This window comes from Ambystoma mexicanum, chromosome 13 (genome assembly GCF_040938575.1).
Source record: "Ambystoma mexicanum isolate Mex_15411 chromosome 13, UKY_AmexF1_1, whole genome shotgun sequence".
In the NCBI taxonomy this organism is placed as follows: Eukaryota; Metazoa; Chordata; class Amphibia; order Caudata; family Ambystomatidae; genus Ambystoma; species Ambystoma mexicanum.
In genome coordinates this window covers 777,912,440-777,984,528 of record NC_090938.1, presented here as the reverse complement: position 1 = coordinate 777,984,528, position 72,089 = coordinate 777,912,440, and positions in this window count along the sequence as shown.

The following is a 72,089-nucleotide window of genomic DNA, read 5'->3' as shown; positions in this document are numbered from 1 at the left end:
CCGCGCCTAGCAGTTGATGACTATGCAGAATCGATACGTCCTGGATCTCCTCACGGCAAGGATGGCAGTGTTTGCCGAAAAATAGGGAGTGCCTGCTGTACATTCGTACCTTCTGAAGACGTGGATAATGGGACCCTTTCCCACGTCATCTCGGCGATGCATAGTTTAGGGGAAAGAATGCGGAAGGAAGGAGGAGTAGAGCCAAGCAACTGGTTCAACGACATCTTTAATTGGATACCATCCTGGTTCAGCGTGATGATGAACATTTTTGTCCCACTCATCGTTTTTCTGTTGCTATTTTTCTGTGTGTGTCAGGTGGGAATTCGATGTTGTGCAAAATCAATGCCTAGTTCTGCAATGATGATGGTAACAGTGGGCAAATCAACAAAGGAACAAAATATGAAAGATGCGCAAGTCCAAACTGGGGAGTCAGGACCCTCTAAATATCGCATTACGGCGGTATACCGCCATCCTGGGGATAGGGTGTGTGGAAATCGAAATAATATTGTACCTCCTATCGCATTGTTTGAATGTATGTTGGCCTACGCCAAGTTGTCTAAAAACATCGTGTACATAGATTCCGCGGCAAGGTCTTGACCTTAATGAACTGTGTAAATCGCCATCTTGGATCTAGCCGCCATTTTAGGTTCTCTTGTAGTGTGGAAGTCACCCTGAACAACAAAATGGAGGACGAATGACATTTCAAGTGGGATTCTGGCCGTTGTGACCTCCGCACACGTGAATAAATAATATGTCCGCAGGCCACTTGTTAGGGTCGCGAACTGAGACCTTGTCCTCTCCCTGACCTATGTGTAAATGAACAACTGTATCAGCGAAACTGATCAAAATGCATACATTATGGGATTGACCTGGCTACGAACCCTAGGTTTGGTTCTGAGAATGGTTAACTTGCGAGGGGGTTGGGCAGAGCTGGATAAAAAAGTATAAAAACCCAAGTATCCCGATGTTCGCTCTCTCACACTAACACGGCGAACTACCGTTGATGGTTCGTCCTGTTACTCTGAGGGCCAAATAGCTATCCGTATGTCAATTGACTTTTGGTAATTGTTGTAACTTTGAATAAAGCGCTTTGTATGTCCTTTGTAACCTGTGTTGGTGTGTTTCCTTTGGGCTTCCCGGCCTCATATCAATTTTTATGTTTCCACAGTTGGCGCCCGAATAGGGACCCTCAAGATTGATGCCGCATCATTGAAGGTTGACGCAGACTATCGAACCGGGATCGGACGGTGTGATTCTGCGGGCCCGACCGATCGAGACGCGATACCTCGGCAGCGCTGCACGATCCGATCCTTGGACGATAGTCATGTGGTCTGACACGGCATCTTGACGAGGGTCCAATTTTGAGGCGGGCAGAAACCACCAAACGCAAGGTAAAATTTGTTAGGTAAGTCCTTTGTAAACCGTACGGTCCTCCTTAGGTTTGGTCAGGTGCAGTCGTGACCCGGCTCTTAATTTAACCCTGACAATTTGAATTTGGCGTATTGTATCTGCAGACACAATTATTGGACCAGGTAACACCAATTTTTTGAGAAATGCCTGGGAAATTGTCTAGCTGTTTTAGGGCTCTGTTCCGCAGCGATCGACAATCTTTGGAATTTAGCCGTCCGGCACCACAGGAGGTGTCGCCGGCGTGTACTATGTACTGTAAGTATGGCATTGGTAGTATCGTATTTAATGACATTTGGCACAGACAGACCAGACATGCCTCCGAATTTCAGTGGCCAATCAATGGCAGTTTTGAGATCCCCCGTATTGAATATTTAGAATCGATCTTGTTAAAGAAAAAGGCTAGACCAGCAGCCTTTGATGTGTTACAAAATTGGAAGAAAGAAGCATTGCATCAGCTTAAAAGTAGGGATAAACATGCACGTCGTCATAAAACAAACGCTGAAAAAGCATTATTATATGATAAAGAAAAGCGCTCAGAATTAGTTAAAAATATGGATAGAGCCTTTTCACTCGGGTCCAGAAAATTTACCCCTCTAAAGATTTCCATGTTTCTGAGGAATTTATTGAGAAGTTATTAAATGAACGCAGGCCCGATGCCTCAGCGCCACCTCCGTATGCTCCTGTCTTGGGCACTCTGCCCATTCCTGCTGTTGTTCCTGTTGCTATTCCTGTTCCCCCTGTACAGCCTATTGTTCCTAGTCCTTTGGGTGTCGTTCCTCCGCCTATCGCACCGCCCCTTCCCCCTGCACTTGCACCTTTGTTAAATTTACCTATACCTCCGCTTCCAAGTGGCCCCGTATTGATCGGTGTCGATCCAGGTGCAGGCTCAAAGATTGTGACTCGTAGTACTGTTTCTGCAGATAGGAAACAGGAATTGTTTGCATGGGCTAAGCATTGCATGGAGAAAGGTGATCAAGCTAATGTTTTTTCTACATTATCTAATTTGAATTGTTTTCCCGAGAAAAATGTTTTTATCGAAGGATTGGGGACTCATTTGTGTGTGATGTGGGGTAGATTACAAAATTCGGATCTTCCACAAGGGGTGAGAGATCTGAATGCTTTGGCACTTTCAAGGGACACAGAGCAGAAAGTATATAGGCATGTTGAAAGATTGCTTTAGTTTAGGAAAGACTTTGAAAAATCACGAGATGAGGATGCTGAGGACGATAGAATATATGTACAGAAGCGGTTCCTTCCGTGCCAAAGAACAGCACCTGAGGAGTTACGAATGTGTACCAAAGATGCGGTTTGATGGATCTCGGATTCGTCGATACCGCCAGACGAAGTGTATGACATGTATAGTCAGTATACAGTAGAGATGCAAAGAAAAGTAATTCAGGTGATGGTGCAGCACCTGCAAGAGGAATGTGTAAGGAAGAAGGTTAGTTGCCCCATAGAACTATTGGGGATTTGTAAAAGGGCTTTTTCGCCCGACACTTCTACAGCTGCCTTAGCGCTCGACCTGGCTCTATTGCTTAGTAAGCAGCCGGAGGTACCTATATCTCAGTTGCCTATGAGAGAGGTTCCTCCGACCTTTGTCCCAAAAGTTGAGATCCCCGCCAACGCGGCGACTGGTGCCCCCGCGGTGGATATCCCTGCACATTATGTATCGCAATTTGTTCATGTCCCGTTTTCACGACAGGAAGTGAACACAATTAGACAATCAGTTCCCGATATTAGGAAAAACCCGACGGGGTTTTACAAAGAAATAGAGTCCGTTCTACAGTCCTCTGTGTTCACCTTGAGTGACATTGACTTGTTATTTCCTGTACTCCTACCCGTAGATGTATGGAAGCAGGTTCGGACAATAGATGATGTGCCGGGGTTGGGAGATACGTGGGCAAATATGATTAGAATTGATGGAGAAAGACCAGCTGGTGAGAAACCACCACAGGTAATACTTACTTTACCTGATAGGATTGTCGCTAAACTAAAAACTATAATTCCAGAGAAAAGGATTATTTGGGACAAGCTTATGGCCTGTGTCCAAGGGAAAACTGAAGGCGCCACCAAATTTTTTAATAGATTCGAGCAGGTATTTTCTGACTTCAGTGGACAGGATTTAGGTACAGAGTCGGGAAAAAGGTTGTTTGTGGACAAATTTGTACGTGGATTGTTGCCTGACATCCAGTCACAAATCATGTCCTCAGAGAGCGCTTGGCAGGCAAAATCTCAATCTGAGGTTTTGCACATGGCTCAGTATTATGAGAACCGTGTTAATAATGAAAAGGAGAAAATCGAAAAAAGAAAGGGTTATTTGAAAACCAAAGTATTATTGCAGCAAATTGTTAGAAACCCCAGAGGAGGTACGACAAAGACTAGAGGTCAATATGTCCCAAAAGGAAATGCTCCTCTGAGTACTGTGAATGTTAATCAATGTGCTTATTGCCGCCAGGAAGGTCATTGGCGAGCACAGTGCCCCGTCCTTCGCCAGAGGTCAAACAGTACGTTTGGGGGTATGGGTAGATGACCTAGGGGCCACTCTGGAGCAGGGGGCCCTGACAGAGGTCAACTTTTACAAGATTCGCAGCAACCTTTTTCAGGGGAAAATCAGACCTCGAGTATGGACTCGAGAAACATATTTGATCACCCTTCTGCTGCCTACCTTTCTGGAGAGCTTCATTCTGACGAGGCTCCGTTTTATTAGGATTGCCCGAAGCAGGGTTTGGAACCTTTGCCTATTCCCGTTAATCAAAAAGGCCCCTACGTTGAATTGTTAGTGGGGAATAGGAAACACCAGTTTTTGATTGACACTGGAGCACAGAAGTGCTCCATTGATCATTCTCGGGTTCCAAACATCCCACTGTCAGGGTAAACAAATGTTTCCGTAGGGTTTTCTGGTGTACCAACTGTCTGTCCGGTTTCTGCGCCGGTATCCGTTTCTTTGGGTCCCTTCACGGACCATTGCCCTTTTCTTCTCACTTCAAACTGTGGAGAGAATTTGCTGGGGTTGAATTTGTTAAAGAAATTGAACGCAGTAATTCATTGTTCTTCGGATGGAATACGGCTAACGGTTTCACCATAGCAACTTCCTAATTCTCAGTTCTTGATTCGACCTTTACCTCCCGAGTTTAGCATTGTTCCGGAATGTTTGTGGGCGGTGGACGACAATGATGTCGGAGTGTTACATATTGAGCCCGTTAAAATAGTCCTGAAACATGGGGTGAAACTGCCACGCATTCCACAGTATAAAATATCAGCTGAAGGCGAACGTGCTTTGAAATGCATTGTCTCCGATTTTGTACATCGTGGGGTAGTCGAAGAGATTACAGGTAGTTTGTGTAACAGTCCGATCTTACCCGTATATAAGAAAGGCGACAATGCAATTCCATACCGGTTTATAATCGATCTTCGTGCTATTAACCGAGTGGTCGCCCCACAATTTCCAATTGTGCCTGATGTGACGACGATATTAACAATGATCCCTGCTACGGCTACGCACTTTAGTGTTGTGGATCTGAAAAACGCCTTCTTTAGTATCCCGATACATAAAGAAAGCAGATATCTGTTTGCGTTCACCTTGGGGGGACGCTCATTTACATTTACAAGGGCACACTGAAAGTCCCAGTATTTATAGTAGAGCTTTCAAGGAGCAGCTTGACACCCTTGAATTGCCACCTACTTGCACGCTACTTCAATATGTTGACGATTTACTTTTGGCTGCAGATTCTGAGAAAGCCTGTAAAGAAGGCACTATACTGTTGCTTGTTCATCTAGCTAAAAATGGTCACAAAGCTTCGCTTAAAAAATTTCAATATTGTTGTCAGGAGGTTGCCTATCTAGGCTACCTCCTGTCAAAGGAGGGGAGAAGATTGACACCTGAAAGAATAAAACACATTTCTGGCATGTCTGTTCCAAATACACAGAAGGAAGTCAGAGCCCTGATAGGGATGGCGTCCTACTGTAGGTTGTGGATCCCGAATTTCGCACTAGTGGTAAAACCGATGTTGACTTTGACGAAGAAGGGCATTTCTCTGCCACTGCCATGGGAATCGGAACATCAACGATCATTTGAGCTTCTCAAAACAGCGCTATGTTCGGCACCGGTTCTGGGTACTCCAAATTATGACAAGGCCTTTGTGTTGTTTGTGCATGAATGTGATGGATGTGCTTTGGCTGTGTTAACACAGGAACACGGAGGGAAGAATAGGCCGTGCGGCTACTACTCCTCCGCCCTTGATCCTGTCGCATGCGCTTTGCCAAGATGTTTGCGCGCTGTTGCTGCTGCTGCCGCGTCTGTAAAACAGAGTGAGGGAATGGTCCTAGGCCATGATTTGATTTTGATGGTACCTCACTCTGTTGATATCCTATTGAACAAAACCCAAATGCAACACCTCACCTCAGCACGGTTAACAAGGTATGAACTAATTCTGTTTGCCCCTCATATTCAAATTAAGAGGTGTTGTGTTCTCAATCCGGCTGAACTCTTACCTTTCTCGCAAAACACTGTTTGCGGTGACGAAGAATCACATGACTGCCTGTATACCACCGAGCAAGAAACGAAGGGCAGGATAGATCTCATAGATACTCCTTTGGATAATGCAGAAGGGGAGCTGTTTTGTGATGGCTCCTGCTTCAAACTTTCGAATGGTACATCTACAGCTGCTTATGCAGTTACTACATTGAACAAAATTGTTGAAACTAAGAGAATTTCGCATAACTCCGCGCAGGCCGCAGAGATTATAGCATTGACCCGAGCTTGTGAACTTTCCCAAGGGCGAAGAGTAAATATATATACCGATAACCAGTACGCATTTGGGGTGGCTCACAACTTCGGAAAACTTTGGTCGGAAAGAGGGTTCCTGACCTCACATGGGACCAAGATTCAGCATGGCCCTTTGATAGTGCAATTACTTTCGGCGCTCTCACTCCCTAAACGGTTAGTGATTATGAAATGTGCAGCACATCGCAAGGTCATAGATGATGTTGGCAAAGGGAACGCTTTTGCAGATTTGATAGCCAGACAAACGGCCAAAGACCTTAGCACGGACATGTATACCTCGAGGGAAATGAGAGATGTTTGCATAATGGATGAAGGTATTGGGTCTGTGCGAGATATTCAGACTGATGCCACGATGGAAGAATCTAGAAAGTGGGCCGAAGGAATGGGGAAATTGGATGACGAAGGGTGTTGGGTGGATACATCTGAAGGGAAATGGTTGCTTCCTGATTCTTATGTATTGGCGATGGTTACGATGGCACACGGTCCTACGCATGTGTGTGCCCAGCAGATCACGAGAATGTTAGAACAGGTCTGGGTGAATGACAAGATTCTGGACTGCAAAGAGACATGTCCAGAACTGTATGATCTGCCTACAGCACAATGTGGGTAAGGGGACAGTAACTCCAAGGGGAAGTTTTGGGCTCCCTTCTGTCCCCTTTAGGTTATACATTTTGATTTTATTGAAATGGAGCGATGTAATAATCTGAAATATGTTCTTGTAATTATTTGTGCCTTTAGTAAATGGGTCGAGGCTTTCCCCGTCAAAGATGGTACCGTCATGACCACTGCAAAGATTATGGTAAAAGAATTTGTCGGGGAGAAGCTGGATCCCCCCCCCCCAGGGCAGTGGGGGGCCAGCAGCCATACCCTCACCAGCTATGGGAGGCCCCAACACCTCCCATATGGCCCCCAGAAATGCAACAGAGTCCCAAGCAGGCAGCAGCATGTTTCAAACTGCATTTATTTCTAGGCAAAGAAAAAAGAAAAAAGCAAAAGAAAAGCACAGAGCATCGTGCATCGCGAGTTCAGGCGCCGTCTCCCCCGGGGCTGTCTTGCAAGTAAGTTTTATAATCACACTGCAGGCTGACCTCACAGAATTGGATCAGCTCCCAGAAACCTATCTCCTCCTGTTATTGGCTGCAAAGTGGTGGGTTACATATGTAGCCCTTATAGAGAGCCTGATAATTGGATATTAACCTCCTGCGTCAGTGGGTTGATTTAGCTGTGCCAGCCCCCATTACCTAATTCTAATCTTGTTGCAATGTGACTTTGTTCCCATAACTTTTAGCTGAACAAGCAGTTCACACCTGGGCTCTGGCTTGTTACAAGTTATGTTTCAATGTTGTGCGTGTCCTTGAGAAAATGTCTTTCTTTCCCAGAAAGAAAAAAAAGCACACTGGGTTGCCGTGATTTATTCGCATTTGTGGATAATTAAAAAATGTCTGTCTGCAGAAAGCAATTTTATCTTGAATTTGCGGCCTTGGCAGTTCGAATGTTTTGCGAGGAATGTTGATAAGGCTCCCGCAGCCAGTGTTCAGTGAGTGAAATGAACTTAGCTGTAATTTTCCTGAAACATAGCTTTACACTGTGCATTTAGACCATGTTAATTCATATAGGCATTTGCAAGCCTTTAAACAGGGATTTTTGTGTTTGTAGATTCTGATATTGCAGCATTGATTCTAATGTAGCATAGAAGTTGCACTGTTGGTGAAGTGGGTGTGTTTCAGCATATTTGTCACCCATGGGTGCGCTGGGGCCTGGTTCAAATGATAAGTGCGCTCCTTGTTCTTCCTGTTGTTCTTCTATGTATGCGCTTGGGGTGCGGGGGCATGGATTTGGTCTCGATTTTCCCTCTTCAAATTCTTTCCTCGATTTGGGCTCCTGAGGATAATCTGGTCGGACAATGGTCCTCACTTTATCGCAGCAGTAATTTTGCAAATTTGTACAGCCCTAGGTATTGAGAAACGATTTCATTCAGCTAGGCATCCTCAAAGTGCTGGGTTGGTAGAAAGACACAACGGTATTTTAAAGAATAAACTTGCAAAAACATGTGCTGATACCAAACTAAAATGGCCAGATGCTTTGCCTATTGTGTTATTAGCTATGCGTACCACACCTCAGACTAGAACTGGGCTTTTTCCATTTGAAGTAGTAATGGGGAGACCTGCTAATATTTGGGGTCTCCCAAAACCTAAAGCCCTGAGGGAGGTGGAGAATGTATTGCTTGTAGACTACTGTAACCAGTTAACAAAAAATCTGTATTTCATCTACCACCAGGTGCATGCTGCTTTACCTGTACGGTTCACGGGCCCAGGACACGATATACAACCTGGAAATTGGGTCCTTGTGAAGGCCTACGAGAGGTCTTCCTGTCTCGCGCCTCACTGGCGGGGACCCCACCAGGTATTGTTGGTCACCAGGACAGCAGTGCGGGTGGCTGGAAAGAAGAACTGGATTCACGCGACGCATGTCAAGAAACTTCCTCACACAACGCCACACGCTACAGAAGAAGCAGAACCCCTCGCTGATGCTACAGTCTCTGATGCTGGAGTAGCAAACAGCGCTGCGAGTGTGTCGGAGAATCTCTCTGAGCCTGAGGAGCTTGGGGAACAGTCCATCTCGTCTCCGCACTCTCTTGATAAATCACTTCCGGAAAACACTGTTTCGAGCTCCGCGACTTCCGTCGCCACCGACACGTCGCTTCCCTCAGGAAGTGATGATACTTTGCTTCTGGACCAGATAAATTTGGGTACCATCGGGTACAACCTTCGACCACGGAAATAGAACTACCGCACGAGTGTCGTGCATCTGGAAAAGGAAGTGATCGGAAAATTGTTTTGTTTTGTTGAACAAAAAGGGATTCTGCTGGCTAGGGTTGGGAAGTACTAAGAAATCACGCGACCGTAGTGTCGCCAGCAACGAACATTGGGGCCGTCGATCAAGGAACTATGATGCCTGCCACCTTCACCGCTGCTCCCCACACTGGACTTTTAGATAAGGGGGTGACCAAATCGAACAATGAACAATGTGCCTGGGCCCCAGAAACGTACTGTTGTGTTTTAATTATGATTATTGTTATTTTTGCAACCGCTGCTGTAGGACTTTGGTATTTCGAAGAAATCTATCCTTAAAAACCTTTATTACCAACTGAAATCGTACCAACTGTTTTGACTCCCTCTGTACACCTTCACACTCTGTCCCCTAGAGACTCCCAACATAGACAAAAGTATTATAATAACACTCTGATGATAGTAATGAATGCTACTCATGCCATTTTTAATAAGAGCAATTGTTGGATTTGTACTCACTTACCGCAACATGGGAACAAGGGACTGGGATGGTATATACATCCTTTACCTTTAACGACTTCTTGCTATGCCTCTCTTAGAGAACTATTCTTTGGCCGATGGAATGATAGCATCTCAGGGAACTTTGATGGAACTAATTTAAATGATTTTGAGAAACGTGAATTGACTCCCCTGGGAATTTCGCTTTTCGCAAATAGAAGTAAACCTAACGTCGCTTCTATTAGGCCGTCTGACAAACTATCTCTTCCTTTTCAAACTCTGATTTCCTTCAAAATGGCTCCGATAGGCAATAAGGACGCTGTGCCTCCTTCTTATTCTGTAAATCATAGTCCTGACTCGGTTCCCTTCTGTGTACAGAGAAATGGCACTAGGCCAATGGGAGATTTTGAAACTTGTAAAAGTATTGTAAATTTGACTGGGGAAAACAGGCCTCTGTATGTAGGAGGGCCTGTTTATTTTGTTTGTGGTAGTTTAGCATTTCCCTGGTTGCCCAAGGATTGGCAGGGGACCTGTTATTTAGGAATATTGTTACCTGGGGTATTTGTAGCAAGTACGTTAGAGATTTCTAAGGCTCGCCCGTGGCGAGACGACAACGGAGATACCCCTGGACAAGTATTGGGGGACATAGCTAAATCGGTTGTGCCCTTTTGGGGACAAATAGCAAACTCAGAGAACATTAGGGGATAAGCAAGGGTACTGGAGAGAACGATCAACCGGACCACGGACATACTCTACAATATGACCTTAGAGCAAAAGGCAATAAGATTGGTAGCACTTCAAAATCGGATGGCATTAGATGTCATCTTGGCAGAACGAGGTGGAGTATGCAAATTAGTGGGGTCCGCTTGTTGTGTTTTCGTACCAGACTCCTCACCAACAATTTTTAAAGCAATTCAGAACTTGCATACTCTCAGTTCTGAAGTCCATATCCCTGTAGGAGACTGGAGCCTTAGTACTTGGTTTTGGGATTCTTTGCGATCTTGGGGTTGGAAGGTGCTTTCCGTTATTATGGTTATTTTAGGGATTCTGTTATTTCTTTGTTGTTGTTTCCAATGCCTCCCAAGTATGTGTGGAATGTTAGGGGGGTGTTGTGCTCAAACAGTGAGCGCAATAGGGCATAAAATATATACCCCTGGTACAGCATCTAAAGAATTCATGGTACAAGAGACTTTTATGAACGACCTTATGGCTATAGACATTACAGACAATGATGCAGAATCTATGGATGATAATACATGGAGTTATTTTCAAAAGTATTAGGGATGATGTTTAGCACTTGGCATAGGCCAAAAGGAGGGTCTGTGGAAATCGAAATAATATTGTACCTCCTATCACATTGTTTGAATGTATGTTGGCCTACGCCAAGTTGTCTAAAAACATCGTGTACATAGATTCTGCGGCAAGGTCTTGACCTTAATGAACTGTGTAAATCGCCATCTTGGATCTAGCCGCCATTTTAGGTTCTCTTGTAGTGTGGAAGTCACCCTGAACAACAAAATGGAGGACGAATGACATTTCAAGTGGGATTCTGGCCGTTGTGACCTCCGCACACGTGAATAAATAATATGTCCGCAGGCCACTTGTTAGGGTCGCAAACTGAGACCTTGTCCTCTCCCTGACCTATGTGTAAATGAACAACTGTATCAGCGAAACTGATCAAAATGCATACATTATGGGATTAACCTGGCTACGAACCCTAGGTTTGGTTCTGAGAATGGTTAACTTGCGAGGGGGTTGGCCAGAGCTGGATAAAAAAGTATAAAAACCCAAGTATCCCGATGTTCGCTCTCTCACACTAACACGGCGAACTACCGTTGATGGTTCGTCCTGTTACTCTGAGGGCCGAATAGCTATCCGTATGTCAATTGACTTTTGGTAATTGTTGTAACTTTGAATAAAGCGCTTTGTATGTCCTTTGTAACCTGTGTTGGTGTGTTTCCTTTGGGCTTCCCGGCCTCATATCAATTTTTATGTTTCCACAGTTGGCGCCCGAATAGGGACCCTCAAGATTGATGCCGCATCATTGAAGGTTGACGCAGACTATCGAACCGGGATCGGACGGTGTGATTCTGCGGGCCCGACCGATCGAGACGCGATACCTCGGCAGCGCTGCACGATCCGATCCTTGGACGATAGTCATGTGGTCTGACACGGCATCTTGACGAGGGTCCAATTTTGAGGCGGGCAGAAACCACCAAACGCAAGGTAAAATTTGTTAGGTAAGTCCTTTGTAAACCGTACGGTCCTCCTTAGGTTTGGTCAGGTGCAGTCGTGACCCGGCTCTTAATTTAACCCTGACAATTTGAATTTGGCGTATTGTATCTGCAGACACAATTATTGGACCAGGTAACACCAATTTTTTGAGAAATGCCTGGGAAATTGTCTAGCTGTTTTAGGGCTCTGTTCCGCAGCGATCGACAATCTTTGGAATTTAGCCGTCCGGCACCACAGGAGGTGTCGCCGGCGTGTACTATGTACTGTAAGTATGGCATTGGTAGTATCGTATTTAATGACATTTGGCACAGACAGACCAGACATGCCTCCGAATTTCAGTGGCCAATCAATGGCAGTTTTGAGATCCCCCGTATTGAATATTTAGAATCGATCTTGTTAAAGAAAAAGGCTAGACCAGCAGCCTTTGATGTGTTACAAAATTGGAAGAAAGAAGCATTGCATCAGCTTAAAAGTAGGGATAAACATGCACGTCGTCATAAAACAAACGCTGAAAAAGCATTATTATATGATAAAGAAAAGCGCTCAGAATTAGTTAAAAATATGGATAGAGCCTTTTCACTCGGGTCCAGAAAATTTACCCCTCTAAAGATTTCCATGTTTCTGAGGAATTTATTGAGAAGTTATTAAATGAACGCAGGCCCGATGCCTCAGCGCCACCTCCGTATGCTCCTGTCTTGGGCACTCTGCCCATTCCTGCTGTTGTTCCTGTTGCTATTCCTGTTCCCCCTGTACAGCCTATTGTTCCTAGTCCTTTGGGTGTCGTTCCTCCGCCTATCGCACCGCCCCTTCCCCCTGCACTTGCACCTTTGTTAAATTTACCTATACCTCCGCTTCCAAGTGGCCCCGTATTGATCGGTGTCGATCCAGGTGCAGGCTCAAAGATTGTGACTCGTAGTACTGTTTCTGCAGATAGGAAACAGGAATTGTTTGCATGGGCTAAGCATTGCATGGAGAAAGGTGATCAAGCTAATGTTTTTTCTACATTATCTAATTTGAATTGTTTTCCCGAGAAAAATGTTTTTATCGAAGGATTGGGGACTCATTTGTGTGTGATGTGGGGTAGATTACAAAATTCGGATCTTCCACAAGGGGTGAGAGATCTGAATGCTTTGGCACTTTCAAGGGACACAGAGCAGAAAGTATATAGGCATGTTGAAAGATTGCTTTAGTTTAGGAAAGACTTTGAAAAATCACGAGATGAGGATGCTGAGGACGATAGAATATATGTACAGAAGCGGTTCCTTCCGTGCCAAAGAACAGCACCTGAGGAGTTACGAATGTGTACCAAAGATGCGGTTTGATGGATCTCGGATTCGTCGATACCGCCAGACGAAGTGTATGACATGTATAGTCAGTATACAGTAGAGATGCAAAGAAAAGTAATTCAGGTGATGGTGCAGCACCTGCAAGAGGAATGTGTAAGGAAGAAGGTTAGTTGCCCCATAGAACTATTGGGGATTTGTAAAAGGGCTTTTTCGCCCGACACTTCTACAGCTGCCTTAGCGCTCGACCTGGCTCTATTGCTTAGTAAGCAGCCGGAGGTACCTATATCTCAGTTGCCTATGAGAGAGGTTCCTCCGACCTTTGTCCCAAAAGTTGAGATCCCCGCCAACGCGGCGACTGGTGCCCCCGCGGTGGATATCCCTGCACATTATGTATCGCAATTTGTTCATGTCCCGTTTTCACGACAGGAAGTGAACACAATTAGACAATCAGTTCCCGATATTAGGAAAAACCCGACGGGGTTTTACAAAGAAATAGAGTCCGTTCTACAGTCCTCTGTGTTCACCTTGAGTGACATTGACTTGTTATTTCCTGTACTCCTACCCGTAGATGTATGGAAGCAGGTTCGGACAATAGATGATGTGCCGGGGTTGGGAGATACGTGGGCAAATATGATTAGAATTGATGGAGAAAGACCAGCTGGTGAGAAACCACCACAGGTAATACTTACTTTACCTGATAGGATTGTCGCTAAACTAAAAACTATAATTCCAGAGAAAAGGATTATTTGGGACAAGCTTATGGCCTGTGTCCAAGGGAAAACTGAAGGCGCCACCAAATTTTTTAATAGATTCGAGCAGGTATTTTCTGACTTCAGTGGACAGGATTTAGGTACAGAGTCGGGAAAAAGGTTGTTTGTGGACAAATTTGTACGTGGATTGTTGCCTGACATCCAGTCACAAATCATGTCCTCAGAGAGCGCTTGGCAGGCAAAATCTCAATCTGAGGTTTTGCACATGGCTCAGTATTATGGGAACCGTGTTAATAATGAAAAGGAGAAAATCGAAAAAAGAAAGGGTTATTTGAAAACCAAAGTATTATTGCAGCAAATTGTTAGAAACCCCAGAGGAGGTACGACAAAGACTAGAGGTCAATATGTCCCAAAAGGAAATGCTCCTCTGAGTACTGTGAATGTTAATCAATGTGCTTATTGCCGCCAGGAAGGTCATTGGCGAGCACAGTGCCCCGTCCTTCGCCAGAGGTCAAACAGTACGTTTGGGGGTATGGGTAGATGACCTAGGGGCCACTCTGGAGCAGGGGGCCCTGACAGAGGTCAACTTTTACAAGATTCGCAGCAACCTTTTTCAGGGGAAAATCAGACCTCGAGTATGGACTCGAGAAACATATTTGATCACCCTTCTGCTGCCTACCTTTCTGGAGAGCTTCATTCTGACGAGGCTCCGTTTTATTAGGATTGCCCGAAGCAGGGTTTGGAACCTTTGCCTATTCCCGTTAATCAAAAAGGCCCCTACGTTGAATTGTTAGTGGGGAATAGGAAACACCAGTTTTTGATTGACACTGGAGCACAGAAGTGCTCCATTGATCATTCTCGGGTTCCAAACATCCCACTGTCAGGGTAAACAAATGTTTCCGTAGGGTTTTCTGGTGTACCAACTGTCTGTCCGGTTTCTGCGCCGGTATCCGTTTCTTTGGGTCCCTTCACGGACCATTGCCCTTTTCTTCTCACTTCAAACTGTGGAGAGAATTTGCTGGGGTTGAATTTGTTAAAGAAATTGAACGCAGTAATTCATTGTTCTTCGGATGGAATACGGCTAACGGTTTCACCATAGCAACTTCCTAATTCTCAGTTCTTGATTCGACCTTTACCTCCCGAGTTTAGCATTGTTCCGGAATGTTTGTGGGCGGTGGACGACAATGATGTCGGAGTGTTACATATTGAGCCCGTTAAAATAGTCCTGAAACATGGGGTGAAACTGCCACGCATTCCACAGTATAAAATATCAGCTGAAGGCGAACGTGCTTTGAAATGCATTGTCTCCGATTTTGTACATCGTGGGGTAGTCGAAGAGATTACAGGTAGTTTGTGTAACAGTCCGATCTTACCCGTATATAAGAAAGGCGACAATGCAATTCCATACCGGTTTATAATCGATCTTCGTGCTATTAACCGAGTGGTCGCCCCACAATTTCCAATTGTGCCTGATGTGACGACGATATTAACAATGATCCCTGCTACGGCTACGCACTTTAGTGTTGTGGATCTGAAAAACGCCTTCTTTAGTATCCCGATACATAAAGAAAGCAGATATCTGTTTGCGTTCACCTTGGGGGGACGCTCATTTACATTTACAAGGGCACACTGAAAGTCCCAGTATTTATAGTAGAGCTTTCAAGGAGCAGCTTGACACCCTTGAATTGCCACCTACTTGCACGCTACTTCAATATGTTGACGATTTACTTTTGGCTGCAGATTCTGAGAAAGCCTGTAAAGAAGGCACTATACTGTTGCTTGTTCATCTAGCTAAAAATGGTCACAAAGCTTCGCTTAAAAAATTTCAATATTGTTGTCAGGAGGTTGCCTATCTAGGCTACCTCCTGTCAAAGGAGGGGAGAAGATTGACACCTGAAAGAATAAAACACATTTCTGGCATGTCTGTTCCAAATACACAGAAGGAAGTCAGAGCCCTGATAGGGATGGCGTCCTACTGTAGGTTGTGGATCCCGAATTTCGCACTAGTGGTAAAACCGATGTTGACTTTGACGAAGAAGGGCATTTCTCTGCCACTGCCATGGGAATCGGAACATCAACGATCATTTGAGCTTCTCAAAACAGCGCTATGTTCGGCACCGGTTCTGGGTACTCCAAATTATGACAAGGCCTTTGTGTTGTTTGTGCATGAATGTGATGGATGTGCTTTGGCTGTGTTAACACAGGAACACGGAGGGAAGAATAGGCCGTGCGGCTACTACTCCTCCGCCCTTGATCCTGTCGCATGCGCTTTGCCAAGATGTTTGCGCGCTGTTGCTGCTGCTGCCGCGTCTGTAAAACAGAGTGAGGGAATGGTCCTAGGCCATGATTTGATTTTGATGGTACCTCACTCTGTTGATATCCTATTGAACAAAACCCAAATGCAACACCTCACCTCAGCACGGTTAACAAGGTATGAACTAATTCTGTTTGCCCCTCATATTCAAATTAAGAGGTGTTGTGTTCTCAATCCGGCTGAACTCTTACCTTTCTCGCAAAACACTGTTTGCGGTGACGAAGAATCACATGACTGCCTGTATACCACCGAGCAAGAAACGAAGGGCAGGATAGATCTCATAGATACTCCTTTGGATAATGCAGAAGGGGAGCTGTTTTGTGATGGCTCCTGCTTCAAACTTTCGAATGGTACATCTACAGCTGCTTATGCAGTTACTACATTGAACAAAATTGTTGAAACTAAGAGAATTTCGCATAACTCCGCGCAGGCCGCAGAGATTATAGCATTGACCCGAGCTTGTGAACTTTCCCAAGGGCGAAGAGTAAATATATATACCGATAACCAGTACGCATTTGGGGTGGCTCACAACTTCGGAAAACTTTGGTCGGAAAGAGGGTTCCTGACCTCACATGGGACCAAGATTCAGCATGGCCCTTTGATAGTGCAATTACTTTCGGCGCTCTCACTCCCTAAACGGTTAGTGATTATGAAATGTGCAGCACATCGCAAGGTCATAGATGATGTTGGCAAAGGGAACGCTTTTGCAGATTTGATAGCCAGACAAACGGCCAAAGACCTTAGCACGGACATGTATACCTCGAGGGAAATGAGAGATGTTTGCATAATGGATGAAGGTATTGGGTCTGTGCGAGATATTCAGACTGATGCCACGATGGAAGAATCTAGAAAGTGGGCCGAAGGAATGGGGAAATTGGATGACGAAGGGTGTTGGGTGGATACATCTGAAGGGAAATGGTTGCTTCCTGATTCTTATGTATTGGCGATGGTTACGATGGCACACGGTCCTACGCATGTGTGTGCCCAGCAGATCACGAGAATGTTAGAACAGGTCTGGGTGAATGACAAGATTCTGGACTGCAAAGAGACATGTCCAGAACTGTATGATCTGCCTACAGCACAATGTGGGTAAGGGGACAGTAACTCCAAGGGGAAGTTTTGGGCTCCCTTCTGTCCCCTTTAGGTTATACATTTTGATTTTATTGAAATGGAGCGATGTAATAATCTGAAATATGTTCTTGTAATTATTTGTGCCTTTAGTAAATGGGTCGAGGCTTTCCCCGTCAAAGATGGTACCGTCATGACCACTGCAAAGATTATGGTAAAAGAATTTGTCGGGGAGAAGCTGGATCCCCCCCCCCCAGGGCAGTGGGGGGCCAGCAGCCATACCCTCACCAGCTATGGGAGGCCCCAACACCTCCCATATGGCCCCCAGAAATGCAACAGAGTCCCAAGCAGGCAGCAGCATGTTTCAAACTGCATTTATTTCTAGGCAAAGAAAAAAGAAAAAAGCAAAAGAAAAGCACAGAGCATCGTGCATCGCGAGTTCAGGCGCCGTCTCCCCCGGGGCTGTCTTGCAAGTAAGTTTTATAATCACACTGCAGGCTGACCTCACAGAATTGGATCAGCTCCCAGAAACCTATCTCCTCCTGTTATTGGCTGCAAAGTGGTGGGTTACATATGTAGCCCTTATAGAGAGCCTGATAATTGGATATTAACCTCCTGCGTCAGTGGGTTGATTTAGCTGTGCCAGCCCCCATTACCTAATTCTAATCTTGTTGCAATGTGACTTTGTTCCCATAACTTTTAGCTGAACAAGCAGTTCACACCTGGGCTCTGGCTTGTTACAAGTTATGTTTCAATGTTGTGCGTGTCCTTGAGAAAATGTCTTTCTTTCCCAGAAAGAAAAAAAAGCACACTGGGTTGCCGTGATTTATTCGCATTTGTGGATAATTAAAAAATGTCTGTCTGCAGAAAGCAATTTTATCTTGAATTTGCGGCCTTGGCAGTTCGAATGTTTTGCGAGGAATGTTGATAAGGCTCCCGCAGCCAGTGTTCAGTGAGTGAAATGAACTTAGCTGTAATTTTCCTGAAACATAGCTTTACACTGTGCATTTAGACCATGTTAATTCATATAGGCATTTGCAAGCCTTTAAACAGGGATTTTTGTGTTTGTAGATTCTGATATTGCAGCATTGATTCTAATGTAGCATAGAAGTTGCACTGTTGGTGAAGTGGGTGTGTTTCAGCATATTTGTCACCCATGGGTGCGCTGGGGCCTGGTTCAAATGATAAGTGCGCTCCTTGTTCTTCCTGTTGTTCTTCTATGTATGCGCTTGGGGTGCGGGGGCATGGATTTGGTCTCGATTTTCCCTCTTCAAATTCTTTCCTCGATTTGGGCTCCTGAGGATAATCTGGTCGGACAATGGTCCTCACTTTATCGCAGCAGTAATTTTGCAAATTTGTACAGCCCTAGGTATTGAGAAACGATTTCATTCAGCTAGGCATCCTCAAAGTGCTGGGTTGGTAGAAAGACACAACGGTATTTTAAAGAATAAACTTGCAAAAACATGTGCTGATACCAAACTAAAATGGCCAGATGCTTTGCCTATTGTGTTATTAGCTATGCGTACCACACCTCAGACTAGAACTGGGCTTTTTCCATTTGAAGTAGTAATGGGGAGACCTGCTAATATTTGGGGTCTCCCAAAACCTAAAGCCCTGAGGGAGGTGGAGAATGTATTGCTTGTAGACTACTGTAACCAGTTAACAAAAAATCTGTATTTCATCTACCACCAGGTGCATGCTGCTTTACCTGTACGGTTCACGGGCCCAGGACACGATATACAACCTGGAAATTGGGTCCTTGTGAAGGCCTACGAGAGGTCTTCCTGTCTCGCGCCTCACTGGCGGGGACCCCACCAGGTATTGTTGGTCACCAGGACAGCAGTGCGGGTGGCTGGAAAGAAGAACTGGATTCACGCGACGCATGTCAAGAAACTTCCTCACACAACGCCACACGCTACAGAAGAAGCAGAACCCCTCGCTGATGCTACAGTCTCTGATGCTGGAGTAGCAAACAGCGCTGCGAGTGTGTCGGAGAATCTCTCTGAGCCTGAGGAGCTTGGGGAACAGTCCATCTCGTCTCCGCACTCTCTTGATAAATCACTTCCGGAAAACACTGTTTCGAGCTCCGCGACTTCCGTCGCCACCGACACGTCGCTTCCCTCAGGAAGTGATGATACTTTGCTTCTGGACCAGATAAATTTGGGTACCATCGGGTACAACCTTCGACCACGGAAATAGAACTACCGCACGAGTGTCGTGCATCTGGAAAAGGAAGTGATCGGAAAATTGTTTTGTTTTGTTGAACAAAAAGGGATTCTGCTGGCTAGGGTTGGGAAGTACTAAGAAATCACGCGACCGTAGTGTCGCCAGCAACGAACATTGGGGCCGTCGATCAAGGAACTATGATGCCTGCCACCTTCACCGCTGCTCCCCACACTGGACTTTTAGATAAGGGGGTGACCAAATCGAACAATGAACAATGTGCCTGGGCCCCAGAAACGTACTGTTGTGTTTTAATTATGATTATTGTTATTTTTGCAACCGCTGCTGTAGGACTTTGGTATTTCGAAGAAATCTATCCTTAAAAACCTTTATTACCAACTGAAATCGTACCAACTGTTTTGACTCCCTCTGTACACCTTCACACTCTGTCCCCTAGAGACTCCCAACATAGACAAAAGTATTATAATAACACTCTGATGATAGTAATGAATGCTACTCATGCCATTTTTAATAAGAGCAATTGTTGGATTTGTACTCACTTACCGCAACATGGGAACAAGGGACTGGGATGGTATATACATCCTTTACCTTTAACGACTTCTTGCTATGCCTCTCTTAGAGCACTATTCTTTGGCCGATGGAATGATAGCATCTCAGGGAACTTTGATGGAACTAATTTAAATGATTTTGAGAAACGTGAATTGACTCCCCTGGGAATTTCGCTTTTCGCAAATAGAAGTAAACCTAACGTCGCTTCTATTAGGCCGTCTGACAAACTATCTCTTCCTTTTCAAACTCTGATTTCCTTCAAAATGGCTCCGATAGGCAATAAGGACGCTGTGCCTCCTTCTTATTCTGTAAATCATAGTCCTGACTCGGTTCCCTTCTGTGTACAGAGAAATGGCACTAGGCCAATGGGAGATTTTGAAACTTGTAAAAGTATTGTAAATTTGACTGGGGAAAACAGGCCTCTGTATGTAGGAGGGCCTGTTTATTTTGTTTGTGGTAGTTTAGCATTTCCCTGGTTGCCCAAGGATTGGCAGGGGACCTGTTATTTAGGAATATTGTTACCTGGGGTATTTGTAGCAAGTACGTTAGAGATTTCTAAGGCTCGCCCGTGGCGAGACGACAACGGAGATACCCCTGGACAAGTATTGGGGGACATAGCTAAATCGGTTGTGCCCTTTTGGGGACAAATAGCAAACTCAGAGAACATTAGGGGATAAGCAAGGGTACTGGAGAGAACGATCAACCGGACCACGGACATACTCTACAATATGACCTTAGAGCAAAAGGCAATAAGATTGGTAGCACTTCAAAATCGGATGGCATTAGATGTCATCTTGGCAGAACGAGGTGGAGTATGCAAATTAGTGGGGTCCGCTTGTTGTGTTTTCGTACCAGACTCCTCACCAACAATTTTTAAAGCAATTCAGAACTTGCATACTCTCAGTTCTGAAGTCCATATCCCTGTAGGAGACTGGAGCCTTAGTACTTGGTTTTGGGATTCTTTGCGATCTTGGGGTTGGAAGGTGCTTTCCGTTATTATGGTTATTTTAGGGATTCTGTTATTTCTTTGTTGTTGTTTCCAATGCCTCCCAAGTATGTGTGGAATGTTAGGGGGGTGTTGTGCTCAAACAGTGAGCGCAATAGGGCATAAAATATATACCCCTGGTACAGCATCTAAAGAATTCATGGTACAAGAGACTTTTATGAACGACCTTATGGCTATAGACATTACAGACAATGATGCAGAATCTATGGATGATAATACATGGAGTTATTTTCAAAAGTATTAGGGATGATGTTTAGCACTTGGCATAGGCCAAAAGGAGGGTCTGTGGAAATCGAAATAATATTGTACCTCCTATCACATTGTTTGAATGTATGTTGGCCTACGCCAAGTTGTCTAAAAACATCGTGTACATAGATTCTGCGGCAAGGTCTTGACCTTAATGAACTGTGTAAATCGCCATCTTGGATCTAGCCGCCATTTTAGGTTCTCTTGTAGTGTGGAAGTCACCCTGAACAACAAAATGGAGGACGAATGACATTTCAAGTGGGATTCTGGCCGTTGTGACCTCCGCACACGTGAATAAATAATATGTCCGCAGGCCACTTGTTAGGGTCGCAAACTGAGACCTTGTCCTCTCCCTGACCTATGTGTAAATGAACAACTGTATCAGCGAAACTGATCAAAATGCATACATTATGGGATTAACCTGGCTACGAACCCTAGGTTTGGTTCTGAGAATGGTTAACTTGCGAGGGGGTTGGCCAGAGCTGGATAAAAAAGTATAAAAACCCAAGTATCCCGATGTTCGCTCTCTCACACTAACACGGCGAACTACCGTTGATGGTTCGTCCTGTTACTCTGAGGGCCGAATAGCTATCCGTATGTCAATTGACTTTTGGTAATTGTTGTAACTTTGAATAAAGCGCTTTGTATGTCCTTTGTAACCTGTGTTGGTGTGTTTCCTTTGGGCTTCCCGGCCTCATATCAATTTTTATGTTTCCACAGGTGGATAACTTATATCACACCACAATCAAAGAACCACGAGAATTACAATGGTATAGAGAGGTATGAGTGGACCTGGAAGGAGATGGGGGAATATACATGACATGCACACCTGATGAATATGCCAGAAGGGGTCAAAGTTTACAAAGCGTTTGTAGGGCTTGGATGCCAATAAAAGGGACGCCCGCTTGGAATGAAGCAGTGCAAGAAGCAGAGTACTATTGGAATGAAAATAAATAATCGTAAAGATTAGTTTGTTACTTTGGATGTAATGAAAGGGGGGAATGTGTGGGAGTGAAGGGCCGTTTGGGCCCCCTCTGTACATTCAATACGAAATGAGCCACTTGCTCACGCATTAGTGGGGGACGCCTCCATTGCCCTTATGCTAACATCAGCATAGGTGGGGCTATTGTGAGATACACTTGGCTTCCATTTTGTGTGCTCTCGACTCCATCTTTGGACTAGGCCGCACTCCGATACTACGAAAAGGCTTCTCTCCCCTCTGCAGCGCCGCGCACAGTGCGCTCATGGCCCCCACCTTTTCTTCCACTATCTGAAAGCTGCACAAATCCCTTTCTCACGGATGCGCCGGGGATAATGGAAACAAATAGGGCCTCATTACACGGAAGGCGGTAGTCCAGGGTGCTATTAGCACCCTGGACCATGCCGGTAAAATACCGGCACCGCCTTGGCGGAAAGGGGATTTACCGCCCCATTCCAAGGTTGGAGGGGCGGTAAATCCCCTTTCCGCCATTGCCCTTCCCCATTCCCATTTCTGCCCCATAGGGCTCTATGGGTCTGGGGAAGGCGCTAATTACGGCACCGCAATTTTGCGGTGCCGTAATTAGCTCCGAGGTCCCTTAGCGGGTTGGTATTTAACGCCTGCAAAAAGCAGGCGTTAAAACTCCAACCCGCTAAGGGACCTCGTAGTACGGCGGTAAGGGTTAACGGTCACCGTTGCCATTAACGGTGACCGTTAACCCTTACCGCCGTCCGTGTAATGAGGCCCATAGTAAAATGTATCATCTCACTCTTCCTCTGTGATCACTGTCCTGTGTGTGAACCATTTTGAACCATGACTTGTAGCTCATCCATCTCCACAAACCTGCTCCTGCCCTCTTACCCCCACTGTTGGAAAATTACTGCCAATGTAACCCTGTGCCCTCCTAAGGTATACTCTTGATGTACCAGAAGTGTGACGGATGGTTAATCAAGTTCTGAATGGGATGGAGGACTTCTGTTTGGCATACTTGGATGACATTGCAGTGTTCAGCCCTTCTTGGAAAGAACATATTGACCACTTAGGATATGTTTTGCACGCTCTTGAGCAGGCCCATCTGACCATAAAGACAAGTAAGTGTCAAATTGGTCAGAGTAAAGTGGTCTACCTTGGACATGAGGTAGGAGGAGGTGAAATCAGGCCATTGCCTAGCAAGCTACAAGCTGTACAAAACTGGGCCTCCCCTACTACTCGAACCCAGGTGAGAGCCTTCCTAGGCCTCACTGGTTACTATAGGAACTTCATAAAGAACTATGGGACCATAGCTTCTCCCTTACATGTAGTCTCCTCACCCAAATTCCCCAAGAAGGTCAGGTGGAATGAGGAGTGCACTCAAGCATTTGAAGGACTTTAGAAAGCCCTTTGTCAAGCTCCAGTCTTAAGAGCGACTGACTACAACCAAACCTTCATTGTGCAAACAGATGCTTCCATTTCAGGCATAGGTGCAGATCTGAGTCAGCTGGATGAGAAAGGCAGGGAGCACCCCATTTGCTTCATCAGCAGGAAGCTGAAGGAACCTGAAACAAGGTGGGCAACCATTGAAAGAGAATATTTTGCTATTGTGTTGCCACTGAAGAAGTTTAGACCATACTTGTATGGGTCTACTTTTGTGATTCAGACTGACCACCAACCCTTGAGATGGTCAATCAGCTTGCAAGGGTTTGATTTTACCATTGCACACAGGTCAGGGCTTAACCACCAAAATGCTGGTGGTCCCTCCAGGGTGTTTGACCAACTGGAGTAAGGAGATTCATACAGGAGTGGATTAAATCCTCCTGTCCCTTAGTCTGGGGGGGATGAGTGTTAGGGAGAATTCTCATAAATTTGCTAATTTCCCTTACCTTTTGAGACCCCCAGCAACTTTGCTCGATTTCTAGGACTGTCCGGCAAGGACAGTCACCCTGCTGGGTGAGTGCCAGCTAGGCTGGAATGAATAGGAGAAAACTGTTTAAAAGCAGGTCTCTGGGACTTGGAAGGCAGAGTCGACCACTGGAACGAAGAACCGAAGACGAGCTGAAGGAAGACGACTGCTGCAACTCCTGGACAGTTGGTTTGCCCGGTGAAGCCCTGCTGCAGGTCCGAATCGCCTGAAACTCCCTCGACAGAGAAACCGCTGGCCCGGTAATTCCATTCCGTCTCCGTGATTGCCGGAATCACCAGGGCATTACAACTTTGGTGACCCGGTAATTCCGGAGGCGGAATTCTGTAAATCCCCATTCCCATGGAGTCCGACAGGACTCCATGGGGATGGGGACCATGGAAACACCAGTTCCATCTATGACAGAGCCGGTGCTTCCATGTCCGCCTGCAGGCGGGTGGTGTTAAACCCGCCAGGTCAGACCTGGCGGGAGTGATACCTCCCGCCTTCAGGACTCTGAATCAGTCGGTCCGGAAACAACGATGGCGGTGGTTTTACCACCACCGTTCTTTCCGGACCGGCAGGGTCGTAATGAGGCCCATTGCGTTTGATTTTTATAACCTTTGTCTTTTTACTCCCTTTTGAAAGTTACTGAAGTGCCATTTTGCTCCCACTTCAGGGGAGCCTAACTTGTTCAGAAACTTATTGGTTCAGTACTGTAGTGTATTGTAGTGTGTTATTGAGCTGCTTATTACTAGTGTAATGTGTTCTAACTAAATGTGTCAATAAATTAATATTGTTTTACCAAGAAAACATGAGTGAGTGTTTCTTTGAGCCACTGTGATTGTGGGTCCTTTGTGTAACACCTTGTACTGCTCACATCCCTCTTGAGATAAGCCTGGCTGCTCAGCCCTGCTACCACAAAACTGTGTAGTACGGACTTATACCAAAGGTGAGATTGTGCTTACTCCTGGAGTCTTAATTGTGTGTAGTGTTCCCAAAGGGTATTGCATGTAATTCTGCCTAACACACCCTACTCCCCACACTACAGAGTGAGGAAAAATGTTCCAGCCATGCCTCATCCAGAACATTAATGGACGGGGCCTCCATAGTGAATTTATATTGTGGACCCTTCTGGGCAATTTCCCAGGATAGTTTCGAGTCATTCTCCTTTGTGGCTGCCACCCAGGCTTCCCATGCTTCTTCCTCCATTTCTCGTTTCCTGGTGGCCAGAGCTTTCTTATAGCATGATCTGGTGCGTATAATGGAGGTTTTAGGAGCACTATTACTACCCAAAACCTCCAGTAAGTTCTTCTTGGCTTTAGTGCAGGCAGAATCAAACCAACCCCCTCTGCTCTTACCTCCTTGTTTACCTGGAGGGCAGGAGAACACCAGAGAGAGATGCATACACATACTTCCAAACTCTTCCAGTGTGACCCTGCTCTCCCAGTTCACCGACAGCAGGATATCAGGTTCGCTCGAACTTGACACTACTGCCTTTTAAAATAATTCCTCCTTCCTATCATCCCTCCATTTAAGCCTGCACCTGGATGTATCAAGCGATATTTCCAGCGTTTATACCTGGCTCGACGCGTCCCCCCAACAGTTGACTTAATCCACAATTTAATGGGGAAATGATCACTGCAGATATCAGGGAGTACCTCAAACCCCCTTATGAGTCCCCAGTGCACTGCCGGAACACACAAATAATATAATTTTTAAGAGAAGGTAGCTCTGTGAGGCGTATCCCTGGCAACCACCCATTTGTGGTCGGTAGTCCCCACTAATGAAGATAGTGCCAGAGGCGCAAACCTTCCGCACAAAGCTTGGTATACATCATGATGGGCGGAGGTATCCCGGCCACAGCATCTTCTGTGGTATCATATAGATGGTATACCGGACCAGCCAACAATTTTGCATTAAAATCACCACCCACGATCCAGCACACCTTCCCCAGAGGGAACCTTGCAGATTATTCCTCCAGCTCGAGGCTTAAGACACCCAAACAGTTTTTCTCATATTGCTTGTGGGAGCTATTATAGAAATGAAGTACTACAAGTCTGCTTGGCCTGATCTACAGAGTTTGACCACCAGGATGAAGAGCACAGGGTTTGCCAGAACCACCTGCACACTCTTCAAGTGTGTTTTGAACAGGATAAACAGCCCCCCATAGATTCTACCTCTCTTGTTTTTCTCTGCTACCCACTGATATGAGAAAAAGCCATCAACACTAATTTCCTCTCGGGACCATGTTTCTTGGAATAAAACAATGGCAATCTGGCTGATTACCCTTTGTGACTCTGTGCATGCTAATCTAGATTTTATTCCAGTCACATTCCATGACAATAATAGCAGGGAATTTTCAATGGACTCCACACGGGTATGCCCTGAGCAACAGTGTGCCCCACCTCTTGTGGAGATACAAGGAGCCCAGAAGCAGTCCCCGGGGACTGGCATCATTCGATGTCGTCCATGTCAGTGAGACAGGCAAATTGATTCTACAATATTGCCGGGCCAGGCGCTCTGCCAGCCAGTCTGTTCGTCCCCCTCATGCTTTGGGTCACATCATATGAGAGTGAGGATTGGACCACTTGGTGCAGGGTCCGACCATGGCCTGTGGACACATTTAAATGAGCATGGCTCATGGCCCTAGATGTTATCCGTCGGTTCTCCCTGTCTTGGGGGTGGAAACAATGTAACGGGACTAACAAGGAGGTACCCAAATTAGACTCAACCAGATACTTGGTCACCTGTGTATTTTCAAAGGTTAGCACCACACAGTCACCCGCTATTGACTTGTCCTTGGAGCCCACCCAGGGTGTTCTACGAGCCATTATGATCATTCAGGGATCTATAAGATCACCCTCAATATGCAAGTTAACCCACTGTGCTGATTTATTGATCAAGGCCCCACAGTCTTCGGAGCAGCCTGTTTCCAGAGTGGGTACATTCAGTAGAACAAGTTACTTACCAACTGGTAACGTTCTTTCGACTGGATGTTCCTCCAACGCATTACACATCTTTAACATGTAATGTCCACAGCTGTGCACTTTGGAAACTTTTTCAGCAGAGGGAGTCCTGCGTCGATGGCGTCTGGTCCATGTCCCTCGAAGGCCTCCGTCGAGGACGACGTCACAGGATGTTATAAATAGGAAGCATGGTGCCCGTAGCCTCAGTTTACGGTTTTTCCCCCAGAACTTGTGGCACCAGTCTGATGCCTGCTGGACTGCACATAGCCTTGCGGAAACGAAGCTGCAATCGCATAGGAAATTCTCCTGAGGGGCAGGCTGGGAGGGCGATGTGGAATGCCTTGGAGGAACATCCAGTTGAGAGAACGTTAACAGTTCGTAAGTAACTTGTTCTTCGAATGGATTGTGTCCTCCAATGCATTCCACATCTTTGACAGACTCCCAAAGCAGTACCAGTAAATGGAGGAGGGAAAAGAATTTAGAGTACCCAATTAGATTGCGGAAATAAAGAACCGTCTTCCCAAAGGCCATATCCTGACCATGGATTGTATCCAGGGAATAATGTATTACAAATGTATGGATTGAAGTCCAAGTAGCGGCATCACAAATATTCCTAATAGGAACACCCCACTGGAGGGCGGTGAAAGTAGCCATGCCCCTAGTGGAATGAGCTCTCAACCCTTCAGGAGGCTCTTTACCCGCCAACCGGTAACACTCCGTAATGGTAAGGATAATCCACCTGGACAAGGTGGGTTTGGTAACAGCCTCGCCCAATCGGTGTCCAGCGTATCCTACAAAGAGTTGATCGTCCACTCCGACCCTTGACATCCTAGAAATGTAAAAGCTAAGAGCTCTCCTAGGATCCAACCGATGGAGACGCTCCTCTTCCTTACCAGGATGAGGAGGAGGGTAGAAAGATGAAAGTACCACCTTTTGACTCAAATGATATTCAGAAACTACCTTAGGTAGAAAAGAGGGACATACTTGCAGTACAACCCTGTCCTTGAGAAACACAGTAAAGGGTGGCTTAGATGAAAGTGCCTGCAATTCACTCACTCTGCGAGCGGAAGTAACCGCAGCCAAGAACACAGTCTTGAAGGACAGTAATCTCAAAGGACAAGAGTGCAAAGGTTCAAACGGACCACCCATGAGAAATCTCAAAACCAAATTCAAATCCCAAACCGGCACCTGGAAAGGGGACGGCGGGAACACATTAGTCAGTCCTTTAAGAAACTGGGAAATCAAAGGAATCTTAAAGTAAGAGCATTCTTCAGACAAGCGCTTAAAGATAGACCGCGCCGCCAGGTAACCCTTAATGGTACTCACTTGAAGACCCCTGTGGGCCAAAGAAAGCAAAAAAGACAAAACCATAGGAATGGAGCACTGAAAAGGATCAACATTGCGATCTCTGCACCAGCCGCAGAATTTACGCCAACGGAAATGGTACGGGGATTTTGGTACAGGGCGTGTGGTCGAAAGCAACACCTCCATCACATCATCCGGGAGGTTGCAATCCTTATACCTCAACCTTACAGATACCAAGCGTGAAGGTGGAGAGTCTTGACCTCTGGATGGAGAACCCGACCCCCTCTCCCCTCGGATCCTCTCGGCAGTGAAGACGACCTTGAGGGCAGATGGAAAGTTCTAGAAGGTCCGGGTACCACGCTCTCCTGGCCCAATCTGGAGCAATGAGGATCATGTGGGAACCGACCCTCCGTAACCTCCACAACACTTGAGGAATGACGGGGACTGGAGGAAACGTGTACAACAGTGGGAATGACCAATCCACCATGAACACGTCTCCTAAGGCTCCTCTTGGAGGAAATTCCCTTGAGCAGAATCTCTCGCACTTCCAGTTGACACGGGTAGCCAAAAGATCCACTTGCAGGGTTCCTCAAAGGGCAAAGATCTCCCAAAGGACTTCCTGAGCCAACTCCCACTCGTGAGAGACTGTGCTCTGCCTGCTCAGAGTGTCTGCCGCCGCATTTTCGTTGCCGGCCAGATGAACTGCCGAGATCGAAATTTCCTGCTGGATGGCCCAGAACCAGAGCTGCATTGCCTCTCTGCACAATGGGAGTGACCCTGCCCCCCCCTTTTTGGTTGAGGTAATGCATGGCCACTGTGTTGTCCGTCATGATCAGGACACTCTTCCCCCGTACAGAGGGTAGAAAAGCCTTCAGGGCTAGCCCGATGGCCCTCAGCTCTAACAGACTGATGTTGAGTCTGGACTCCGACTGAGACCAACGACCGCTGGCGGTCAAGTCGTTGGCATGAGCGCCCCATCCTGTCAGGGAAGCGTCCACCACTACAGACTTTGCACTCGCTGGATGTGGCTAGAGCGCTGAAGTTCTACGTGGACCGCACGAAGAGCCTTCGGAAGACATCACAGCTGTTTGTGAACTTTGGACCTGTAAACCAAGGGAAGGCCCTCTTGAAGGCTTCCATTTCCAGATGGCTCTTCGGCTGCATCATGCACTGTCACCGGTTGGCAAACCGACAGTTGCCCGGCCGTCCGAGAGCCCATTCCACCAGAGAAAATGCTGCTACCACGGCGTTCCTGTCTGGTGTGCCCTTGCTGGACATCTGCAGGGCTGCTACGTGGAGGTCGACGCACACCTTCATGAGATTCTACTGCATTGACCGGGATTCCAGGGATGAGTCCAGAGTCGGCCAGGCAGTGCTGCGCAACCTGTTCGCCTGACGGTGGGCCTGGTGAGGAGGTAAGAGATGCTTAATGTTGAGTTGATGAAATGCTTAATGTTGAGCCTTTCCACCTCCCGTGGTTGTGCATGTGTGTACTGCTATGTATTCTTGTATTCATGAGCATGTGAATCCATGCCAGACCCCATGCTGGAGAAGGAACAAGTTACTTACCTGTAACTTTTGTTCTCCAGCATGGGTCTGGCATGGATTCACATGCGAACCCTCCCTCCTACCCCTCTGCGGCTCTTCTCTTGGTCCTACTGCCACTTTACGTGCTACCAAATCTGAAGATGCCTGCCAGAGGAGGGGTTTATGTAGAGGGCAGTCATTGGCTGGGGGCAGTATGACCCAGAGACCAGTGATTGGTTATTAGGAGAAAGACAGTTCAGAAACGAAACTGAAACTGATTTATTCTTTACCTAGGATTCCCAGCCTGACGACGAGGAATATTCATGAGCATGTGAATCCATGCCACACCCATGCTGGAGAACAACAGTTACAGGTAAGTACCTTTTTCCTTCTACAAACCAGTGGTGTTCAGGAGTGATGGAGAACAGTTTATGAACCTTAGCCTGTTAGGGAGAATTCTCAAAATGTGCTAATTTCCCTTACCTTTTGAGACCCCCAGCAACTTTGCTGGATTTCTAGGATTTGATTTTTTTTTACCTGGGAAGAGAGTGAGGCTTTTTTCCCACTCTTTCATGTATTTTGATGTGTGTTTTACTTTTGTGTTCTTTGGTTATGGAGTTTTAAAACAATTCCATAGGCATCATCTTTTTCTGTGTGTCACACAGCACCTTCAGTGCAGTGGCGCAGGGGTGTCTTTCAGACTCCCCAAGGTTTAAACACCTTCTCTGGGACTGACTACTGTCTCCCAGAGCATGTAAAGTTAAATTAGCTTTACTAGTCTCTTTAAATTTACTGACCCAGCACACACTATCTTCCTATAGAGTGCTGGAGGGGTTGCCTAGCTTCCCCTGAGTCAAAACACTCATGTAACAGCCAAATGTTACCCTTTCCTACTTGAAATGGCTGGTGGCAGTGGTTTAGATCAAACTACCATGATTTTTCCCGACCGCAAATAACGGTAGCTAAAAATCGGGTCAGCCATGTTTTTCAAGATGGTGCCCAAGACCTATCTGTAAAAACAGACTCCGATCGACTTTTTTCACTGTTTCTTTTTGGAAAGGTCCTTCTTGTGTTTAACTCTGTGCGCCAAACCAGGTTTGGTCCCTTTGTTTGTTGGACTTTGGCGGGCTTCAGTGCTGAAGCCCTCCTCTGGCGCCTGAGTGTCTGGGGTGGATATGATGTGAGGGAGGTGCCCGAAACTCCCTGTGCTTAGTCTCCTAGGACACCTGAATGCACTCTGGCGTGATTGGCTGGCTGGCTGTCCGGCAAGGAGAGCCACCCTGCTGTGTGAGTGACAGCCAGGCTGAAATGAATGGGGGAAAACTGTTTAAAAGCAGGTCTCTGGGACTCGGAAAGCAGAATCGACCACTGGAACGAAAGAACAGAAAACGAGCTGAAGGAAGAGGACTGCTGCAAATCCTGGATGACCGGTGAAGCCCTGCTGCAGGTCCGAATTGCCTGAAACTCCATCAACAGAGAAGCTCTTCAAGGTTAACTTCTTTGGTGGGAACAACCAACTCATAAACCGCCTGGACACCGTCCCCTCCTGGTTGAATTTTTTGCAGAGTGCTGTACAAAATCGGATAGCCAGTGGGAAGGATACCAATTTGTGGTCTTTAAGGCACTCACACCTTAAACCGACGTTTGATCCAAGCTTGTGGCCTCTTCCCTGGGCAGTGCAGGAACCTCCCGACGTCCTCATTCTTGTCCCCACGACTGAAGCTCAGGAACAGCAAGGTCTTCGCGAACTGCCAGGAACAACTGCCTCAGCTACAGCTCTTCTTCAATGAAAAGGTACTGTGCAAAAGCAGTCCGGAAATCTTTTCGGCCATCGCAAAAGTTCGTAGAACTTTCCCTTCTTGGAAGGCTTGTCCTTCCCTAAACATTCGTCAAACTTTTCACCTACCCAAAATCTTGAAAAATCTGTGGCAAAGACTTAATCGCTTTCTACCAGAACTGTGCTATCCTATACAAAGACCCTGAACCATGACTTTGGCCCAGGCCTATTGAATTGAATTGCTGGTTGTAGTTATTTGAAACCCTTTGCCCTGCCTATGAAAGTATTTGGGCTGCATTTCTCATAACCTTGTCCTTTTATCCCCTTTTTAAGCAACTGAAGTGCCATTTTACTCCCACTTCAGGAAAGCTGAACTTGTTCAGTAACATATTGGTGGTGTGTTGTAGTGTATTAGTGTGTGATATTGAGCTGCTCCTGCTGGTGGAATGTTTTCCAACTGACTGTGTAAATAAATGTATATTCTTTTACCAAGAAACCTTGAGTAAGTGTATATTTGAATCACTGTATTTGTTGGTCCTTTTTGTAACTTGTTCTACTGCTCACTCAACTCTTGAGATAAGTCTGGCTGCTCAGCCACTGCTACCACTTTACTGTGTAGTACAGGCTTGTACGAAATGTGAAATTGCACTGACACTTGTAGTCTTAATTGCATGTAGTGTTCCCAAAGGGTACTGCATGTGATTCTGCCTAACACTGGTGTACAGTGGTGAGGATAAAAGTATACTTATTACATTGAGAGTGCTACTCTTACCTTAGTTCAAAAAACCCTCAAAAGGCTAAGCAACACTAGAGAAGCAATTGTTTTATCATGACTGATATGGAAAGCTACAGACAGGAGACCCTAGTCACTTTAACAGTTGATCAATTGAGAGATATGTGTAAAGCTAAGAATCTCACTGTAAACGGCAAAAAGGTTGAATTGATAGAAAAGTTGTTGGAATATCAAAGTCTAAGGAATGGGTCTGAAACTCCAACCCCTGCAGCAAATGTGGAAAATGTTGATGAGGTTGATAATATGTCAGAGCCCAGCTCTAATGTTATGGATGAGTTAGATGAGGCAGAAGAGTCTCAAAATGTAGGCCCTGTTTTACCTCTACCTGCTCACAGGCCTAAACCTTTGACCACAGGGACCCCATCAGGTCCAACACTAAGTCCTGAATTTGTCTCTTTGGAAAGAATGAGGCTAGAATTGGAGTTTAAAAGAATCCAAGCCCAAACGGAAAGCAAACATCAAGAACTTAAGCTCAGAGAAATTGAGTTGAATCATGCACTTGAAATGAAAAAGTTGTCTCTTGAAAATGGTTCTCTCCCAGAGTCCTCTAGGTCTTCCAGTCCTAAGAGGCCTTGCATGCCCAAAGATGCAGTAAGTATGTATGAGGTTAAGCTTGATATTTTGGATTGGTTGGCTACTTTTGAATATAACCATGGGATTCAAGACATTACAGGGAATCAGTTGATTCCTTGGCTTTTTTCTAGGCTACCCCCTGTTGCAACTGATGTGGTAATGGAGTTGGGGGATGTAGACAGAAGGGAGTATGAAACTGTGAAGCTAGCTTTGATAGCTAGATTTGGGAAGACCCCTTCCCAGTATCTTAAGAGGTTTAGAACCCTCAAAATGCATGATGGTACTCCTTGGGCTAGCTGGGTGACTGAATGTTTGACAAACTTAGATGGATGGGTTAAGGGTTACAGAGCTAACACTTATGAAGGTATGAGAAATCTTTTTATGTTGGAGTCTATTTATGATGCCTGCTCTCCTGAGCTGAGACATCACTTGGCTGACTCTAAGGAAATTGATCCAAAGAGGTTAGCAAGGGCTGCTGACTTGTGGGTTGCCAACAGGGCTACTCACAAGGATTCTGGGGTAACTCAGAAGAAGGATGAGGGAAAGCAGCACAAGAAAGATAAAGAAAATTCCAATACATCCACTCCAAAAGAGGGCCACAAACATAACAAGGGTAAGCCACAAGGGAAACTAAATCAGGCTAGTATACCTCCTGGTGACAAACCAGAAGAAGGTCAGAACAAACCCCCATTCATAAAGACATTTGGTAAATGTTATGCTTGTGGGTGCACTGACCATGTGAAAGGGGATCCCAGATGTAAGGGTAAACCTTCAGGGGTCCACACTGTCTCCTTAGCCTTCTCCCCAGTGGATGAAGTACCAATGGCAAGTGGAAACTTTCACTTACTGGCTGAGGAACCCATGAACGTCTCAGCCAGTGTTTCTTTAGTATCCCTGGGTCTGTGGGAACAACAGAACTTAGATGTCTCTAATTCCATTCCAGACAATACTAAAGCGTATTACAAAGACAGTGTTCTTGTGAATGTTTAGGAGACCCCTGCCATCAGAGACACTGGGGCCAGCATAACTGTAGTTGATGAATCTTTTTTCAAGGTATAGGATGTTGCTAAGGCACCTAAATACTTAACTAAGCTTGCTGGAGGCCCTGTCCAAATGCTTCCACAGTTACCAGCTCTCATCCAGTGCAATGACATGACTGTCAAGATACCTGTAAGTGTGCAGAGTGAATTACCTGGGAGAGTCCTGTTCGGGAATGACTTAAAAACTCTTGGAGTTGTATCAAGCACCCCCGGGCCTCCCAGCAAAAGGAAACAGGAGCAGACTAGGAAGGCCAGAGAGAGTACCTTAAAGGGCTCTCAAGAGGAGGATATAGAGGAAACTATAACTCCTAGTCCACAGGACTTACTGACTGCAATTTCAAATGAGAAGGAGGAAAAGGGGAAACCTACAACCTCCATGAAGAAACCAGCCAGCACTCCTGTGCTACCAACCAGGACATCCCCTAGGGGACTGTCCAAGATCACATCTGAGTTCCCCCCACCAGCTGAGGCTGAGTGTGTGGAACAACCTTGTGTGGTTGAATCAGCTGCTGAGGAATCGGATCTGGAAGAAGACCTTACTCCTGTTAGAGATCTGGATCCTGCAGACCATCCTGAGCTGCAGTCTTTTCTGGCAAAAGGTGGACCCTGTAGGGCAGACTTCAGCAGAGATCAAAGAGAGTGTCCGACTCTTGAAGGTCTTTGCCAACAGGCAGCTTCCCAGCTGGATGAGCAAGAGCCAGGGAAGCATAGGTTGTACTGGGAAGATGGTCTCTTCTACAGTGAACCAACTGAGTCTATCCCAGCGGACTACAGAAGACTTGTAGTGCCTCTTGAAAGCAGACTCCAGTTCCTACAGTTAGCCCATGAGATACCTTTGGCTGGTCACTTGAGTTTCAAGAAGACCAAGGAAAGGCTTTCTTTATACTTCTACTGGCTTAAGTTGGGTTCTGATGTAGATAAGTACGGTAGGAGCTGTCACACTTGCCAAAACTCTGGCAAGAGTGGAGCCACGAATGTGGCACCTCTGGTGCCTCTCCCTGTGGTGGGAGTCCCTTTTGAGAGGGTATGAATCTACATTGTTGGTCCCTTAGACCCTCCAACATCTTCAGGTAACAGGTTTATCCTGGTTGTAGTATACCATGCTACTAGATATCCTGAAGCAATACCTATGAGAACTGTTACAGCTCAGGCTGTGGCTAAGGCCCTACTTGGTATTTTTTACCAGAGTAGGTTTTCCTAAGGAAGTGATCTCTGACAGGGGATCCAATTTTATGTCCCACTACATGCAGGCCATGTGGAAAAACTGGAGTAATTTGCACATTCTCAACTGCCTACCATCTTCAAACAAATGTATTGGTAGAGAGGTTCAACCGTACAATGAAGAGCATGATAGGTGCTTTAGAGGAACCCCTTAGAAGAAAGTGGGACCTTCTACCGCCATGCCTTCGATTTGCATATAGAGAAGTCCCTTAGGAGGGAGTAGGATTTAGTCCCTTTGAACATCTTTATAGCCATCCAGTTAGAGGCCCCTTGGCCCTGATTAAGGAGTGGTTGGATAGTGCTCTTTACCCCAAGCCAGTGAGAGTCACTGACTATATGTTAGGTCTCTGGAGGAGAATGTCAGACATGATGGCAGAAGCATCAGATAACTTAAAAGCAGTTCAGGCTCTGGTGAAACATTGTCATGACCAGAAGGCCAACATGGCTGAGTTTACTCAAGAACAGCTAGTTCTAATTATGGTACCTACAAGGTAGAGGGCCTTACAGGACAAATGGATAGGACCCTTCAAGGTTGTGGGAAAACCTGGAGAGGTCAACTATCTGGTGTACTTAGGCAATCCTAAGGATCCTCCCAGAGTCTTTCACACCAACTGTCTAAAAGCTTATGTCTCAAGACCAGAAGTAGGAGTTTTTCTTTTAGCTTCAGCTCTAGAGGAGGAGGAGAGTGAACCTCTACCTGACCTACTCAGAGGCCAGCCTTTAGATGAGAAAATAGAAGGAGTCAATCTCTCTTCTAATTTGATAGCTGAACAACAGGAGGAGTGCAAGTTTCTGTTAAATCAGTTTGCCTCCCTGTTTTCACTATCACCAGGCTTGGCCCCTTGGGGCCAGCATGATATTCTCACTGGTGACGGTTTACCTGTTAAAAGCAGAGGTTACAGGATGTCAGATCATGTAAGATCCCACATAAAGGAAGAGGTCGAAAAGATGCTTGATCTCAGGGTAATAGAGCCCTCTACCAGTGCATGGTCTAGTCCAGTTGTTCTATTACCAAAGGCAGGATCCAAGGAGTTGAGATTCTGTGTGGACTATAGAGCTCTAAATGCAGTCACAAAAACTGATGCCCACCCTTTACCAAGGACAGATGAACTGGTGGACAAGCTTGGTCCAGCCATGTACCTTAGTACATTTGATTTCACTTCAGGCTATTGGAAAATAGCACTGACAGACCATGCCAAGGAGAAAACTGCATGCTCAACCCCAGCAGGCCTCTACCAGTTTAAGGTAATGCCTTTTGGACTAAAGAATGCACCTGCTACATTCCAAAGGATGGTTAATCAAGTTCTGAATGGGATGGAGGACTTCTGCATGGCATACTTGGATGACATTGCAGTGTTCAGCCCTACTTGGAAATAACGTGTTGAACACCTAGGATATGTTTTGCAGGCTCTTGCGAAGGCCCATCTGACCATAAAGGCAAGTAAATGTCACATTGCTCAGAGCAAAGTGGTCTACCTTGGACATGAGGCAGGAGGAGGTGAAATCAGGCTATTGCCTACCAAAGTACAGGCTGTACAAAACTGGGCCTCCCCTACTACTCAAACCCAAGTGAGAGCCTTCCTAGTCCTCACTGGTTACTATAGGAACTTCATAGAGAACTGTGGGACCATAGCTTCTCCCTTGAATGTAGTCTCCTCTCCCAAGTTCCCTAACAAGTTCAGGTGGAATGAGGAGTGCACTCAAACATTTGAAGGCCTAAAGAAAGCCCTTTGTGAAGCTCCAGTCCTAAGAGCTCCTGACTATAGCCACACCTTCATTGTGCACTGCAGACAGATATTTCAAATACAGGTAGAGGTGCAGTACTGAGTCAGCTGGATGCGAAAGGTAGGGCGCACCCCATTTGCTTTATCAGCAGGAGGCTGAAGGAACCTGAGACAAGGTGGGTAACCATTGAGAGAGAATGTTTTGCTATTGTGTGGTCACTGAAGAAGTTCAGGCCATACTTGTATGGTTCTACTTTTGTGATTCGGACTGACCACCAACCCCTGAGATGGTTAATGCAAATGAAAGGGTAAAACACTAAACTACTGAGATGGTAAATCAGCCTGCAAGGGTTTGATTTTACCATTGAACACAGGTCTGGGTGTCACCACCAAAATGCTGATGGTCTCCAGGATGTTTGACCGACTGGAGTTTGGAGATTCATCCAGGAGTGGATTAAATCCTCCTGTCCCTTAGTCTGGGGGGGGGGGGCGAGTGTTAGGGAGAATTCTCAAAATGTGCTAATTTCCCTTACCTTTTGAGACCTCCAGCAACTTTGCTGGATTTCTAGAATTTGATTTATTTATTTTTTACCTGGGAAGAGTGTGAGCCTTTTCTCCCACTCTTCGGTGCAGTGGCAAAGGGGTGTCTTTCAGACTCCCGAAGGTTTAAACACCTTCTCTGGGACTGACTACTGTCTCCCAGAGCATGCAAAGTTAAATTGACTTTACTAGTCTCTTTAAATGTACAGACACAGCATACACTGTCTTCCTATAGAGTGCTGGAGGGGTTGCCTAGCATCCCCGGAGTCAAAACACTCATGTAACAGACAAATGTTACCCTTTCCTACTTGAAATGACTCGTGGCAATGGTTTAGATCAAACTACCATGATTTTCCCGACCGCAAACAACGGTAGCTAAAAATCGGGTCAGCCATGTTTTTCAGGATGGCGCCCAAGACCTATCTGTAAAAACAGACTCCGGTCGACTTTTTTCGCCATTTCTTATAAGAAGGTCCTTCTTGTGTTTAACTCTGTGTGCCAAACCAGGTTTGGTCCCTTTGTTCGTTGGCCTTTGGCGGGCATCAGTGCTGAAGCCCTCCTCTGGCGCCTGAGTGTCTGTGGTGGACAGGATGTGAGGGAGGTGCCCGAAACTCCCTGTGCTTAGTCTCCTAGGAGACCTGAATGCACTCTGGCGTGATTAGCTGGCTGGCTGTCCGGCAAGGACAGCCACCCTGCTGTGTGAGTGACAGCCGGCTGGAATGAATGGGGGAAACTGTTTAAAAGCAGGTCTCTGGGACTTGGAAAGCAGATTCGACCAGTGGAACGAAAGAACCGATGACGAGCTGAAGGAAGAGGACTACTGCAACTCCTGGATGACTGGTGAAGCCCTGCTGCAGGTCCGAATTGCCTGAAACTCCATCTACAGAGAAGCCCTTCAAGGTTAACTTCTTCCCTCGAGTTTGGTGGGAACAACCAACTCGTAAGCCACCTTGTCACCGTCCCCTCCTGGTCGAAGTTTCTGCAGAGTGCTGTAGAAAACCGGATAGCCAGTGGGAAGGATACCAGTTTGTGGTCTTTAACGCACTCACACCTTAAACCGACGTTTGAGCCAATCTTGTGGCCTCTTCCCTGGGCAGTGCAGGAACCTCCTGACGTCCTCATTCTTCTCCCCACGACTGAAGCTCAGGAACAGCGAGTTCTGCTCGAACTGACAAGAACAACTGCCTCAGCTACAGCTCTTCTTCATTGAAAAGGTAATTTGCAAACGTGGTACGGAAATCTTTTCGGCCATCGTGAAAGTTCATGGAACTTTCCCCTCTTGGAAGGCTTGTCCGTCCCTAAACATTCATCAAACCTTTCGCCTAGCCAAATTCTTGAAAAATCTGTGGCAAAGACTTAAGCGCTTTCTACCATAACTGTGCTATCCTATACAAATACCCTGAACCATTGACTTTGGCCCAGGCCTATTGAATTGAATGAATGGTTGTAGTTAACTGAAACCCTTTCCCCTGCCAATGAAAGTATTTGGACTACATTTCTTATAACCTTGTCTTTTTACCCCTTTTTTAAGTAACTGAAGTGCCATTTTGCTACCATTTCAGGGGAGCTGAACTTGTTCAGTAACATATTGGTTGTGTGTTGTAGTGTATTAGTGTGTGATATTGAGCTGCTCTTGTTAGGGGAATGGTTTCCAACTGACTGTGTAAATAAATGTATATTCTTTTACCAAGAAACCTTGAGTAAGTGTTTACTTGAATCACTGTATTGGTTGGTCCTTTGTGTAACTTGTTCTACTGCTCACTCAACTCTTGAGATAAGTCTGGCTGCTCAGCCACTGCTACCACTTTACTGTGTAGTACAGGCTTGTACCAAAGGTGAAATTGTAATTGCATATAGTGTTCCCAAAGGGTACTGCATGTGATTCTGCCTAACACCACCCCTGCTCCTCCTTTTAACCAGCTTCCCTCAGACCCCATAGTGATCTAGATCATACATGATCATACCTGGGTCACAATCTAAACCTGGACAGAGAGCTTTGTGTCCTTGATCAAATGAGCTGTTTTTCTGATTAGTGGAACTTTAATGATGCCCCCCCAATGGGATACACTGCACTTTAACAAAAGCATATAGGATGCCATTCTCCCAGTTGCCACCGGGGGCACTTTAACAAATGAGGTGAGCTGTCTGAAGTCCCCATCTTTATACATGCAGGAACGAGTCACCAAGGACTGGGCTGACCTGGCTGCTGCCTGATGTGCCTCCCGGGGGTTAATGAGGAGGGATCCTGCCAGCTCGCTGCCGACCCAGAGGTGCAGATATACAACATCAGGGGTTACATTGTGGGATGTAGGCCTGCTGAACTACAAGTACCAAAAAGCCTTGCAATGGGTGTCCACAGCCTGGGGACTGAAACGACAGCCATGTCATTGAGAAAATCATGGGTTCTGCGTACCTGTGGTGTTCGGGAGGGATGGAGAACAGTTTATGAACCTTACCTAAAAGTGAGCGAGCCTGGAAAGGCATGGATACTCTGTGCTCCAGCACTCACCCAGGGAAGGCATGCATACTCTGTGCTCCAGCACTCACCCAGGGAAGGCATGCATACTCTGTGCTCCAGCACTCACCCAGGGAAGGCATGGATACTCTGTTCTTCAGCACTCACCCTGAGAAGGCATGCATACTCTGTGCTCCAGCACTCACCCATGGAAGGCATGGATACTCTGTGCTCCAGCACTCACCCAGGGAAGGCATGGATACTCTGTGCTCCAGCACTCGCCCAGGGAAGGCATGGATACTTTGTGCTCCAGCACTCACCCAGGGAAGGCATGGATTAGGCCAGAACTCACCCAGGGAAGGCATGGATACTCTGTGCTCCAGCACTCACCCAGGGAAGGCATGGATAATCTGTGCTCCAGCACTCACCCAGGGAAGGCATGGATACTCTGTGCTCCAGGACTCACCCAGGTAAGGCATGCATACTCTGTGCTCCAGCACTCCCAGTGCTGCCTCATCCTCGGTAGAGTGGAGGAACCATTCACCATGCAGACAGGGATTCCAAGATGGCACCAGAAACACCTTGAAAACCTCGCCAGCCATTATTTAACAATAAAAACTACCAGATAATAATACAAAAGCTTGGCCAGTAATATAACGAAGAAGTCTAATGAGGGATTAACCAATCAGATTTGAGATTTCAAACATGAGGAACAAACTAGCAGGAACACCACTGGATGCCAAGCCCCAGTCAAGGGAATATAAAAGGGACCGGGAAAGTTCAGCGAAGGAGAGAATGTCAGACGAGGCAGACATGCCGACTTGCACTCCCTCGACACAATGACACACCCCCCACCCCCACCCCCGGAGCAAGGAACAAGGAGAAGAGACCCCCCTGGAGAAAGGAGACCTCCCGGGAGCAAGGATCCAGGAAGAGTACTGCCTAAAGGAAGGCTGTGATATAATGTAAGAAACTCAGAGAAGCCAGGCTGGAAGCTACCCAGGAAGCCCTGGACAGAGAGACTGGCCTGGATGCTGGAATAAAACATCTTCCAAACCTTGAGGGAACTGACAGGCTGAGGCTGTCCACCAGCGATCCTCGGTTAAAAGGGAGAAAGACCTGGCCTTGGCAGGAGGGTGACAACATTGACTGCCCGACCAGGTCCCTACTTTGGGGGGCGGGGGGTTGCACCTATTACTGCTGCTATGAATGCTGAAAGAAAACTCAGGGTCTGAGAGAGACCCATTGTGAATCCTGACAAACCCGAGGTCTGGGAGAGACCCGTTGTGAATCCTGACAAACCAAAGACTGGGTGGGACGTACTCTAAACCCTGTGTAACGCAAGGGCTGGGAGAAGTCTACAAGAGGCTGTTGCAAGGCAGAGGAACAGCCTGAAGGAGAGAGAACCATGAAGCCTGAAACCTGGAAGAGTTATTGAGACCAAAGGTGAAAACAGAGAGGCCTAAATGAGTGACCAGAGTGAGTAACTACTACAAGAACATTCCTAGAGGAGAACTTCTAGATGATAGAGTTGGACTTTTAAGACCAGGTTTGTGAAGTCTTTACATTGGGCCAACACCTTGGAACATGTGTGCTGCTTGTTTAGGGAGCCACAGGGTTAAAAGACTTGTTAGGTGCTGGAACGTTTGGTTGGCCGACTATTTTGCGATTTTACATAGTAGATTGGGGCGTCTCAAGTAGAGACAAGAACTTGTAAGAATAAGTTAAGAACTTTATGATTTGAACCAGTACCAACTAAAGTGTTGGACACCTGGACACAAAACCCCACTTTGAGTAGGTACACCCTGTGTGCCGTTTGCTTTAAGACAATCCCTATTATTTGTAGTTCATCCCCTATACTGATCAGTGTTTAAATATAACAACTAACCATCAAATGCCCCCTCATAAGAGGTCAGTGGCAAGTGTGTCCTTTCTCGGCCTTACCACACAAAACACACTGCACTTTGGACTCCACTGTTGTCCAGATATACATTTTAAAGCCCCTCCTGATTTTAAGGGCTTAGGGATGTTCAGAGGAGCTTAGCACAATGTCTGGAGCTGGTTCTTTCTGGACCAACCCCGCTGCCAGCAGCTCTGCTCTAAAGGGCCATTTTCTCTTGGCTGATGGAGTTCAGTAACTGGCTCCTGGGGTCTTGCCTGTGCTGGTGGAGGGCATCAATTGGGTAAGGCTGTCTAGGCTATGTCTGCAATGGCTCAGGTGCATGCTCTTAGCGTTGCAATGAAGCAAGTTCAACGTATGGGCCATAATAGATGACAGAGACTGTATGATGCTGGACCTTGCACCATAACATGATCACAGAGACTGTATGATGCTGGACCTTGCATCATAACATGATCACGGACACTGTATGATGCTGGACCTTGCAACCTCTAAACATTAGAAGGACTGTTTTTTTTATTTTTTTAAATAGAGACCAGGACCTCACACAAAACTGCAATTTACGAAAAGGTCCTGTTACCTCTCAAACTCCCCTTTTAAATAAGACAAATTCTCAAAACACCACCATGAGGACTGCTCCACCTGGTCAGAATCCAAAATACCACAATGTATTCATTATGTAGAAAAAATATATATATTTTAGTTTGTTACAGCAAATTTCAACACCCTTAAAATGCATAATACCACAAGTTCATATGCAATCTTTTTTTAAAAGGTAAAAAAAGAGAAGGAGAAAAAGGGGGAAATAGGAAGAAAATAGAAAAAAAGAGGAAAAATAAACCTCAATTTCAAATCAAATTACCAACTGAAAAACACAATATTAAACAAATTATTACACCAAAATGACATTTGAAAATAGAAAAAACAAAATAAATATTTTTAAAAAACATTAAGATACCACTATACAAATCAAATGATACAACCTACGTTACTAGCAAAACATAGCGAATGCAACATTCTGATGTCTAGTACTGAATCCTTTATTTAATTCATAGGATTCCTTAATATCCCTAAGTAGCTGCAAGCTTTTAGTGCTATATTTGATCTGCGTCAACAATCACACAGTTTCATTGTCCCGACATGTTTCTTTCCCAAAATCTGTGAGTCTTGTGTAGGGAAATTCTTCACCGGACTTCTTCAATGCTCGGTTAATTTATCATTTACCAGACTTGTCTAGTGTATGTTATAAAAACTTGGTTAGACCGGTGTGACAGAAGTGTGTTCTAAACGTCGAAGTTGCTGCACACCTGTAGAAGTATTTAACTTTTTCCTTCCGCGCTATCGTCAGAAAAATGTTGGAATTCTTTTCAATTTCTGGCAATCCATCAGGAGCGGTTGTCTCAGGCTACTGTGCTTGTGGTCGGTTGTTTAGGTCACCTTGCAACATAACATGAACAGGGAGACAGCATGATGCTGGACCGTGCACCATAACATGATCACGGAGAATGTGTGATGCTGGACCTTGCACCATAACACGATCACAGAGAATGTATGATGCTGGACCTTGCACCATAACATGAGCACAGAGACTGTATGATGCTGGACCTTGCACCATGACATGATCACGGAGACTGTATGATGCTGGACCTTGCACCATAACATGATCACGGAGACTGTATGATGCTGGACCGTGCACCATAACATGATCACAGAGAATGTATGATGCTGGACCTTGCACCATAACATGATCACAGAGACTGTATGATGCTGGCCCTTGCACCATAACATGATCACAGAGACTGTATGATGCTGGACCTTGCACCATAACATGATCACAGACACTGTATGATGCTGGACCTTGCACCATATTATGATCATTGAGACTATATGATGCTGGATCTTGCACCATAACATGATCACACCATAACATGATCACAGAGACTTTATGAGGCTGGACCTTGTACCGTAACATGATCACAGACACTGTATGATGCTGGACCTTGCACCATAACATGATTACGGAGACTGTATGATGCTGAACCTTGCACCATAACATGATCACAGAGACTGTATGATGCTGGACCTTGCACCATAACATGATCACGGAGACTGTATGATGCTGAACCTTGCACCATAACATGATCACGGACACTGTATAATGCTGGACCTTGCACCATAACATGATCACAGAGACTCTATGATGCTGGACCTTGTACCATAACATGATCACAGAGACTGTATGATGCTGGACCTTGCACCATAACATGATCACGGACCAGCACCATAACATGATCACAGAGACTGTATGATGCTGGACCTTGCACCATAACATGATCATGGAGACTGTATGATGGTGGACCTTGCACCATAACATGATCACGGTGTCAGACAAAGGACCGACCTCCCCAACCTCCTCCTCACCAATACTTTCAGAAGAGTTGTCCTTGGAACTGGCGGGGGTCTTCCTGCACAACTGCCGGTCTTCTGAGGACTGTCCCTTCCTTGACTTCCTCTTCTTGTCGTGTAAATAGGGCCTAGCTCCCCCAGAGGCCACCTTGACAGGAAGTGTAACCTATCAAAGGTGAACCCCGAGGAGCTAGACCCCCAAAGTACCAGGGAAAAAGCCTCTCGGGCACCAAAAAACCCTGGGTGAATTGTAAAGATGAATAAGTGGCTGACTTCACAAGCCTTGTCCTTTAGTCTTGAGGCAATTCCGGAAAACAGGATAAATGCAAGCAGAGGTCCAAAAGATCAACAGGATACAGGGAATGGCCCAAAGAGCAAAACTAAGCGTGGGTGTAATGACAGGAACGGGGTAGATCTTGAGACAAGGGAGAGAAAGACAGAAACTGAAGATAGGGTGAAAAACCCGGAAATAGTGTCACGGAAGAAAGGTAAGCAATGGATGTTAGAGGAGAAAGGAAACACCCCAAATCCAACAGGAAACAACGGAAACACCTACCGTGAGATGAGACCAAGAGGAAGAAAATAGTAGTTACCGGAGACGCTTACCAAGCGGAACCGGAAACTAAACAGGAGCGTTAGAGCAAGGCTCCCAGACGATAACGGAAGGAGGATGAAAAAAGAAATGAAACTAAGAAATAAAGGAAGAGTAGTACGCAGAGAGCGTCTAGGAATAGAAACTAGGTAAGGGGAAGCAAGTGAACGGCAAGGGTGGTTCGGAGCGGGATCCAGACACACCGGCAGCAGAACACAGCGTTGACGGCGTACAAAAACATGGACAGATACAACGCGCCGAAGAGGGGGCGTGGTCTCGTCTTATAGTTGCGGCCGCCATCTTGGGTGAGGACTAGACTGGGGGCCATAACCTCCAGGTCCTCCACAAGCTCCACGGGCGAAGTCTGACACACGGACACTGTATGATGCTGGACCCTGCACCATAACATGATTACAGAGACTGTATGATGCTGGACCTTGCACCATAATATGATCACGGACACTGTATGATGCTGGACCTTGCACCATAACATGATTATGGAGACTGTATGATGCTGAATGTTGCACCATAACATGATCACAGAGACTGTATGATGCTGGACCCTGCACCATAACATGATTACGGAGACTGTATGGTGCTGAACCTTGCACCATAACATGATCCCAGAGACTGTATGATGCTGGACCTTGCACCATAACATGATCACGGAGACTGTGTGATGCTGGACCTTGCATCATAACATGATCACAGAGACTGTATGATGCTGGACCTTGCACCATAACATGATCACAGAGACTGTATGATGCTGGCCCTTGCACCATAACATGATCACGGAGACTGTATGATGCTGGACCTTGCACCATAACATGATCACGGACACTGTATGATGCTGGACCTTGCACCATAACATGATCACAGAGACTGTATGATGCTGGCCCTTGCACCATAACATGATCACAGAGACTGTATGATGCTGAATCTTGCACCATAACATGAACACAGAGACTGAATGATGCTTGTCCTTGCACCATAACATGATCACAGAGACTGTATGATGCTGGACCTTGCATCATAACATGATCATGGACTTTGCACCATAACAGGATCACAGAGACTGTATGATGGTGGACCTTGCACCATAACATGATCACAGAGACTGTATGATGCTGGACCTTGCACCATAACATGATCACGGAGACTGTATGGTGCTGGACCTTGCACCATAACATGATCACAGAGACAGTATGATGCTGAACCTTGCACCATAACAGGATCACAGAGACTGTATGATGGTGGACCTTGCACCATAACATGATCATAGACCTTGCACCATAACAGGATCACAGAGACTGTATGATGGTGGACCTTGCACCATAACATGATCACAGAGACTGTATGATGCTGGACCTTGCACCATAACATGATCACGGACACTGTATGATGCTGGACCTTGCACCATAACATGATCACAGAGACTGTATGATGCTGGACCTTGCACCATAACATGATCACGGACACTGTATGATGCTGGACCTTGCACCATAACATGATCACAGAGACTGTATGATGCTGGACCTTGCACCATAACATGATTACGGAGACTGTATGATGCTGAACCTTGACCCATAACATGATCACAGAGACTGTATGATGCTGGACCGTGCACCATAACATGATCACGAACACTGTATGATGCTGGACCTTGCACCATAACATGATCACGGAGACTGTATGATGCTGAACCTTGCACCATAACATGATCACAGACACTGTATGATGCTGGACCTTGCACCATAACATGATCACAGAGACTGTATGCTGCTGTACCTTGCACCATAACATGATCACAGAGACTGTATGATGCTGGACCTTGCACCATAACATGATCACGGTCCAGCACCATAACATGATCACAGAGACTGTATGATGCTGGACCTTGCACCATAACATGATCACGGACACTGTATGATGCTGGACCTTGCACCATAACATGATCACGGACACTGTATGATGCTGAACCTTGCACCATAACATGATCACAGAGACTGTATGATGCTGGACCTTGCACCATAACATGATCACAGAGACTGTATGATGCTGGCCCTTGCACCATAACATGATCACGGAGACTGTATGATGCTGGACCTTGCACCATAACATGATCACGGACACTGTATGATGCTGGACCTTGCACCATAACATGATTATGGAGACTGTATGATGCTGAACCTTGCACCATAACATGATCACAGAGACTGTATGATGCTGGACCTTGCACCATAACATGATTACGGACACTGTATGATGCTGGACCTTGCACCATAACATGATCTCGGAGACTGTATGATGCTGAACCTTGCACCATAACATGATCACGGAGACTGTATGATGCTGGACCTTGCACCATAACATGATCACGGAGACTGTATGATGCTGGACCTTGCACCATAACAGGATCACAGAGACTGTATGATGCTGGACCTTGCACCATAACATGATCACAGAGACTGTATGATGCTGGCCCTTGCACCATAACATGATCACGGAGACTGTATGATGCTGGCCCTTGCACCATAACATGATCACAGAGACAGTATGATGCTGGACCTCACGCCATAACATGATCACGGAGACTGTATGATGCTGGACCTCACGCCATAACATGATCACGGAGACTGTATGATGCTGGACCTTGCACCATAACATGATCACAGAGAGTGTATGATGCTGGACCTTGCACCATAACATGATCACGGAGACTGTATGATGCTGGACCTCACGCCATAACATGATCACGGAGACTGTATGATGCTGGACCTCACGCCATAACATGATCACGGAGACTGTATGATGCTGGACCTTGCACCATAACATGATCACGGAGACTGTATGATGCTGGACCTCACGCCATAACATGATCACGGAGACTGTATGATGCTGGACCTTGCACCATAACATGATCACGGAGACTGTATGATGCTGGACCTTGCACCATAACATGATCACGGAGACTGTATGATGCTGGACCTTGCACCATAACATGATCACGGAGACTGTATGATGCTGGACCTTGCACCATAACATGATCACGGAGACTGTATGATGCTGGACCTCACGCCATAACATGATCACGGAGACTGTATGATGCTGGACCTTGCACCATAACATGATCACGGAGACTGTATGATGCTGGACCTTGCACCATAACATGATCACGGAGACTGTATGATGCTGGACCTCGCGCCATAACATGATCACGGAGACTGTATGATGCTGGACCTTGCACCATAACATGATCACGGAGACTGTATGATGCTGGACCTTGCACCATAACATGATCACGGAGACTGTATGATGCTGGACCTTGCACCATAACATGATCACAGAGACTGTATGATGCTGGACCTTGCACGATAACATGATCACGGAGGCTGTATGATGCTGGACCTTGCACCATAACATGATCACGGACACTGTATGATGCTGGACCTTGCACCATAACATGATCACGGAGACTGTATGATGCTGGACCTTGCACCATAACATGATCACGGACACTGTATGATGCTGGACCTTGCACCATAACATGATCACGGAGACTGTATGATGCTGAACCTTGCAACATGACATGATCACGGAGACTGTATGATGCTGGACCTTGCACCATAACATGATCACGGAGACTGTATGATGCTGGCCCTTGCACCATAACATGATCACAGAGACAGTATGATGCTGGACCTCACGCCATAACATGATCACAGAGACTGTATGATGCTGGACCTCACGCCATAACATGATCACGGAGACTGTATGATGCTGGACCTTGCACCATAACATGATCACAGAGAGTGTATGATGCTGGACCTTGCACCATAACATGATCACGGAGACTGTATGATGCTGGACCTCACGCCATAACATGATCACGGAGACTGTATGATGCTGGACCTTGCACCATAACATGATCAAGGAGACTGTATGATGCTGGACCTTGCACCATAACATGATCACGGAGACTGTATGATGCTGGACCTCACGCCATAACATGATCACGGAGACTGTATGATGCTGGACCTTGCACCATAACATGATCACGGAGACTGTATGATGCTGGACCTTGCACCATAACATGATCACGGAGACTGTATGATGCTGGACCTCACGCCATAACATGATCACGGAGACTGTATGATGCTGGACCTTGCACCATAACATGATCACGGAGACTGTATGATGCTGGACCTCGCGCCATAACATGATCACGGAGACTGTATGATGCTGGACCTTGCACCATAACATGATCACGGAGACTGTATGATGCTGGACCTTGCGCCATAACATGATCACGGAGACTGTATGATGCTGGACCTCGCGCCATAACATGATCACGGAGACTGTATGATGCTGGACCTTGCACCACAACATGATCACAGAGACTGTATGATGCTGGACCTTGCACAATAACATGATCACGGAGACTGTATGATGCTGGACCTTGCACCATAACATGATCACGGACACTGTATGATGCTGGACCTTGCACCATAACATGATCACGGACACTGTATGATGCTGGACCTTGCACCATAACATGATCACGGAGACTGTATGATGCTGGACCTTGCACCATAACATGATCACGGAGACTGTATGATGCTGGACCTTGCACCATAACATGATCACGGAGAGTGTATGATGCTGAACCTTGCAACATGACATGATCACGGAGACTGTATGATGCTGAACCTTGCAACATGACATGATCACGGAGACTGTATGATGCTGGACCTTGCACCATAACATGATCACGGACACTGTATGATGCTGGACCTTGCACCATAACATGATCACGGAGACTGTATGATGCTGAAGCTTGCAACATGACATGATCACGGAGACTGTATGATGATGGACCTTGCACCATAACATGATCACGGAGACTGTATGATGCTGGACCTTGCACCATAACATGATCACGGAGACTGTATGATGCTGGACCTTGCACCATAACATGATCACGGAGACTGTATGATGCTGAACCTTGCAACATGACATGATCACGGAGACTGTATGATCCTGGACCTTGCACCATAACATGATCACGGACACTGTATGATGCTGAACCTTGCAACATGACATGATCACGGAGACTGTATGATGATGGACCTTGCACCATAACATGATCACGGAGACTGTATGATGCTGGACCTTGCACCATAACATGATCACAGAGACTGTATGATGCTGAACCTTGCAACATGACATGATCACAGAGACTGTATGATGCTGGACCTTGCCCCATAACATGATCACAGAGAGTTTATGATGCTGGACCTTGCACCAAAACATGATCACAGAAACTGTATGATGCTGAACCTTGCACCATAACATGATCACAGAGACTGTATGATGCTGGACCTTGCACCATAACATGATCACAGAGACTGTATGATGCTGGATCTTGCACCATAACATGATCATGGAGACTGTATGATGGTGGTCCTTGCACCATTACATGATCACAGAGACTGTATGATGCTGGATCTTGCACCATAACATGATCATGGAGACTGTATGATGGTGGTCCTTGCACCATTACATGATCACAGAGACTGTCTAATGCTGGACCTGGCACCATAACATGATCATGGAGACTGTATGATGCTGAACCTTGCACCATAACAAGATCACAGAGACTGTATGATGCTGGGCCTTGCATCATAACATGATCATGGAGACTGTATGATGGTGGTCCTTGCACCATAACATGATCACAGAGAGTGTATGATGGTGGATAGAGTTATACATTTTAAAAAGACTCAACTTTCATCCTAGGGGTCTCAATAATGCTGTTGAAGCTGGTTGGGGTTCCCGGCATATCGTGAAGGTTTGGGAGGGAAATCCTACGCTACAGGTGTTTGGAGTAATCTTGCTTTTACCTTCCAATCAGCGCATTGCAGCCGCCAGCTTGGATTTTGAAGAATAGTTTGTTGTGTTCTGTTTGGGGTCTCGTCATTTATTTTCTAGCGGTTCCCTTTTGAGTGTTCAGGCCATCATTGAACTATTGGTTTGCTCTTTTCTTGGGGAGGCTCCAGTGGTTTTCTTAGTATAAGGTGCCAGCATATCGAGAGCGCGGGTAATTTCCTGATCCAGGTCTTCCAAGGGTTGCCAGACATGTGGCGATTTACAGGAGTCTTGATAGACCCATAAGAAGCAGAAACCAGAAGAATGTCTGATAACTTCTGGGAGGGACTCCCCAGGGCCATTGCCAGTATTATTGGCCTGGTGGGGCAATTGCATTAGATGCGTTGGGGGTAAGGCCAGGGTGCAGAGATATGTGTAGCCTCTGATGGAGGGATATTTAGTGTTATTACACTATCCAGGACATGGCAGTTAATTAAATTATAATTGTTCATAGTAGTGGCAAAATACTCCCCATGACCAGCATCTTATCTGGAGTATCTAACACGCTTGACAGCAGATACCACTATTGGTATCCAGAGGCCTCTACACTATAATGCAAGCGATCGAGGTTTCAGTGTCAATGATACATTTGTGGTTTGCTTGGAACAGGACCGTTCCATTCGAGTAGATGGGGGGCAACTTGCGGCCCTCCAGATGTTTCCATGACCTCTCACTATTGACAGTGCTGGCTAGGGTCGATGGCAGATGTTGCCCACCACTGGAGTAGATGCTAAAGGTACCTTTTTTTTGTTTTTGGCGCATGTTGGTTGTGCAAAGCACCACCATAACCCTGAAACCATTGCTACTGAGAAAAGAGAAGGAGATGGGGTTTCAGAAAACAGTCACTGGTTGGCATGGCAACCAGCAATCCTCTACGGATGCAAAGCAAAATGCACCACTTGTTACCTTAGAATGCCTTCCGCCATTTAAACGAATGATTGTGGGTTTTACATGGAGTTTGCCAATAGGGATTTAGGTTTCATATCACAGGTTGGCTTCTTTAGCAGTGCACAGTGATCTGCATGTGTTATGGGCCCAGCCTCTCCTATGGGCCTCCATTTGCTCTGCAATTATACACACGCTCTGAAGACATCTGTAGGATGTATGTATAATTGTCGCCTTTTGTCGTCGTTGTCGTATAATGCAGTGTTGATCTCAATGTTATTTCTTATAAGGACATCTGCATGTTGTGGTTCTGCGACTCTCCAGTGTAATAAGTTGTGAGGGCATCTGTAGGTTGTATTTCATTGGAGAGGTGCAGTGCCACCGGCAACATACAGATGTCCTCATAGGAAATCACACTGAGAGCAACACTGCAACACAGGACAAGGACCACTTTGCTTCCTGTATATTTTTAGTGTATGTCTACAGTCCGGTAGTTAATTTTCAATTTGAGTCATTTCAAATTGCACAAACAAAAGTGAAAAGCATTTTGTTTTCCGTTTCAAATCGTTTTCTTCAGTACATTCCTCTCCTGTGCATTCCTTCACCTCCGGCACCATCATTCCTTCACCTCTGGCGCCGTCATTCCTTCACACCGGGCACCATCATTCCTTCACCTCGGGCACCATCATTCCTTCACCTCTGGCGCCGTCATTCCTTCACCTCCAGCATCATCATTCCTTCCCCTCGGGCGATGTCATTCCTTCACACCGGGCACCATCATTCCTTCACCTCGGGCACCATCATTCCTTCACACCGAGCACCGCCATTCCTGCACACCGGGCACCATCATTCCTTCACCTCGGGCACCATCATTCCTTCACCTCGGGCACCATCATTCCTTCACCTGAGGCACCATCATTCCTTCACCTCGGGCACCATCACTCCTTCACACCGAGCACCGCCATTCCTGCACACCGGGCACCATCATTCCTTCACCTCGGGCACCATCATTCCTTCACCTCGGGCACCATCATTCCTTCACCTCTGGCGCCGTCATTCCTTCACCTCCAGCATCATCATTCCTTCCCCTCCGGCGCTGTCATTCCTTCACACCATGCACCATCATTCCTTCACCTCTGGCGCCGTCATTCCTTCACACCGGGCACCATCATTCCTTCACCTCGGGCACCATCATTCCTTCACCTCTGGCGCCGTCATTCCTTCACACCGGGCACCATCATTCCTTCACCTCCAGCATCATCATTCCTTCCCCTCGGGCGATGTCATTCCTTCACACCGGGCACCATCATTCCTTCACCTCGGGCACCATCATTCCTTCACACCGAGCACCGCCATTCCTGCACACCGGGCACCATCATTCCTTCACCTCGGGCACCATCATTCCTTCACCTCGGGCACCATCATTCCTTCACCTCAGGCACCATCATTCCTTCACACCGAGCACCGTCATTCCTTCACACCGAGCACAGTCATTCCTTCACCTCCGGCACCATCATTCCTTCACCTCTGGCGCCATCATTCCTTCCCCTCGGGCGATGTCATTCCTTCACACCGGGCACCATCATTCCTTCACCTCGGGCACCATCATTCCTTCACCTCCATCACCATCATTCCTTGACCTCCGGCATCATCATTCCTTCCCCTCGGGCACTGTCATTCCTTCACACCGGGCACCATCATTCCTTCACCTCCGGCACCATCATTCCTTCACCTCCATCACCATCATTCCTTCACCTCCATCACCATCATTCCTTCACACCGAGCACCGTCATTCCTTCACACCAGGCACCATCATTCCTTCACCTCCGGCATCATCATTCCTTCCCCTCGGGCGCTGTCATTCCTTCACACCGAGCACCGTCATTCCTTCACCTCCGGCACCATCATTCCTTCACCTCCATCACCATCATTCCTTCACCTCTGGCGCCGTCATTCCTTCACACCGGGCACCATCATTCCTTCACCTCCGGCATCATCATTCCTTCCCCTCGGGCGCCATCATTCCTTCACACCGGGCACCATCATTCCTTCACCTCTGGCGCCGTCATTCCTTCACCTCGGGCACCATCATTCCTTCACACCCAGCACCGTCATTCCTTCGCCTCGGGCACCATCATTCCTTCACCTCGGGCACCATCATTCCTTCACCTCCGGCAGCATCATTCCTTCACAACGAGCTCCGTCAATCCTTCACACCGAGCACCGTCATTCCTTCACACCGAGCACCGTCATTCCTAAACACCGGGCGCCATCATTCCTAAACACCGGGCACCATCATTCCTTCACCTTGGGCACCATCATTCCTTCATACCGGGCGCCATCATTCCTGCACACCGGGCACCATCATTCCTTCACCTCGGGCACCATCATTCCTTCACACCGAGCACCGTCATTCCTTCACCTCCGGCACCATCATTCCTTCACCTCAGGCACCATCATTCCTTCACACCGAGCACCGTCATTCCTTCACAACGAGCACAGTCATTCCTTCAACTACGGCACCATCATTCCTTCACACGAGCACCGCCATTCCTTCACCTCCGGCACCATCATTCCTTCACCTCAGGCACCATCATTCCTTCACACCGAGCACCGTCATTCCTTCCCACCGAGCAGTGTCATTCCTTCACCTCGGGCACCATCATTCCTAAACACCGGGCACCATCATTCCTTCACCTTGGGCACCATCATTCCTTCATACCGGGCGCCATCATTCCTGCACACCGGGCACCATCATTCCTTCACCTCGGGCACCATCATTCCTTCACACCGAGCACCGTCATTCCTTCACCTCCGGCACCATCATTCCTTCACCTCAGGCACCATCATTCCTTCACACCGAGCACCGTCATTCCTTCACAACGAGCACAGTCATTCCTTCAACTACGGCACCATCATTCCTTCACACGAGCACCGCCATTCCTTCACCTCCGGCACCATCATTCCTTCACCTCAGGCACCATCATTCCTTCACACCGAGCACCGTCATTCCTTCCCACCGAGCAGTGTCATTCCTTCACCTCGGGCACCATCATTCCTTCACCTCGGGCGCCATCATTCCTTCACCTCGGGCACCATCCTTTCTTCACACGAGCACCGTCATTCCATCACCTCCGGCACCATCATTCCTTCACATCGACCACTGTCATTCCTTCACCTCGGGCACTGTCATTCCTTCACACCGAGCACCGTCATTCCTTCACCTCCGGCACCATCATTCCTTCACACCGAGCACTGTCATTCCTTCACACTGAGCACCGTCATTCCTTCACCTACGGCACCATCATTCCTTCACACCGAGCACCGTCATTACTTCACCTACGGCACCATCATTCCTTCACACCGAGCAGTGTCATTCCTTCACCTCGGGCACCATCATTCCTTCACCTCTGGCACCGTCATTCCTTCACACCGAGCACTGTCATTCTTTCACCTCCGGCACCATCATTCCTTCACACCGAGCACTGTCATTCCTTCACACCAAGCACTGTCATTCCTTCACCTACGGCACCATCATTCCTTCACACAGAGCACTGTCATTCCTTCACCTACGGCACCATCATTCCTGCACACCGAGCACTGTCATTCCTTCACCTCCGGCACCATCATTCCTTCACACCGAGCACCGTCATTCCTTCACACCGAGCACTGTCATTCCTTCACCTCCGGCACCATCATTCCTTCACACGAGCACCGCCATTCCTTCACACCAAGCACCATCATTCCTTCACACCGAGCACCGTCATTCCTTCACCTCCGGCACCATCATTCCGTCACCTCCGGCAACATCATTCCTTCACCTCTGGTGCCGTCATTCCTTCACACCGGGCACCATCATTCCTTCACCTCCGGCACCATCATTCCTTCCCCTCCGGCGCCGTCATTCCTTCACATCGGGCACCATCATTCCTTCACCTCGGGCACCATCAATCCTTCACCTCCGGCACCATAATTCCTTCACACCGAGCACCGTCATTCAATCACACAGAGCACCGTCATTCCTTCACACTGAGCACCGTCATTCCTTCACACCGGGCGCCATCATTCCTGCACACCGGGCACCATCATTCCTTCACCTCGGGCACCATCATTCCTTCACCTCGGGCACCATCATTCCTTCATACCGGGTGCCATCATTCCTGCACACCGGGCACCATCATTCCTTCACCTCGGGCACCATCATTCCTTCACACCGAGCACCGTCATTCCTTCACCTCGGCACCATCATTCCTTCACACCGAGCACCGGCATTCCTTCACCTCCGGCACCATCATTCCTTCACCTCAGGCACCATCATTCCTTCACTCACACCGAGCACCATTTTTCCTTCATACCGAGCACCGTCATTCCTTCACCTCCGGCACAATCATTCCTTCACCTCCGGCACCATCATTCCTTCACCTCTGGTGCCGTCATTCCTTCACACCGGGCACCATCATTCCTTCACGTCTAGCACCATCATTCCTTCCCCTCCGGCGCCGTCATTCCTTCACATCGGGCACCATCATTTCTTCACCTCGGGCACCATCATTCCTTCACCTCCGGCACCATCATTCCTTCACACCGAGCACCGTCATTCCATCACACAGAGCACCGTCATTCCTTCACACTGAGCACCGTCATTCCTTCACACCGGGCGCCATCATTCCTGCAAACCGGGCACCATCATTCCTTCACCTCGGGCACCATCATTCCTTCACCTCGGGCACCATCATTCCTTCATACCGGGCGCCATCATTCCTGCACACCGGGCACCATCATTCCTTCACCTCGGGCACCATCATTCCTTCACACCGAGCACCGTCATTCCTTCACCTCCGGCACCATCATTCCTTCACCTCAGGCACCATCATTCCTTCACACCGAGCACCGTCATTCCTTCACCCCGAGCACAGCCATTCCTTCACCTACGGCACCATTATTCCTTCCCATCGAGCAGTGTCATTCCTTCGCCTCGGGCACCATCATTCCTTCACCTCGGGCGCCATCATTCCTTCACCTCGGGCACCATCATTCCTTCACACCGAGCACCGTCATTCCTTCACACCGAGCACCGTCATTCCTTCACACCGACCACTGTCATTCCTTCACCTCGGGCACCGTCATTCCTTCACACCGAGCACTGTCATTCCTTCACCTCCGGCACCATCATTCCTTCACACCGAGCATTATCATTCCTTCACACCGAGCACCGTCATTCCTTCACCCTCGGCACCATCATTCCTTCACACCGAGCAGTGTCATTCCTTCACCTCGGGCACCATCATTCTTTCACCTCGGGCACCGTCATTCCTTCACACCGAGCACAGTCATTCCTTCACCTCCGGCACCATCATTCCTACACACTGAGCACTGTCACTCCTTCACACCGAGCACTGTCATTCCTTCACAACGAGCACAGTCATTCCTTCAACTACGGCACCATTATTCCTTCCCACCGAGCAGTGTCATTCCTTCACCTCGGGCACCATCATTCCTTCACCTCGGGCGCCATCATTCCTTCACCTCGGGCACCATCCTTTCTTCACACGAGCACCGTCATTCCATCACCTCCGGCACCATCATTCCTTCACATCGACCACTGTCATTCCTTCACCTCGGGCACTGTCATTCCTTCACACCGAGCACCGTCATTCCTTCACCTCCGGCACCATCATTCCTTCACACCGAGCACTGTCATTCCTTCACACCGAGCACCATCATTCCTTCACCTACGGCACCATCATTCCTTCACACCGAGCACCGTCATTCCTTCACCTACGGCACCATCATTCCTTCACACCGAGCAGTGTCATTCCTTGACCTCGGGCACCATCATTCCTTCACCTCGGGCACCGTCATTCCTTCACGCTGAGCACCGTCATTCTTTCACCTCCGGCACCATCATTCCTTCACACCGAGCACTGTCATTCCTTCACACCAAGCACTGTCATTCCTTCACCTACGGCACCATCATTCCTTCACACCGAGCACTGTCATTCCTTCACCTACGGCACCATCATTCCTGCACACCGAGCACTGTCATTCCTTCACCTCCGGCACCATCATTCCTTCACACCGAGCACCGTCATTCCTTCACACCGAGCACTGTCATTCCTTCACCTCCGGCACCATCATTCCTTCACACGAGCACCGCCATTCCTTCACACCAAGCACCGTCATTCCTTCACCTCTGGCACCATCATTCCTTCACACCGAGCACCGTCATTCCTTCACCTCCGGCACCATCATTCCTTCACCTCCGGCACCATCATTCCTTCACCTCTGGTGCCGTCATTCCTTCACACCGGGCACCATCATTCCTTCACCTCCGGCACCATCATTCCTTCCCCTCCGGCGCCGTCATTCCTTCACATCGGGCACCATCATTCCTTCACCTCGGGCACCATCATTCCTTCACCTCCGGCACCATCATTCCTTCACACCGAGCACCGTCATTCCATCACACAGAGCACCGTCATTCCTTTACACTGAGCACCGTCATTCCTTCACACCGGGCGTCATCATTCCTGCACACCAGGCACCATCATTCCTTCACCTCGGGCACCATCATTCCTTCACCTCGGGCACCATCATTCCTTCATACCGGGCGCCATCATTCCTGCAAACCGGGCACCATCATTCCTTCACCTCGGGCACCATCATTCCTTCACACCGAGCACCGTCATTCCTTCACCTCGGCACCATCATTCCTTCACACCGAGCACCGGCATTCCTTCACCTCCGGCACCATCATTCCTTCACCTCAGGCACCATCATTCCTTCACACCGAGCACCATCATTCCTTCATACCGAGCACCGTCATTCCTTCACCTCTGGCACCATCATTCCTTCACCTCCGGCACCATCATTCCTTCACCTCTGGTGCCGTCATTCCTTCACACCGGGCACCATCATTCCTTCACCTCCGGCACCATCATTCCTTCCCCTCTGGCGCCGTCATTCCTTCACATCGGGCACCATCATTCCTTCACCTCGGGCACCATCATTCCTTCACCTCCGGCACCATCATTCCTTCACACCGAGCACCGTCATTCCATCACACAGAGCACCGTCATTCCTTCACACTGAGCACCGTCATTCCTTCACACCGGGCGCCATCATTCCTGCAAACCAGGCACCATCATTCCTTCACCTCGGGCACCATCATTCCTTCACCTCGGGCACCATCATTCCTTCACACCGAGCACCGTCATTCCTTCACCTCGGCACCATCATTCCTTCACACCGAGCACCGGCATTCCTTCACCTCCGGCACCATCATTCCTTCACCTCAGGCACCATCATTCCTTCACACCGAGCACCGTCATTCCTTCACCCCGAGCACAGCCATTCCTTCACCTACGGCACCATTATTCCTTCCCATCGAGCAGTGTCATTCCTTCACCTCGGGCACCATCATTCCTTCACCTCGGGCGCCATCATTCTTTCACCTCGGGCACCATCATTCCTTCACACCGAGCACCGTCATTCCTTCACCTCCAGCACCATCATTCCTTCACACCGACCACTGTCATTCCTTCACCTCGGGCACCGTCATTCCTTCACACCGAGCACTGTCATTCCTTCACCTCCGGCACCATCATTCCTTCACACCGAGCATTATAATTCCTTCACACCGAGCACCGTCATTCCTTCACCTACGGCACCATCATTCCTTCACACCGAGCACCGTCATTCCTTCACCTACGGCACCATCATTCCTTCACACCGAGCAGTGTCATTCCTTCACCTCAGGCACCATCATTCTTTCACCTCGGGCACCGTCATTCCTTCACACCGAGCACAGTCATTCCTTCACCTCCGGCACCATCATTCCTACACACTGAGCACTGTCACTCCTTCACACCAAGCACTGTCATTCCTTCACCTACGGCACCATCATTCCTTCACACCGAGCACCGTCATTCCTTCACCTACGGCACCATCATTCCTGCACACCGAGCACTGTCATTCCTTCACCTCCGGCACCATCATTCCTTCACACCGAGCACCATCATTCCTTCACACCGAGCTCCGTCATTCCTTCACACGAGCAACGCCATTCCTTCACACCGAGCACCGTCATTCCTTCACACCGAGCACCGTCATTCCTTCACCTCCGGCACCATCATTCCTTCACACCGAGCACCGTCATTCCTTCACCTCCGGCACCATCATTCCTTCACCTCCATCACCATCATTCCTTCACCTCTGGTGCCGTCATTCCTTCACACCGGGCACCATCATTCCTTCCCCTCCGGCGCCGTCATTCCTTCACATCGGGCACCATCATTCCTTCACACCGGGCACCATCATTCCTTCACATCCGGCACCATCATTCCTTCCCCTCTGGCGCCGTCATTCCTTTACACTGGCACCATCGTTCCTTCACACTGGGCACCATCATTCCTTCACCTCCGGCACCATCATTCCTTCCCCTCGGGCGCTGTCATTCCTTCACACTGGGCACCATCATTCCTTCACCTCGGGCACCATCATTCCTTCACCTCAGGCGCCATCATTCCTTCACACCGAGCACCGTCCTTCCTTCACCTCTGGCACCATCATTCCTTCACACCGAGCACCCTCATTATTTCACCTCCGGCATCATCATTCCTTCACCTCGGGCACCATCATTCCTTCACCTCAGCACTGTCATTCCTTCACCTCTGGCACCATCATTCCTTCACCTCCGGCACCATAATTCCTTCACATCCGTCACCATCATTCCTTCCCCTCGGGCGCCGTCATTCCTTTACACCGGCACCATCATTCCTTCACACCGGGCACCATCATTCCTTCCCCTCCGGCACCATCATTCCTTCCCCTCGGGCACTGTCATTCCTTCACACTGGGCACCATCATTCCTTCACCTCGGGCACCATCATTCCTTCACCTCGGGCGCCATCATTCCTTCACACCGAGCACCGTCATTCCTTCACCTCCGGCATCATCATTTCTTCACACCGAGCACCGACATTCCTTCACCTCCGACACATCATTCCTTCACCTCGGGCACCATCATTCCTTCACCTCAGCACTGTCATTCCTTCACCTCCGGCACCATCATTCCTTCACCTCTGGCGCCGTCATTCCTTCACACCGGGCACCATCATTCCTTCACCTCGGGCGCCATCATTCCTTCACACCGGGCACCATCATTCCTTCACACCGGGCACCATCATTCCTTCACCTCTGGCACCATCATTCCTTCCCCTCGGGCGCTGTCATTCCTTCACACCGTCACCATCATTCCTTCACACCGGGCACCATCATTCCTTCACCTCCGGCACCATCATTCCTTCCCCTCGGGGGCAGTCATTCCTTCACACCGGGCACCATCATTCCTTCACCTCAGGCGCCATCATTCCTTCACCTCGAGCACCATCATTCCTTCACCTCGGGCGCCATCATTCCTTCACACCAAGCACCGTCATTCCTTCACCTACGGCACCACCATTCCTTCACCTACGGCACCATCATTCCTTCACACCGAGCAGTGTCATTCCTTCACCTCGGGCACCGTCATTCCTTCACACCGAGCACCGTCATTCCTTCACCTCCGGCACCATCATTCCTTCACACTGAGCACTGTCATTCATTCACGCCAAGCACTGTCATTCCTTCACCTACGGCACCATCATTCCTTCACACCGAGCACCGTCATTCCTTCACCTACGGCACCGTCATTCCTGCACACCGAGCACTGTCATTCCTTCACCTCCGGCACCATCATTCCTTCACACCGAGCACCGTCATTCCTTCACACTGAGCACCGTCATTCCTTCACCTCCGGCACCATTATTCCTTCACACCGAGCACCGTCATTCCTTCACCTCCGGCACCATCATTCCTTCACCTCCGGCACCATCATTCCTTCACCTCTGGTGCCGTCATTCCTTCACACCGGGCACCATCATTCCTTCACCTCCGACACCATCATTCCTTCCCCTCCGGCGCCGTCATTCCTTCACATCGGGCACCATCATTCCTTCACACCGGGCACCATCATTCCTGCACATCCGGCACCATCATTCCTTTCCCTCTGGCACTGTCATTCCTTTACACCGGCACCATCATTCCTTCACACTGGGCACCATCATTCCTTCACCTCTGGCACCATCATTCCTTCCCCTCGGGCGCTGTCATTCCTTCACACCGGGCACCATCATTCCTTCACCTCGGGCACCATCATTCCTTCACCTCGGGCGCCATCATTCCTTCACACCGAGCACAGTCATTCCTTCACCTCCGGCACCATCATTCCTTCACCTCAGCACTGTCATTCCTTCACCTCCGGTACCATCATTCCTTCACCTCCGGCACCATCATTCCTTCACACCGGGCACCATCATTCCTTCACATCCGGCACCATCATTCCTTCCCCTCGGGCACCGTCATTCCTTTACACCGGCACCATCATTCCTTCACACCGGGCACCATCATTCCTTCCCCTCCGGCACCATCATTCCTTCCCCTCGGGCGCTGTCATTCCTTCACACTGGGCACCATCATTCCTTCACCTCGGGCACCATCATTCCTTCACCTCGGGCGCCATCATTCCTTCACACCGAGCACCGTCATTCCTTCACCTCCGGCATCATCATTACTTCACAACGAGCACTGACATTCCTTCACCTCCGGCACCATCATTCCTTCACCTCGGGCACCATCATTCCTTCACCTCAACACTGTCATTCCTTCACCTCTGGCACCATCATTCCTTCACCTCTGGTGCCGTCATTCCTTCACACCGGGCACCATCATTCCTTCACCTCGGGCGCCATCATTCCTTCACACCGGGCACCATCATTCCTTCAAACCGGGCGCCATCATGCCTTCACCTCTGGCACCATCATTCCTTCCCCTCGGGCGCCGTCATTCCTTCACACCGGCACCATCATTCCTTCACACCGGACACCATCATTCCTTCACCTCCGGCACCATCATTCCTTCCCCTCGGGCGCCGTCATTCCTTCACACCGGCACCATCATTCCTTCACACCGGGCACCATCATTCCTTCACACCGGGCACCATCATTCCTTCACCTCAGGCGCCATCATTCCTTCACCTCGAGCACCATCATTCCTTCACCTCGGGCACCATCATTCCTTCACACCGAGCACCGTCATTTCTTCACCTGCGGCACCATCATTCCTTCACACCGAGCACCATCATTCCTTCATCTCCGGCACCGTCATTCCTTCACCTCCGGTGCCGTCATTCCTTCACACTGGGCACCATCATTCCTTCACACCGGGCACCATCATTCCTTCAACTCCAGCACCATCATTCCTTCCCCTCGGCCGCCGTCATTCCTTCACACCGGGCATCATCATTCCTTCACACCGGGCACCATCATTCCTTCAACTCCAGCACCATCATTCCTTCCCCTCGGGCACCGTCATTCCTTCACACCGGGCACCATCATTCCTTCACCTCCGGCACCATCATTCCTTCACCTCTGGCGCCATCATTCCTTCACACCGGGCACCATCATTCCTTCACTTCGGGAACCATCATTCCTTCACCCTTGCCCTGTGATTCTTACCACTTTGCACTCAGTCCTTACCCCCTTAGCTGTCACTTCTTTCCACCCTTGGGCCATCATTCCTTCCTCCCCTTTGCACCATCAATTGTTCCTCTTCTTTGCTCCGGCATTTCTTTCTCCCCTTCACACCTTTATTCCTTCCACCCCTTTGCGCCATCTTTCCTGCCAACCCTTTGCGCCATCATTCCTTCCACCCCTTTGCGTCACCATCATTCCTGTCACCTCTTTGCGCCATCATTCCTTCCACCCCTTTGCACCGTGATTCCTTCCTCCCCTTTGCACCGTCATTCCTTCCTCCTATTTGCGCTGTCATTCCTTCCTCCACCTTATTCTGTCATTCCTGCCTCCCCTTTAACGCCGTAATTCATTCCTCCTCTCGGGGCCATCATACCTTCCTCCCTGTTGTGTCGTCATACCTTCCTCCCCTTAGCACCATCATGTGTTTATCTTCTTTGCTCCGGCATTTCCTCCTCCTCTTCGCACCATCATACCTTCCTCCACTTTGTGCCGTCATTCCTTCCTCCCCTTTGCGTCGTCATACCTTCCTCCCCTTTGCGTCGTCATTCCTTCTTCCCCTTTGCAGCGTCATACCTTCCTCCCCTTTGCGTCGTCATACCTTCCTCCCCTGTGTGCCGTCATTCCTTCCTCCCCTTTGTGCCATCATTCCTTCCTCCCCTTTGCTCCCTGATTCCTTCCTACCCTTTGCGCTCATTCCTTCCTCCCCTTTGTACTATCACCCCCCCCCTTGTGCCGCCATGCCTTCATTCTAATGTCTTACAATGCTCCTGCACTGTTGCTGGCCTGGTTGTCATCTATTGCATTTTTTTATTCTCCCTCGTGCTGACATTAATTCTTTATTCCTCTCCCCCACATTGCTTCCCTCACCCCCTGGTGTTGCCCTTCTTTCCCTCCATGCTAAATGTACAATGAAATAAACAGCAAACGCCAAAACTAGTGGCTTTGCCAATGCTTGCATTTAATCTGCTCCAGGTAAAAGCCTGTCCCATCTTAGACACCCATTTATCAGACTTTGCTCAGGGATAGAAAGTGAGCACTCAATGTTGAGTTGCATTTATTTGGGTGGTGTGAGAACGAGTCCATCATTTGCCCATTCTTTAGAACTGGTGGACAAGTGCCTGTGGGTGCACCAGCCTCTGTGGGTGGATCAGTGCCTGTGGGTGGACCAGCGCCTGTGGGTGCTCCAGCGCTTGTGGGTGCGCCAGTGCCTGTGGGTGCACCCGTGCCTGTGGGAGCTCCAGCGCCTGTGGGAGCGCCAGCGCCTGTGGGTGCGTCAGCGCCTGTGGGTGCGTCAGCGCCTGTGGGTGCACCAGCCTCTGTGGGTGGATCAGTGCCTGTGGGTGGACCAGCGCCTGTGGGTTTGCCAGTGCCTGTGTGTGCACCAGCGCCTGTGGGTGGGCCAGCGCCTGTGGGTGCGCCAGCACCTGTGGGTGCGCCAGCGCCTGTTGGTGCAGCAGCGCCTGTGTGTGCACCAGCCTCTGTAGGTGGATCAGTGTCTGTGGGTGCGCCAGCGCCTGTGGGTGCACCAGCGCCTGTGGGTGCTCCAGCACCTGTGGGAGCGCCAGCACCTGTGGGAGCGCCAGCGCCTGTGGGAGCGCCAGCGCCTGTGGGTGGACCAGCGCCTGTGGGAGCGCCAGCGCTTGTGGGTGCGCCAGTGCCTGTGGGAGCGCCAGCGCCTGTGGGTGGGCCAGCGCCTGTGGGAGCGTCAGCGCCTGTGGGTGCACCAGTGCCAGAGGGTGCGCCAGCGCCTGTGGGTGCACCAGCGCCTGTGGGTGGACCAGCGCCTGTGGGAGCACCAGTGCCTGTGGGTGCACCTGTGCCTGTGGGTGCGCCAGTGCCTGTGGGAGCGCCAGCGCCTGTGGGTGCGCCAGCGCCTGTGGGTGGGCCAGCGCCTGTGGGAGCGCCAGCGCCTGTGGGTGGGCCAGCACCTGTGGGAGCGCCAGCGCCTGTGGGAGCACCAGCGCCTGTGGGTGCACCAGTGCCAGAGGGTGCGCCAGCGCCTGTGGGTGCGCCAGCGCCTGTGGGTGGACCAGCGCCTGTGGGAGCGCCAGTGCCTGTGGGTGCAACTGTGCCTGTGGGAGCGCCAGCGCCTGTGGGTGGGCCAGCGCCTGTGGGAGCGCCAGCGCCTGTGGGAGCGCCAGCGCCTGTGGGTGGACCAGCGCCTGCGGGAGCACCAGTGCCTGTGGGTGCACCTGTGCCTGTGGGTGCGCTAATGCCTGTGGGAGCGCCAGCGCCTGTGGGTGCGCCAGCGCCTGTGGATGGGCCAGCGCCTGTGGGAGCGCCAGCGCCTGTGGGAGCGCCAGCGCCTGTGGGTGGGCCAGCGCCTATGGGTGGGCCAGCACCTGTGGGAGCGCCAGCGCCTGTGGGTGCACCAGTGCCAGAGGGTGCGCCAGCGCCTGTGGGTGCACCAGCGCCTGTGGGTGGACCAGCGCCTGTGGGAGTGCCAGTGCCTGTGGGTGCAACTGTGCCTGTGGGAGCGCCAGCGCCTGTGGGTGGGCCAGCGCCTGTGGGTGCGTCAGCGCCTGTGGGTGCACCAGCCTCTGTGGGTGCACCAGCCTCTGTGGGTGGATCAGTGCCTGTGGGTGCACCAGCGCCTGTGGGTGGACCAGCGCCTGTGGGTGCGCCAGTGCCTGTGGGAGCACCAGCGCCTGTGGGAGCGCCAGCGCCTGTGGATGCGACAGCGCCTGTGGGTGCGTCAGCGCCTGTGGGTGCACCAGCCTCTGTGGGTGGATCAGTGCCTGTGGGTGGACCAGCGCCTGTGGGTTTGCCAGTGCCTGTGTGTGCACCAGCGCCTGTGGGTGGGCCAGCGCCTGTGGGTGCGCCAGCACCTGTGGGTGCGCCAGCGCCTGTTGGTGCAGCAGCGCCTGTGGGTGGATCAGTGTCTGTGGGTGCGCCAGCGCCTGTGGGTGCACCAGCGCCTGTGGGTGCTCCAGCACCTGTGGGAGCGCCAGCGCCTGTGGGAGCGCCAGCACCTGTGGGTGGACCAGCGCCACTGGGAGCACCAGTGCCTGTGGGTGCACCTGTGCCTGTGGGTGCGCTAATGCCTGTGGGAGCGCCAGCGCCTGTGGGTGCGCCAGCGCCTGTGGATGGGCCAGCGCCTGTGGGAGCGCCAGCGCCTGTGGGAGCGCCAGCGCCTGTGGGTGGGCCAGCACCTATGGGTGGACCAGCGCCTTTGGGAGCACCAGTGCCTGTGGGTGCACCTGTGCCTGTGGGTGCGCCAGTGCCTGTGGGTGCACCAGCGCCTGTGGGAGCGCCAGTGCCTGTGGGTGCACCAGCACCTGTGGGCGCGCCAGCGCCTGTGGGTGCATGGTGAATCTGGATTTTCTCTCATTGTGTAACACTTTCTAGAGGAAGGAGAGGGGGTGATAGCTATGCTTGTATGCAGGGAAGCTTCTAGCCAACTTGGTGCCCAGGGCAAAACACTGGAGTGCGTCCCCCTCTCCCTCACGACTGGCACACGTACCCTCCCCTGGGGTTCACCTGCAGCTGGTTGTACAGCAGTTCTCCTCTCCTCTAGGGATCCCCTGCTGCTGGCTGCCCAGCACTTCTACTCTCCTCTTGGGGTCACCCGCTGCTGGCTGCCTAGCAGTATTTCTCTCCTCAGGGGTACACCTGCTGTTGGTGGTCTTACCGTCCTACTCTCCTCGGGGGATCCTCTGCTGTTGGTGGTCTTACAGTCCTACTCTCCTCTGGGGGTCACCTGATTCTGTCTGTACAGCAGTTCTCCTCTCCTCTGGGGGTCACCGACTGCTGGCTGCCCAGCAGTTCTACTCTCCTCGGGGGTTCACATGCAGTTGGTAGTCTTACAGGCCTATTCTCCTCTGGGGATGCCCTGCTGTGGATGGTCTTACAGTCCTATTCTCCTCTGGGGATGCCCTGCTGTGGGTGGTTTTACAGTCCTTCTCTCTTCTGGGGATCCCCTGCTGTTGGCTGCCCAGCAGTTCTACTCTCCTCTGGGGATCCCCTGCCTTTGGCTGCCAGCAGTTCTGTTCTCCTCTTCAGCTCATCAAACTCCCTCTTGATTCTCAGTCATATGTGTTTGCTTCCATGCCTTCCTGACTCAATCTAGCATCCCACTTCCTCTCAGCAGTAAACAGTTCACAGGCCCCTCTGGTCTGGTTCTCCATATGCTCTGATAACTATGTCTGCATAGCGTTTACCCATCTCCTCCTATGCCGCTGCACGCCTCTTGTCTGAGGTGGGTATGAAAGGCTCTGTGAGAGCTGGTGCCAGGCTGCCCAGGTCTTATTGGCAACTTGATCTTTGAAGGAGGGGATGTTGAATCCAAGAGGCTGTGAACCCATCAAGTAATTTCCATCAGCATCCTTTGGACTGGAGCTTCTCCATAGATCCCCGAGGAGGGTGAACTCGATCTGGAGCCGGGGTATTGCCAAGTAACACATAGAACATGGGTAATGCCATGGATCCCACACAGTAATGAAGAGGACAAGGAGGGTGAGGAAGGGATTGGAATAAAGGTGTGAAGAGCAGGAGCGGCCAAGCATCAAACAGTGAAAAGGAGCTGCCTCTGGGAACTAGGAGCTAATACACAGCTTCCCACTAATCCAACTTCCACATGAGATACACACTATGTGCCCACTATATATGACCTATTCTGCTTAAAATGACTTCTAGCAGTTGACTAATGCACCTCTACCCAAATAACACACACAGTAAATGTCACAGAGGTAGGCTTGTGTGGTACAAGTTCCTTTAACGTTGTTTTTCTGAAATTCAAAAGGTTTTTATTGGAGCAGCTAAACCATAAATAACGTCCCTTTAACGTTTCTTTCACTGCATAAATCACTCACGGTGTTAATGTGATAAACTGGAGAAGATATAAGGAGTAAGTGAAGCAAGTAAGATAAGGCGGTAAGAGGATGAGAGAAAAATTATCCAAGTTTTGTGCAAATGTTTAGAGAAGGGGAGATGGTCGGAGGTAAGTGCAAGTAGTTAGTAAAACTCTCTCAGAAAATAAAATAATTATTTGATAGTTGCCAAGCGTCAAAAGTGAGACATAAGTACAATGCAAACATAGAAAGGAACATATCAGTGCACACATGCATGTGTATGTAGTTAGTGCAGCTGTCTAACGGGATAAAATAAAACAAATATAGAGCTGAAGACCACGTGGTTTGAAAAGAAGTCGCCAAGAGAGAGAACAGCAAAAAGAAAACCATAAAACAGGTTTTAAATAAATACTAACGTGTATTAAGACCTACGAATGGATGTAAATAACCCCTTCCTAAATGCGCCACTAGGGGCCAGTGTTGGCTCGGGAATGGGAGACTAGCAGTTACCGAGAAAGAAATAGTAGCGAGAAAGAGACCTACCAATGGATGTAAATAACCCCTTCCTAAGTGTGCCACTAGGGGTCAGTGTTGGCTAGGGAATGGGAGGCTAGCAGCTACGAGAAAGATAATGATTCATAACCAAGTAAAGTGGCTTTCCTGCCATAGAGATGAGCCGTAAAATATAAGTGAAACTCCAAAGGGCAGGAAATATCACTGAAGAAATGACTCCACACCAAGCGCCTATAGCAGGACAGTATATAATAAATATTGCACATAAAACTAACATTGAAAAGCCCTTCTTGTGCGGACGCGGGTGACGTGTGAGCAAAGTTGCTACAGTTTTGCAATGTAAATGTGAGAGCCGCATATATGGGGGTGTAGATAGGCTGGGAAGATGAGGGGGGCGGGGTAGGCAAAATGGGGAATGCAAAGGGCGTCTCAAACTCGGATGGTAGATGTAATGGCATTGCACCATCTGGATGAAAATAGCAGTGCCCCTCCCTTTCAGATACAGGACAGTAACCCCAGCCCCCCAAAACAGAGGACACTGCCCGCCCCCCTCCCTCATTTCTCTTCCCACTAAAAAGAGGCAAAAGTACCCCGCACTTCTTAAGCATCCTAGGACAGCGCCCAAAATAAGTAATTGCCCCCCACCCCCCATGTGCAAGAACTTCAGTCCGCCCCCCCCTGCTGAAGTAAACTGACAGCTGAGCCCCCACACTGCAAGGACGAGTAGTGCCCTCCCCAATAAGGACGAGCCACTGCCCCCACAGCTCCCCCTTACCTTTATATACCGCTGGCCAGACCCCCAATTCCCCCCCCACAGTGCCCCCCCTCACAGACATTGCCCCCCTCACCTGCAGCCCACCCAGACTCCGCCATCATAGACACAGCCCCCCTTTACCTGCAGCCCCCGTGACCCACCCACACAGCAGACACAGCCCCCCTTACCTGCAGCCCCCCTCACAGACATAGCCCCCCCTTACCTGCTGTCAGGCTCCGCTGCTCTCAGTCCCCTCCTGCCCCCTGGAGGATCCGCAGCCCACCCTCGGGGCTCCATGTACAGAAGTAGGGCCGCAGGGTGCGGGGGAAGGAGGCCCCGGGGAAGGTGAAGAGCAGAGCCCGGTCCTGAGCATCGTAGACCGAGAGCCTGCCCACCTCATAGTCCAGGAAGAGGCCCAGGACCCTGGGGGGGAGGGCGGGGGGTCAGGGGGTGTCACGGGAGGTGTCAGCACGGAATTTACCATCCAGGAGCCGCACTGCCCAGAGTCCTCGCGCAGGTGATGCTCTGATCTCCCCCTTCCTGGGCACAGACTCATCACTCACCCCCAGGATCCAGCCCGGGCAGCCCCCCACCTGCACCTCCCAGTAATGCCCCGCGGAGCTCAGCCCCTCCCTCCCCAGGACACAGGGGTGTATAGTGAATCTCTGGGGGGTGTCGGGCAGGTCCTGGTCTCGGGGTCCGCGTCTCACTCTTCTCCCGTCCGCGGACACGATGAGCTCGGGATGAGCGGTGCCAGAATCCAGAGTCACCTCACCTGCAAGAGAGAAGCCCGGCTCAGAAACCAGCCAATCACAGGGCGCCAACAGCCTGTCAATCACACCAACAGCAGGAGCTCAGCCAATCACAGCCTCCTGTCACCACACCTGCAGATCCCGCCCACAGCCCAGGGGCATGCGGCTGTTCCTCGATTCTTTAATGAAACCCCAAGTGACCCCCAAATTCCAGAGATAACGGTGAGAGCTCTCCCTCCCTCCCCAGAGACGAGACAGCAGAGAAGAGAAGCTGAGAGGAGAGTGGGAGGGAGAGGGACACAGAGGAGAGACAGCAGAGAGGAGACAGTGAGAAGAGAGGGGGAGATGAGACAGCAGAGAAGAGAAGCCGAGAGGAGAGTGGGAGGGGGAGGGACACAGAAGAGAGACAGCCAGAGAGGAGAGAGAGGCGGGTACAAGAGATCTGCAGAGAAGAGAGGGAGAGACAGAGACAACAGAGAAGAGAGGAGAGTGGGACGGAGCGGGACACAGAAGAGAGGTAGGCAGAGAAGAGACAGTGAGAAGAAAGGGGGAGACGAGACAGCAGAGAAGGCGAGTGGGAGGGAGAGGGACACAGAGGAGAGCCAGGCAGAGAGGAGACAGTGAGAAGAGAGGGGGAGATGAGACAGCAGAGAAGAGAAGCCGAGAGGAGGGTGGTAGGGAGAGGGACACAGAAGCGAGGTAGAGAGGAGACAGTGAGAAGAGAGGGGGAGACGAGACAGCAGAGAAGAGAAGCTGAGAGGAGAGTGGGAGGGACAGGGACACAGAAGAGAGGCAGGCGGAGAAGAGAGAGAGGTGGGTGCAAGAGATCCGCAGAGAAGAGAGGGAGAGACGAGACGGCAGAGAGGAGAAGGAGAGGGACACAGAAGACAGACAGGCAGAGAGTAGAGAGGAGACACTGACAGAACGGAGGGACAGGTAATAATACAGGGTGCCTGGCTAGGTCCTGATATGCCCAGGAGGGTGAACGTATATTCAAACAAAAAACCAGGATGGGAGACCCACACTTTTGAGATTCAGGATCATTTTAGTTTAATCTCTGAATTTTGGTGATGATACATATAATATATCAATTGTTAGCATAATAACAGACAGACGGACAGTTGTACATTTGATATGTAGGTGTACCACTAGGTACCACCCTCAAGAGTGTGGAGGGTGCAAGCCTTCTGATGGTGCAAGATCTCTTGGATACACAGTTAACAAGGGTTTACAACACAAGAGTGAATGCAGCCCAGGACCGCAGTTGGTCCATGGGTATTGTCATAGGGAAAAAACACAACAACAGGTGTGTACAAGTATGCAAGGGGTGGAGTTGTGTCATAGATCGACACTGTAGTGTTTCGGTCACAAGGTACGAAGACTGGACGTAGGTGACTGGGATGGCCTTCTTCAGGATGGAGGTGAAGGGATGAAACACTGTCCGTGGGGTATCTGTGGGATTCAATGACAGATAGTTTAGGAGGAGTGGGATCTCCAGAGTTAATTGGTGATTTGCGCAACTTATTAGTGACCAATTGGTGTCAGGACAGGTGCAAAGAGTAAGCACCAGAGAACAGAAGCTTACCGTGAACCGACAAGCAGTGCGGCGGTACGGGCTTTTGAGAATCTTCGACCATGCGGGAAGTCAGGTGAAGGCGGTGGCCCAGTGGCCACTGTTGCTGATGGAATTAGTCCAAAGAACCGTATCTGGAACCGGGGTCTACAGATGGCGGTAGCGTCAATCAATGGCGCCAGCAACTGGAAGGAAAAGGCAAGAGCTACTAGTGGTCTTGGTCTTGTAACAGAAAAGGTTGACCGGTCACGGGTGGTACATACCTGATCAGGGGTGAAAGAGCCAGGAGGCTGATTCAACAGAACCAGAACGTGTGTGATGTCCGGCTCGAGTGGAGGCTAAAATAGCCTATATGCGCCCAAGTTGACTACAAGGCAGGAGCCTCCGTGAGGTGCAATGCGTAGGAGACGCATGGAGGGAGGCATACATCGTGGTTTATGGTGCCCGTGTGGTTGAGCTGTGTGGTCAAAGTGTGGTCAAAGTCTGGTCAAAGTGATCCAGAAAAAATGACTAACTGAGGGAGTGCCGGGTGAAGGTGCCTGTAGGTCCCAGCAATTGTCATAGTC